At 47.9% G+C, this 71,599-nt stretch overlaps 2 protein-coding genes, 1 long non-coding RNA gene and 1 pseudogene across 3 annotated transcripts; all 4 read left to right on the top strand.

The window, feature by feature from the left end:
• The first annotated feature begins 13,692 nt into the window (after positions 1–13,692).
• LOC144118825 (uncharacterized) lies at positions 13,693–14,898 on the top strand. Its single transcript, XR_013312157.1, has 2 exons — positions 13,693–13,777; positions 14,654–14,898. It is a non-coding gene; the product is annotated as an uncharacterized LOC144118825 (long non-coding RNA).
• Positions 14,899–15,373: 475 nt separating this feature from the next.
• LOC144119897 (uncharacterized) lies at positions 15,374–26,771 on the top strand. The gene is made up of 2 exons (XM_077652407.1): positions 15,374–15,575; positions 26,659–26,771. Exons 1-2 carry the CDS (start codon positions 15,374–15,376, stop codon positions 26,769–26,771), a joined length of 315 nt encoding a protein of 104 aa, XP_077508533.1.
• Positions 26,772–31,024: 4,253 nt separating this feature from the next.
• Positions 31,025–57,909, top strand: LOC144119898 (membrane metallo-endopeptidase-like 1). Its single transcript, XM_077652408.1, has 17 exons — positions 31,025–31,034; positions 31,453–31,658; positions 32,328–32,507; positions 32,851–32,934; positions 33,581–33,714; positions 34,204–34,423; positions 35,773–35,877; positions 37,868–37,921; positions 39,438–39,541; positions 41,313–41,368; positions 43,266–43,317; positions 45,874–45,941; positions 47,414–47,529; positions 51,793–51,858; positions 56,552–56,656; positions 56,806–56,882; positions 57,748–57,909. The coding sequence occupies exons 1-17, from the start codon at positions 31,025–31,027 to the stop codon at positions 57,845–57,847; spliced, it is 1,737 nt and encodes a 578-aa protein (XP_077508534.1). The 3' UTR covers positions 57,848–57,909.
• A 12,867-nt stretch (positions 57,910–70,776) lies between these two features.
• The window catches only part of LOC144119899 (uncharacterized), a 1,238-nt pseudogene continuing 415 nt past the window's right edge, over positions 70,777–71,599 (top strand).

Raw genomic sequence — 71,599 nt, forward strand, 5'->3', positions numbered from 1 at the left:
AAATTGATATGGATATTATTTACGGTGGGCTACACGACTCTCAATAATTACAGAACCTGACAGTAAGAGTTTAAAAATTAACTATTGAATATTATAGTTAACCAGCATGTTAGTTAGTACGCCTTAGCCGTATTCTGATGTAGTTTGCCACTGACAATGATAATAAAAAAAAGCGCTCTTCTAACTCAAAAAGCCTAGTTTTAAAAATGGCTTAAAATTGTAGGTGAGACACCCTGTGTATTTTGCGTAACAAGCGCGTCGCCCAGCAGCGGATCTCGCATCGGTAACAAAAACGTTGTGCAGCACAGGTCAGGGGCGTAGCCAGAGGGGGGGGGGGGGGGGGGGGGGGTTCGGTGTCAGAACACCCCCAGAAATTATCTAAGCGCTGCTTTTCCCGACCATCCCCCACTCCCCACCCTCTTTTCGGCCTTTTTTTCGCCCGTGCTATTCACACCGCATCGATATATTAAAATGTACAAACGGAAATAAGAAGATCGAGCTTTGGTTTGTTGACAACAATAGTTCTTCAAATAGGAGTGGAAGTTTTTGCAGTAAACAGTCACTCTTCTTCGCCTAGCCCGACGTATGGCATTCCTTTTAATTGTAGGCACAGTTCATCCAATAAAACAAACCTTTTCTGCCAGTCTACTTTTTCACCCTTGCATTGTCTAGAACTACAAATGATCGTAAACTATCACGAAAACAAAAAGCGCATTTTTTTAAGCGCCTCTGCGTCCGAGCGCAGGTTCACAAGCATGGATAGAAGTTTCGACAGATGCCATTCGTTCGCAGTTGCCGACTTTTTTGTAGAGCAGAAGCTTTTGTGTTGTTGTACATTACGTGAAGATTTCCAAATATCCGCGATTTTTCGTAGGAGTGTTATTCTTGTTTGTGAGAAAATAAATGTTCTTCACGAATCAAGTCCTCGGAGTCCCGTGTGCGCTCGTGTTAAGTATATTACAGTGAACAAAGAAACTATCCATTCAGCTTTATTACAGCAGAAAAATGAATAAGATATTGTTTGGGCACAGGCTCTCTTTCTTTTTATTTTTTTTACCAGCGGCGTCTAACACCCAACGAAAAATATTTCTGACTATGCCACTGGCACAGGGTTATCTTTGCTCCCGAAACGCACGTAGCGTGCCTAGTCTTCTCTAGAGCCAGAAATGACCTCGCCCGCAGCAATTTCACTTTACATGCAATTGAATAAGACAGAGTTATTAATCGACTTGAAATTTTCTATTGTCAGGTGTGCAGTGGCTACCTTGCCACAAAACACACGCACTAAACTTATCTTCCCGTTCAACAATATCGGTACTGCCTCTTCCCGCCCGCCTACCTCCCCAAGTTCTTTACACATGGAAGAGGAGTTGCGCCGCCCCAACGCAGTGCCTTCGTCCCGTTCGCTGGCTTCGCCTAGGGCGACATGTCGCACACGTCCTTGACCATCGAGCTGCAAGTGTGCCCTTCTAGGCTTCTGTGCTATCCACCAGGGATGCTAACGTTCACAACCCAGTCGTCGCGAATTAACTGCTCACTCACTGTCTCACTCCCCACTCAATTACTCACTCTGTCTGTCTTTCATTCCCTCTTCACTTTATTCTTCATTCACTCAGCCTTCCACGCGCACCCACTCACTTTTTCTCTCTTTCACATCTCTGACTCTGTCGCTCACTCCAGTGCGGCCACAATTTGTATGGAGACAGAGGAGACTGCGTTTGCGCCGCGGGTATTAAGAAGGGACTTTCCATTTGTATCAAGTGAAGCAGGGCATAGACCATCTTCTAGCTATAATTCTAGCCAAGCTTAGGGGAACTTAGTCACGAAATTGCGGCGAAATTGACGCCGTAACAAACAGCGACACTCACATTGCAACCAAAGCTGAAAATATCGTCAGAAATGAGTAGGAAAATACGCGTAGATACAAAGGACAAACGCCTCCTGAGCTTGGTTCGAAACAACACTCAAGAAGTGTTTGGTAAAAAAAAGAAAAAGAGCTGTTTAGGAAGCAGACCTAACAACAGTAAATGTTACTATTACGTCACCGAACGATGTGAACCTTGTGCCATTAATATGAGCCTCCCAGGCCATACAATAAGTGATTAAGGTATTTAGTGCGATGTATGAGTCACCCATGAAGCTCCATAGTTTGGGAAGGTTCAGGAGGAGTGCTATGCGCATAATTTTAGAATATAGAACGCCCGGATGCCGTGCGTGTTTCACTACATGGTTCAATGGGAAATCCGGAAATCCACTGGCTTGCATGTTTTTCACGAAGGCGGTGCCTATGTATGCACCGTATGTATGCATGCCTTTGTACAGTCATGGAATACTTACACCTTCGCTGCCTTTTCGACAAGCTTCGCTTTACTGAAAAAGAAATGAACGCAACCATGAAGTTTTTCTGAACATATTTTCGATGAACGGCCATATATATATTTAATTAAATCTAGTAAAAACTCAATAGAAAATCATCAAGAATTGAAATCTAGTAGAAAGTCAACAGAAAGTAAACAAAAAGTGTGGGTGGTAAACGATAGGAATAAAAGACTACACAAAACGGCCAAGCCGGAAGGGGACATAAGTGCATACTGCGTTTTACGTTACTTTGTTCTCTTCCTTATTTATGTTAGAGCTTTAGTTGCGGAGGCTGACAACCGGGCACGGAGAGCGATGCTGTTCAGACCATTTCGCGCGAAGACGTATCAGCAACACTGACGAACTGGCCATAGGTCAACCACCTAGCAACCTCAAATTTTGGCTTCGCGACGGAGTAACGTGGATATGCACAGGGCTACAAATCTATACACCGTTATCTCTACATTTGTTTTGTTTTAGATATTACCAAACACGTACCTGCCGAAACGGTGGAAATATGTTACTTTTTTATGAACAAAAATTAACAGTTGACTAAAAGCGCATGCATGCGACTTTCATTTTTTAATTTATTTGTCTGAGAACAGACGCAATCCAGACTCCTAGTCTTATTGAACTGGAAAGCATGACTACTCAGTGGTGCACTTCCTTTTTCCAAAATTCGGTGTAAGTAATATAAAGCGTGAAAATTGTTTAAAAGGCAAGCGATTGGTTGACTTACTCTTCTTTCTGCTTCGGCGGGGGCCTGTCAAGCAAAGAAAAAAGTAAACAATCTCTATTTAACCAAAAGGAGCACTCCAAACCGACGGAAAGACACGCACAAATGGGCAATGCCTGAAGCCAAAAAGGCGCACAACACAAAAAAAGGAGAGCGCCAAGAAATCAGCGATGGGAGCTCGGCCTGAGGCGCTCTGCCATGCATAAATTTATTTTATTTATGTACTTGGACATACTGCTGATCCCATTTAAAATTGCTGCAGGTGGGCGGGGCAAGAAGATAATGATTGAGAAGTAATAGGAACATTCAGTTGGAAAGCCGGTTAATAAGCAGTAACAAATAGGAACGATAAAATCAGAAGTACTAGAAACAACCAATGCAGATACAGAAAAGCTCTTATGCAAATAAAAAGAAATAAGACCAAATGTGGCTACAATTAGGTTGCATCACGTGAGTAGTTACACATAAACGAAGTAGCACGAAAAAACTATAAACAAAATCTAGATAGACTGCGCCTTGTAAGTACACTGCAAGCAAACAGAATACAGTGTGAGCTTAAAGAACGAATCTCTCCTGCTCCACTGCTGTAACGCGTTGGACTGCAAGGGACACTAACCCAATGTTCAATATGCCAATATGCAGGCTTTGATGACAACGGATTACACCGACGGTTTCACGCGCAGCACGGAAGCGATCGCGGTAACGTGTGCATGTTGCGTTTTACAGCAGGAACTGTGGGAGGGAATTTTCTCCCTCCCAAAGTTGCAGCTGCGCAGCGTCTGGCCCTGAGGCCCACTTTGACCTGGGTGGGGGTGTACTTCTGAAGAGTTCAAGCTTAAAATAGGTGGTTTGGTTTGGTTTTAGGGTGTTTAACGTCCCAAAGCGACTCACGCTATTTTAGACGCCGTAGTGAAGGGCTGCGGAAATTTCGACCACCTGGGGTTCTTTAACGGGCACTGACATCGCACTGTACACGGGAGTCCAGAATTTCACCTCCATAGAAATTCGACCACCGCGGCCGGGATCGAACCCGCGTCTTTCAAGCCAACAGCCGAGGGCCATAACCACTCAGCCACCGCGGCAGCTTTAAAATAGGTGGGGGAAGGGGGTACCGGAGGGGAAGATATCTGGAGTGCTGTGCGTAAGAAAGAGCAGCTGACAAAACCATGTAGGATGTGAACCACTGCTGGTCGATTTAAAAGTAAAATAAAGAAAATAATTTACATGTCGGATATGGGCTGTTTAGGCACTCTCATGTCTACTGATACTTTAGCCATTTTAAGTCGCGTGCTATACAAGGAGTCGCGATCGGCTATCGTGCTTGCGAATCAAGGCCCCATAAAGATACATATACGACAGCCTAATTCTTTTTTCCAAGCAGTCGATATCAGTGTGAGCATGAGCTGACGCGGGCTTAGTGTTAAACAGTTTAGTTTTATTCCATTACAGTATTCCACAGTATTATTCCATGAGCGGTAGTTAAGAAAGGGCGAATGAACTTGCCAGTCATGTTTCATGCTCATGATAAATAACTAGAAAAATGGCATAGAACAATTAATTGTCGTTGAAATAAAGGCGTGGGTTGCTGTATCACTTGTAGTTTGTAATAATGAAGTAATTGCTCATTAGCATCCACCCAAGCGCAGCCATACGGCTACAAATAAAAGCTATACAGGTCTCTCAGAAACTTCGCAGTTGAAGAAAAATTTGTCCTGGTCCGGGGTACGAACCCGGGACCCCGTTACCAGAGCACTCTCTCTTTGGTATACACCACTGAGTAATTACTTTCTTATTACAAACCTACTTCGCCTTGGCGGATTCTCCTACAACATCAGGCCAACACTGTTCCCACTTCGAGTTACTGACCAATTCGCTCTCGCCCTACCATATGCAGGCCGTCTCGGTTTCCTCATTTGGTAGCTCCCCTGCTCCGGTAAAGCGGTGGTCCCGGGTTCGAACCCTGGACCAGGAGGAATTTTTCTTTAACTGCAAACTTTCTGTGGAAGCTGTATAGCTTTCCTTCGTTGACGTATGGCTGCACTTGGGTGGATGCCAGTGAGTAATTACACCCTTATTACAAATCTATTCCTCCTTGGGGGATTCTCCTAAAACACTACAACATTTCATTCGTAGTTTCAGACGTCAAGAAGACCCATGGTACACGATGGCAGAAACACTTGTCAATCAAAAACGCTTATTACACACGACCAAACTTGCAAATCCGGCTCTTACTTTGCTCACGACAGTTGTATAGGTGAACTTCGGCGGCAAAGATTTGCGAGACTGAAAATAGCGAGTCAAAGGAGGATCGGTAGGCAATAAAAAATCATACTTACAGCTTAGGTGACGACATCGCGTACCAGGTGTTTCGTGAAACGTCAAGAATCTCTCTGTGGACGCTGTTTCACAACGTGCAAAAGGAAATCTGCTTTATCCCATTTTGCTCTAAGCAACATGCGTCTTTTCGACATCTATCGTAAAAAATGCGTCCTATAAGCAGCAAATGCAACGCTCCTCGTTATGAAGTATTGGCACATTACTCGCAATACTACACTACGCCGCGACCTCGGAATACTACAGCGACGGGAATAGCGCAGGTTGTTGACCTAGGTAACTGTTTTTGCTATCCCATGAAAGCAATTTCGTTCCTTCCAGTGTCGACCACGCATTAATTCGCATCATACGCTGTCACCGTAGCGCCTAAACCCTGGCAACTCAGGAAGGATGGAGTCAAAACACAACAAGAAATCTTGAACACGTTAGTGTCCTGAACAATCGCGTAGTACCATTACTCCTTCAGAGTCTCAATTGTAAAGACGTGAAGGACCACTGCATTGCACACACGACTGGAAACATAGGCAGCACTCGCATTTTATGTACGCAGTTCAGTTTTGTGACGCCGAGCTGCATGCAAGCAGTGACTCCAGACCACCACAAGGGAAATTTATAGCGGTGTACCAATCAGTGGCAAGCAGAACAACGAAAATGAGAGAGAGCGCTCACCGAGATTCGCAGCCGCTTCTTCTTCTTCTTCTTCTCCTCCTCAAGTAATATGGCACATACCCACGTGGGGGGGATTGGCCAAGGTATAGGGTAGAATGCCAATGAAGCATTTGCGCGGGGAAGGAAACGTCAGAAGACTGAATCAAGATAAAAAAAAATTGGGAAAAATAAAATGAATTCAAGAGGTATGAGTCATCCGGAATAGAATCAATCTAGCCTTTTTTGGACATGCGAAAGAATTTTGTGTATAGCTAACAAGATAATCGATTAGTTGCACTTATGTAATCGTGAAGGTAGCCGCATACACTGCTTAACGGGAATCCCTTGGCACTCGCACCGAACGATAGAAGAACTGTAAGAGACAGAGGCAGTCCTAGTCTCGAAAGAGGAACCTCCAGATATTGCTTTCTCTGAACCGCGAACCGCCGGCAAGAGAGGAGAAAATGATCGATTGATTCAACTTGCCCACATGATACACAAAGGTTTGTCGCAGCGAACCCGCACCTGCATAAGTACAAGTTTAAGTGAGGTATTCTACATCGCAGGAGCGTCATGGACACTTCACAAAGCCTTGACTTACACCACCGGATATTCCATGGGTACTTTAGGTGTTGAAAGTCCACGGTATTCAGCAACGGATCACTCAAAGTGGCTGAAATATGTTGAAACCGCTGGAAACGTGAAGCTGCTAACAGAATGAGGTGAGGGACGGGATATATTACAGGTGCGCTGAGAGCTGACCTTGCCAATAAATCAGCCACCTCGTTAAAATAGACGCCTGAATGCCCAGGTACCCAGACCAAACGGATCTCGCGCACTGTGCTCGGAACAAAAAACCTAAGTGAACGAGTCAAGAAAGATTTTTCCGAATTTTGGAGAGAGACAATAATTGAAAGGCAGTCTGTGAGAATAAGAACCCGTGCGACATATCTGGGAATTTTGAGAAGAGCCAAACCAATGGCCAAAAACTCTGCGAAGAATATAGGAGTATAATCAGGGATACGAACGGAGTAGCTCCAATCTAGATCCTGCGAATATATGCCAATCGCCGCCTTCTCACAGCTGCCGGAGGCATCAGTGGAGAGAACAGTATGATGTGGAAAATTCTGTAGGTGTTCAGAAAGAAGACCATTTAGGGTATGTGCGGGCATATGCTTCGCATGGTACGGGAAAATAAAGTCGTAATAGAAGACGGGATCAGCCTGCGTGTCAGCAACTCGTTGCAAGGAGATCAGATCAACCTGAAGCGGAGCTAACAGATTCTGCGTGAACCTAACTTGCGGAAGCTGATAACGTGGCCAGTGATTAGTCAAAAAAAGGTGTGGTTGGGATACAAAAATTGGAATACTAACGCCTGGGGCCGGGTCAAAAGACTTGAGGAAAGTACGCACTGTTAGAAGTTGGAAGCGGGAATAGAGGTTGGGGATACGCGCTTCCAGATAAAGGACAGCGTTGGAAGCTGATTTTGGGAGCCCGAGGCATAGCCGTAGGGCACGTCTTTCCAGTAAGGCTAATGGCTGCAGCTTGTAGTTCGCGCTACCAGAGGACAAGGGGCAACCAAATTCCAGAATCGGTCTCATATAAGCCTTATAGAGCAACAGTAGCGTGTCACGACGCATGCCAAACTTTTTATTGCCAACTCGGGTCAAACGGCCCAGTGCACGTTCCCCTTTAATAACATTATTCTTAATATGGTGTCGCCAGTCCAAATTTTGGTCATAAGTAACACCTAGGTATTTAACCGACTCCACCTGCGGAATTGGAGTGGAGCGGTAGGCTAGCGAGATGTACATAGGAGCGTCGGGTGGAAATACCAGCACGCCGCATTTGCTGACATTAAGTGATAAATTGATTTGGTCCAACCAGACTTCAAGAGCATTCAGATATGCCTGCAAATACCCGTAGAGCACATGAATATCATTTGCTGATGCGAAAAAAGCTATATCATCTGCGTATACATAAACTGTAACGTTAGGATGAATGGGGATGTCCCGAACTAATATGTTGAAAAGCAGCGGAGAAAGAACAGAGCCTTGCGGCACACCTCTTGATTGACCATAGGTATTAGAACAAAAAGATCCGTCTGTACAGAAGAAAAATCTATCTTTTAGAAATTCACAAATCCAGGCGTAGAGGTAATGCGGTGGTTGTAGTTGAGCAAGCTTGTTAATGAGGACTGTGTGCTCCACGCTGTCATAGGCCTTCGCAACGTCAAGCGTCACCAAGGCCGAAACTTCTCTCTGGCGCATTGAGAGTCGTATTCGGCTCTCGAGATCCACATGCGCGGACCATATGGAACAACCGCGACGAAAGCCAATCTGTGCGGGGCTGAGGCCGTTAATGTGATGAACATGCTTTGTGAGGCGACTGTGTACTACTCTTTCTATTAGCTTTACTAAATTTGAGGTTAAAGCAATCGGCCGAATATTGTCTAATTGAAATCTATTGTCTGCATTTTTTAAAAGTAAAATTATTTTCGCAATTTTCCAACTGTGAGGAATCCAAGAGGTTTCCAATGACGCATTTACAATATCTAGAAGGTGAGTTGGAAAGTCGTGCGCTAAAATCTTTAACATGCCCACAGTAATCCCGTCAGATCCCGGAGCAGCAGAGTGCATCGAGGAAACAATTTGCAGGAGCTCCGACACGTCGACCTCAGGATAGTCCGAGCTGGGGGTGAGAGTGTGCAAAGGTTCTGCTTTCTGTACCTGGAAACGTAAGGCCAGCCCCTGCGCGATGCGTTCAAGGTTTTGCTTAGCCTCCTGCGGAGACATTACCATTGACCTTATGCAATTGGAGGCCGGAGAGCTGTTATTCTGCGCCATGAATCTATAGAGAGCCTTCTTATTCTGGGGTTTTGAGAGATACGTGTTTAAATTTTGATTATAATCCTCCTTTGCCTTTTTAACAGTTCTTTTGAAACATGCAGAGAAGAACTTATAATTTATCCAATTAGCTGGGCTCTGATTATAGGAAAGGCTTTTCCAGGCTGCTTTTCTACGACGATAAGCTTTCTCACACTCCTCCGTCCACCAAGGAGACGGCTGTCTGGCAGGAGCAGTAGTGCACACCGAGAATACAGAACTCTCAGCAGCATCTTGCAGAAAGATAATTGTCCGCTGAGCTCTTTGTGCTCGACCTGAGCTAACTATGGAGGGGAGTGAGGCAGATATCAATTTTTTGTACATAATGTGGTTTAGAAATTTCATGGTTGCACCACCTTTTCTGATAGGCGAGGATATAATAGAAAAGGTTATTGGAAAGTGGTCACTAGATGTACCTGATTCTTCAGTTGACCATGCAGATACGCCAACCCCACGAGATGCTAATGTTAAATCTATGATCGAACGGGATCCTCCACGCATAAAGGTTACTGCTCCGGAATTACAGCAGCGCACTGCATTCATTGACATCCAGGACCACAGAAGCTGGCCGCATGAGTCAGAGCGACTATCCCAGGCACTGTGGTGCGAATTAAAATCTCCTGCGATGACTGTGCTGTTTGCGCCGCTCAGTAAGGTGTCCAAACAGTCTGTCCTGTGAACACCGATTGGGAAGTAGACGTTAGCAATAGTGACTTTGGCGCACTGTGGAAGGGAGATTTCAACCGCCAACAACTCACAGTCAGGGCGCATAACTGTCTGCGAGATTGATGCCCGGTGACATATTTTCGTAGAGATCATAGTTATTAACCCACCACCCCTGCCATTAACGCGATCTACCCTGAAAACACGAAATTTTTTAAATGTGAATGATTTAAGTGGAGAGAGCCACGTTTCTTGTAAAATCACAATATCTGGATTATGTTTATGAACAAGTAATTCAAGATCCGGTAAAGAAGAAAGTACGGAGCGACAATTCCACTGCATAACTTTTAGACCCGCCATGATTATCGACTGGTTAAAGAGGCATCAACAGCCTCCTTCAGCACATCAGTCTGGAGAATTAATTTGGGGGGTCCTTTCTTTGCTTTGACTTGCGGAACAGCTGACTTCGAGGGTGAGGAAGAAGCTCGACGCTTCTGGGAAGTGGTGAGCATTTCAACGTCCATGCTACAAGGATCTACGTGAGCGACACTGTCAGGAGCGCTGTTGGCAGGCGGTACTTGGGGCACGGTAGGAGGCGACATGGAATGACTCTTACTAGCAGTACTCGGGAGTGATGCCGGCGTAGCCGCCGAAACATGTGATTCAGTAGGCAGAGATTGGTCAGCAACAAGTTGAGATAGAGCCTCGGTGAAACTGCCCAGCATTCGCTCGACCACCACAGAAAGAGCCTGTTCTACTGAGGACACTATTGAAGTAGTCAAACTTGACGGTATATCAGCAGCAGAGCTTCGCGCACGGCTGGCATATGTATTATCCCTCCGATCCAGAAGTGCATAAGCATCTGCTCTCGAACATCGTTTCGCTTGAATGATATCGAGCAGGCTTTGTTCGTCGGCTCGTTTCGAGCAGTTGACATCATCAGCTGAGTGGTTGCCCTTGCATAGGCAACACTGGGGCTGATCAGAGGCGCAGCTGTCATCTGAATGCCCTTCTCCACAAACCCGGCAGCGGGTCGCCGACTTACACGCTTTACCACTGTGACCGAAACGCCAACAGTTGTTGCACTGAAGAGGACGGGGCTGCAGAGGGTCTACACGATACACTATCGGCCAAACCTTGAGTTCAGAAGGACAGGAGGAACCAGCAAACGTGGTGATAACTGACTCTGTCGCAACACGCACACCATTGAATTCTCTACTGCACCGGTAGACAGAAAGAACCCCCACACCTGCATCCTGAAACTCCTCCAGTATATCCTGCGGGGAAGATGCTGGGTCCACGCCACGAACAATACCTTTGGAACATGCGAGCTGTTCCGGGATGAAGGCTTTAACCGCTAAGGACTGAAATATTTTGCACTGGAGCAGGTCTGTGACACAATCAATGTCAGCGGACCTGCAAACAATGCCTCTCCGGCCGAACGGTCGCACCTCAGAGATCTGGAGGTAGTGGGTAGTGAGAGATCTTAGCTCCTGCTGAAGGACCTTGGGGCTTTTCATCTTGATCGTTCCCTCACCGATCGGCACGAGAGCCACAGGGATGATGTCAATTCCATTTTTACGAAAATTTTCTAGCGGCAAGCTTTGGGTGGGCAAGCTGGCAAACCAGGTTGCCGTCCCTCCACCCGGGGAGGTCAGCGACATACCTGAGCCAAACGCACCCTCAAATGCACATTAACCTGGCCTACAGACCTAACCTGAGACCTGGCCAAATCCCCCACACAGAACGGCCTCACCAGAGATGACCACGTAGGCACCACCAGGACACCACAGTTGAGCTCGAAGCCAAGCACCAGCAAGAACACGTCAGCACCGTCCAACTTCTTCTTCGGTCGACCTGCCGCTTCTTCCTGCTCTTCTTCTTCTTCTTCCTGGAAGCGTGCGCACGCAGCCAGCCAGCGTTGAACCGATCATGCCTTGGAGGAAAAAATTGCGAGAGCCAAAGCGCCCACACGGAAGCACGTGTAAGGCATGCGACGAAGGCCGTGCTCAGGTTTTTGTGAGAAACAGGCCTGGATACCCGTCTGGGACCGCATGTGCACTACCTACACGGTTTACACAGCGTATCGCGTTAGTGACAGCTCTGACATCATGCGTGAATGAGTGCACATTTCTGTTTTGATGGAGACCCTACTCCAGCATGTGTTAATGACATGCGTCGGCGTTTGTTCAAGACATAAATTTCACATGCGTCTAATCACCGCGATGCGAGTGCCAGCCAGTTGTGAGTTGTGTGTGTGTGTGTGTGTGCGGACATCACCCCATTAAACTCATTGTATTATTCCATCATCAACCTTCATTCGATCTTTCCCTTTGCTCTCCTTCCCCTTTCCTCCAGTGCGGAGTAGCAGGCCAGGGTCATGTTTCCACCAGCCACCCCTACTCCTTTCCTCTCATTAAAATTCCTTTCTCTTTCTCCCACGAATAAATTAAGGCATGCATGTCAACGTAAATGGTTCTGAATTTAGCTCCCGTGCTTTCGAGGCAGCAAAAGAAGCGTTAGAATGAGTGATAAAACATTCTCATTTCGGAATGGCTCAAAAGTTATGCTTCAGCGACTGAAAAGAACCCATTGAGTCCACTTGTAAGAGGATTGATAACACTGCAATTGGCCAGCTGATGAGCATGGGAGCGTGGCTGTACAATATAACGTGGTGCCGATATCGTTTAGTTATTTGCATGAACATCGGAGCGACCAGTTTTCTTTACTGTGGGGTGGACATTGAGCTTAATCCTCCCATCTTTCCTGTGCTACGCGCACAGCCCAGTGCCCAATATGGCGGCGCTTTGGTCCTTTTTTTGAATAAGCCTATACGCCACGATGATGATCATCGCGAGCACACACGCTGATCCGGTGGGAGAGCGACCCAACTCTGTTTTCAGCGGGCGCCGCTAGGAGGCCTTCAGTGGCGCCTCTACAGGTGATGCACGGGGAGTACAGCTGAGGCCAGGAAAAATGGTCGTGGCCCGCGCAGGCATGTAATCAAGCCCAACAGATGACCTGTGGTCGTTAAGGGCAACGTAAATAATTCCAACCGAAGGTAAATGCTGCAGGGCCCAGTAGAGAGTCAGGTGAGCGCATGGAGATGAGAAAGTTTGCTTGTACTGAGTGGCCGTAGTAGAGGTAGGATAAGGCTGAATGGACGTATGTGGGAGAGGCCCTTCTCCTGCAGTGAACGTGGTTGGGCAGACGATGATGATAACAATAGCGATGCGATTTATCACGGAGGAAGTGCCTGTGCAGCTGTCTTTGTAAAGAAAACTCAGACTCTTCGAGTACATTCAGGTCAAGAACAGACTACAACTTCCGTGCCCTTCTCCACACTCACAAGCTCATGACCAACGTTGCTCACGACGTAGCCTACTGAGTTCCTCATGACTGGCTCAACAAGGGTCGGTTAGCCCGAATCACGAGACTATACTGGAAAACAACCGCCAGTATTTTTGATCACCGGCTTGCCTGTATAAGTTTCGTAGTGGCAAGCAAGCGAACGCCGCGTACCGAAGCGACATGCAGGGGCACCACATAAGGTACGGGGTACAAAAATTGGCGACCATACATGCAATATTTTTGATCATTGAGTTTTCTATAGACACTCATCACGACATCCGACGCTAGTTGTCTACGTTACAAAAGATTTCGGAAAACGCTTTTCGCCCACTGATTCTCTGTGATCGCTGCAAGGCCGTTCTCGCAGGCACGGACACCTTTTCCAGTGCTTTAGAAGGGCCCTTGATGCGCATGGAAGTTTTCCTGTAAGAAACAGAAAATAGTTGCTCGAGGGTAGGTCAGGATAGCAACATGTCGGGAGATAATTATGTTTAACCAATGCGTGCCATAGCAGCTGAGAAGTTACTGTGTGCACGGGTGAAATGCCATGGCGCAAGGTGATTCCCCGCGGTGTTGCCCTTGTGGGCTGCTCTTGAGGACGTCGCCCTGTCACAGGAGCGGACACGGGATGGCCACGGGTGAAGAAAACACTCGAAGAACGAAAGGAAAACAAAGCTGGCATTGCACGCGCGCTGCTGAGATCACGTGATACGAGAAGTCGAAGAAGGAGGATCGCCAAAGACGGCGGACGTGTTCTACTCGCCCATGTCCGGCACAGCGCTCAAGATGCCCCGACAGCCCCGTGAGTGCATGGTGCAGGCGCTCTCGACGTGGATGCCTCGCAGCAGAGCCCGCTTGCGCACTACTGTTCCCACCTTGAGGAGTAGCCGCTGCGCTTGCTCCTATTCGCTCAGTCTACAGCTCCGTTAAATGTTCGCGCCGATAGCATGATTTCGCGTGCTCCGCGAGCAATCGGAGTGTAAGTCAGAGCCCTATTACTGGAAAGGAACCGCCCTTTAATCGCTGCCCCTCTGCGGCCTGTGACATGCTTTATCTTTGTTTCAAACGGCTTCTCTTGTGCGCAGCACCTTCCACAGGAACACTTCCTTTCTTTTCTCTTCCTTCCTTCTTTCTTGTTTCCTTTCTTTTGCTTTCTTGCCTTCCTTTTAATTCATTCCCACCATCCCTATTCTTTTCTTTATTTCGTTCCTTCTGTATTTTTCCTACTTTCGTGCAATTTCATCAGGGCGAACCTATTACGCTTTCCTCGTCGAAGCTCTGTGTGGATTGTCTTAGCTAATGACATTTATTTTCCCATGACCTAGAAGTACCATTCTTTTAACACTATTTGCTTTCAAGGACTGGTTCGTCGTTTAAGTTCTCCATCTTAGAACATGCAGCGTGACTGCTTTGCTTTGTAATCTACAACAAGGTTGCTGAACAAAAAACACGCTTGTATTGATCTTCATAAACGTTGCTTTATCGAACATATGAGACAACATGCAATTACCGATCCTGTAATGACTACCGGAGATAAGATCATGGAACAAAAGAGAACTGTTAGCCTTTAATGGGATAACTACCCGACCGTATAGGCAACATATAGCTACCCTCCACTTCCTGAGGCTCAATTCTGCCAGCAGGCGCTGCAACATTTTCCCGTTCACTCCCTGTGCAGAGGGCCGGTCGTGGGGTCACAAGCTGACGTCGTCCCTGGCCGGCTACGGGCGCCGCCTGGAGTCAATGTCGACCATCATGAAGCCCCGGACGAACCCTCGCAGGAAGTCCGGCGGAGACTTCCACACCACTTTCTCCGCGCTGTACCCAAGGCAAGGAAGGCGCCGCGTCGTCGCCATGCGCGCTGCGCCGGAGGTCGAGCAGTGTTCGGAACCTGGACCTGCCTTGTGTTAGACATCTTTTCAAAGGCAGGAAAAACTGGCACGCAGTCATTCAACAGACTGCACCAGCTATCTCGCTCGCTAAAACGTAGACAAGTTGCGGCAGAAGTCGAACTTTTTCTTCAGAAGTGATTTCGAGCAGGCTGTTGAACTTCAACTTATAGTCAGCGTCCGTTGTTTGTTTCTCCAGACGCTTACACTGGAACAAGCAGGAATAGTATTCGAATTCGCGCTTCAAAAGGCTTGTAACGGATGGCTTCTGCTGGGCGTGATACATACTCGACGCCTGCCTTCTACGAAGCCTTGTGAGGTTTGGTGGTTCATGTTCGCTTGATGTCAAACCCTTTATTCTGTATTGGCATCTTCCTCCAGTCCGTTATTAGAACATCGAGTACACACTCGACAAGCAAGAGCCTGCCGCTGAACCCCCCTTAGAAGCTCCTCCCAATGTAGCCGCGTAAGGCAAGAGATTTAATAAGGCGTATCGTCTTAAGCGCAGCATGGACTTCAGCGACTCGCTGTGGGACGACCGCAGCCCGCTGGAGCAGCTCCTTCTGACGGGCCTGTGCTTCGGTCTGTTCCTGCTGATGATCAGCGCCACGTACTTGGCCTACTTCGCGCAGACGTACAACCTGCCCGGCCGACGCCACGTCTTCGGCATGGAGTTCGACGTCTGCACCAAAGAGGTCTGCGTCGAGCACGGTACGCGGCTCTGGGGACCCGGAAACCCAATGACTTCACTGATCCTTCTCGTAGCCAAATCAATAAAAAAAGATTATTCGAACCACCATTACTTTGCATCGAATGGGGGCACCTCTCAGTGACACGTTCGAATAACTGCGTCACTTGCTCCCATTTTCCCTCTGTCGGCCATAGTTTGGTACAAGCACGGCTTGTACTGCTTGTACACCTGTATAATTTGTGTAATAGGCGACACCGATTGATTATTATTATTACGGTAGAGCCGACGTCCAGTTGGTTTGCACTAGCACTGCACTAGTATTACTTACAAATTTCACGTGATGTTAGACAACAGCGCGTAGCTTTGCACGCAATGTGTCGTAGTTGCCGATGGGCCGTCGGGTGCCCACAATGTCAGCCGTTCGCCACTTTAGTGCAGTTAGTGTTCCGGCGTCCAACAACGAACACGCAGCGTGAAAGCAATTAGAAGAAGAGCCTTTATTCGGGAGTGCTTCCCAACATATATAGTGTACCGGCGGCTGCATGATAACAGCCACGTGTTACAGATAGCATGCTGGCCAGGGCGCATGCATAGAGCGCATGCGCGTCTGATACGATACATCTCCCTCAGTGCAATATTTAAAAGTCGTCAAGCACAATACGGGACACTTGGCGGAAATCCTGGTCGTAGTGAAGACGACTGGGCTGTCGCTTTTGTCGGGTGGACCGCCTTGGCACATATTGGGTGGGCTGGGTTGTAGGCTGCGATACTCCAGCGTTTTCCTGGGCTTGCGTGGGCTGTGTTATAGACTGTTGTGCTCCTGCGCTTTCCTGGGAAATGTCTTCACTGTCAGAGTCATCTTCCGTTAAGTCACGCCGGAATGGCTCACGTGTGGCTAGAAGATGTTGTCGGTTGCGTCGAAGCACCTTGTTGTCCTCTGTAAGGACGCGATAAGACCTTGGTGCCACCAGGCCCATGACTCGAGCCTTGGAGTCCCATGCATTCCCTCGTACACGTACAACTTCGTCTTTCTTGAGTGCTGGCAGATTTTCCCCTTTGGATGGCCTTTGGCTGCGTGGCTGGCGCCGAGACGTCAGGTGACTGGAGCATGACATGAAGTCTGGTAACCGAGTGCGTAACTTTCTGCCTTGGAGGAGTTCTCCAGGCGACCGGCCTTCAGCTAGTGGAGTCGAACGATAGCCGAGTAGACCTAACCAGAAGTCCTCGTTGAGCTCGCCAGTCTTCTTCATTATTCTTTTCACAATTTGGACTCCTTTCTCGGCGAGGCCATTGGACTGTGGGAATCTCGGACTCGACGTCACATGCTTGAACTCGTATCTGGACGCGAACAAAGCAAATTGATGAGAAGAAAACTGAGGACCGTTGTCGGTGCAGACTTCCATAGGAATTCCATACCTTGAAAAAATTGAGCTAAGTGTGGCAATGACAGTGCACGTCGTTGTGTCGATTAGTTTTTCGACTTCAGGAAAGTTTGAAAACGCGTCAAACACGCACAGGTAGGAGTTTCCGGCCTACATAAAAATGCCAGACCATGCCTGTACCAGGCATGGTCTGGGATCGGCCTAAGCACCACTGGTTCGGTTTGTTGTTTGTAGGCGTATTTTTGACAAACAGAACAAGTCTTGATTATGTTTTCAATGTCCGCATTCAGTCGCGGCCAGAAAACCAAGTGACGGGCTCTCGCTTTGCACTTATTTATGCCTAAGTGACCTTCATGAATGCGACCGAGTATTTCAGCTCTCATAGACTTTGGGATGACGACTTTGGTCCCCTTCATACGAATGCCCTTGACTTCTGATAACTCGGGAGCGAATGGTTTCATCCACCCTTCAATTTCTTATCCATTCCTCAGTTGCCGCAACGCTGTCTGCAAGTCTGGGTCAGTGGCTGTCGCTTCTACCAGTCGGTCAAACATTTTGTTGCTTACCAGCTCCGAAGTCACGCTCACTGCATGGACGTCAACGTCATCAGTGAAGTCATCTTTGTCGCTTGGAATGGCCGACGATGATCTTGATAGCATATCGGCCAGGAACAGTTGTTTGCCTGGGACAAAGTGAAGAACGTAATCATATCTTAGCAAGCGCAGAAAGAACCGTTGCAGTCTTGGTGGCATGTCGCCAATGGCTTTCAAAGAAATTGCTAACATTGGTCTGTGGTCGGTCTCAATTACAAACTTGCGCCCGTAAACGAAATGGAAAAACTTCTCACAACCGAAAGTAATGGCCATCGTTTCTTTCTCTATTTGCGCGTATCTTTGTTCAGCCTCAGACATTGTGCGTGATGCATAGGCGACCGGCCGCCAACTACCACTATAATTCTGAAGAAGGGCAGAACCAATCCCATTTTTGGAAGCATCAGCAACGACCTTCGTCTCCCTAGCAGGATCGAAAATGGCTAGCAAAGGTGGACCGCTCAATGTGTCGCAGACAGCTTGCTATTCTTTGGAGTGGTTTTCGAACCATTCAAAAACGTTGTCTTTTTTAATGAGGCTTCTTAGAAGCGTCGTCCTTTCCACCAGATGCGGTATGTATTTTCCAAAATAGTTCACGACCCCGAACATTCTGTGAACGCCGGCTTTGTCCTTTGGCTGAGGCATTTCACTTAATGGTGCGGTCATTGCGGGGTTAGGTCGTATTCCGTCTTTGTTTGTAACATCACCCAAGAAGTCAATTTCGGTCACGCCGAATTTGCATTTCGCCGCGTTGAGAGTTAGGCCGGCCTTTTTAGCCATTTGCAAGACTGTGCGGAGGCGAGTATCGTGCTCTTCACTTGTGCTCCCCCATATCAGTGTGTCATCGATATAGAATCGCACCCCTGGAGCATGGTCGAATATTTCATTCATAGTTCTCTGGAAAACTTCAGGCGCCGAAGCAATGCCGAAGGGTAGTCTCATGAAACGGTAGCGTCCAAAGGGTGTTCCAATTGTGCACACCTTTGACGTAGCCTCATCTAAGGGGATTTGATGGAAGCCCGAGTACGCGTCGATGCGAGAGAAAAAAGCTGCACCGGCAAGCTCAGCCTCAATGTCTTCTCGTTTCGGCATTTGATAATGCTCTTGCTTTAGGCACTCGTTAATTCGCCTCGGGTCAATGCATATGCGCAGTTTTCCATCCCTTTTGCGTGCTGCAACAAACGGGCTCACCTAGTTCGTCGGTTCGCTGACTTTGGCCACGATTCCAGCACGTTCCATCCGATCCAGCTCTTCTCGCAGGGGCTCGAGCAACGCCAAGGGCACCCGTCGCGCCGGCTGGACTACCGGTGTTGCATCCTCCCGCAGAACCATGTGGTACTGGCGTGCTAGACAGCCGATGCCCTGAAACTGCTCTGGAAATTCCTTGACCAGTTGGTCAGTGCTGTTTGTGTGCACAGCGTTGACTGAACGAACCACTAGTCCTAACGCTTCGCTTGCAGACATCCCAGGTATGGCTTGGCTGCTCTTCTTTAAAATGAAAAAGTCGAAATACCCACTTCGGTCGTTCACAGTCACTTGTACCGTAGCGACCCCGATGTGCTTTATAACGTCGCCGGTGTATGAGCGGAGGACGGAGGGGCTTGCTCTTAAAGCAGACTTCGCTTTGTGTCCGAAAAACGGAGTAAGGCAACAAATTCGCTTGCGAGCCTGTGTCTACTTTCAGAGACACTAGTTGGGAGGACACTCTCGCGTGGACGACCCAATCGGCTCTGTTGCCTAAGCTGACGTCGAGGATTTCGAATCATTCCTGCTCGTCACGTACTGCGCTCACTTGAGAACTTTTTCTGCAACAGGCCGAGAAGTGGTTAACGCCACGGCACCGAAAGCATGTTTTGCCGCAAGCTGGGCATCTGCCACGTTCGTGGAAGCGGTTACACTTAGAACACTTGAACTGCCTGCGTGCTTTGATCTGAGCCACTTCCTCTTCTCGATGGGCCTCGTCTTGCTCCGAACATTCCACAGTTTGTTCACAAGCTGGACATTTGCCCTGCTGGCGCGTTTTGATTTGTGCTACTTGTTTCTCCGCTTGAGCCCATACATTGTTTTGCTCGGCGCATACCTCTTCAGCTTTGCAAATGTCCTCTGCCTTCAGTAACGTAAGGTCCTTAACTTTCAGCATCATTTCGCGCAACTTCGGATTCTTTGTTCCAAAGACAATCTGGTCCCTGACCATGGAGTCAGTTAGGCTTCCAAAATTGCAACTTCGTGCAAGTCTCTTCAAGTCCCGTGAAAAATGTTCGAAAGGTTCACCCTCAACTTGCGTTCTTGAGCGGAAGACATACCTTTCGTACACTTCGTTCTGCTGCTGCTTGCAGTACTCCTCAAACTTCTTCGTAACTGTTTCATAAACTTGCTTGCTTTCGTTCTTCGAGAACACAGAATTGTTGAATACCTCTAGGGCGTCCTCTCCGGCCACGGTGAGCAGCAGTGCGGTCTTAGCTCCCTGCGTCCGTGGTTCTTTCGGCGGCTCCGTGGCCTGCAGGAACAGCTCGAACCGCTGCTTGAAGAGGCTCCAGTTCTTCGCGGTGCTACCGGAGAGCACCAGCGGCTGCGGTGGCTTCACTAAATCCATCTTGCCAGTGCACAGCGACGCCCCTTCCACCCGCGTGTTACTGCGTGTACGAGGGCGATCCCACTTCTGACACCATGTTCCGGCGTCCAACAACGAACACGCAGCGTGAAAGCAACCAGAAGAAGAGCCTTTATTCGGGAGTGCTTCCCAACATATATAGTGTACCGGCGGCTGCATGATAACAGCCACGTGTTACAGATAGCATGCTGGCCAGGGCGCATGTATAGAGCGCATGCGCGTCTGATACGATACAGTTAGCTAGAGGGACAGTGCTGTTCTTTTAATAGTTACACAACACAGCGCCAGAGAGACGCTCCCTTTCTCCCTTTTCCCCAGAACTTCTGACTGCGCTTTTCAGACGATGCTCTTACAAACGAATGTGGCGCCTGCTGTTGTACTCGTGCAATGTTTTCTTCTCGCTCTACTCATAGAGAGACAGATGTGGAGGAGGGGCACTTTTTAATGGTTCTACAATGCACTCTTCCAGAGGAGGACAGCGTAGACTATTTGTAAACATTTGCTGAAAGTGCCGCGATTTCGCTCAAAGCTGTCCTGGCATTAAAAAAAGTCGGGTAATAGCAGACTAGATACGTAACATCCAATCTCTATCCTAAAAGCGCGAAAGAGAGTTAATAATTTTCGGCCTTAAATCCGGCATGTATCACGCACGCATTCAAAGCATCTCGAGATTACCGGTTCCCAGAGCATCGTAAAATTGCATCAGAACAACCGCAGCCTCAGCCCGTACAAACTCTGCCCTCCGAGCCGACGCTCACCGCTCCTCACCACATCGTTGCTCCAGCCGGGGTGGGGCAGGGATTGTGACGTGTGCCATGGAGTGACGCGATTTAATGGACGTCGCTTTTCGCTCTCCGCAAGCGTGTGATTTTTGAATGGCGCTAGAGATGGCCCAAGATTGTTGAGCCGCGGTAGCTAGGGTATTCGCGCTTTCAAAATTCTAAAAACTGATATGGATATTATTTAGGGAAGGCTACACGCCTCTCAATAAATAAGCACTTTAACAGTATTAGTTAGAGTGCTTACTATTCTATATTATAGTTCACCAGCCTGCTAGTTAGCACCTCTTCGCTGTAATCTGTCTTAGCTAATGCTGCAGCACTTCTTAGCTGATGCACTACATCACTGATAATGGTATGTCGAAAAAAGTGTTAATCTAACTCAAGGTCTATATTTAAAAGTAGCTGACGATCTCAAGCAAACCCTGTGTACATGGTTCGCGTAGCTTTTTGAGGGAACAATAAAATGCGCAGCCACTTATTCACCGTGCTGCGAATGTGCCTAAAAGCCAACAAATGCAGCTCGCAAGCTTCTGTCCTCGAATAACGGCATGTCATCCTTCTTTGTGTCTGCTGTTTATTAACAATGCATGCCTGCAAGCAATACCATGCATAGCGGTGCCAGTTTGTCTTCTCTGTCTGGTCATTCTGTATTCTCGGCAGCAACCTCGACTTCAGTGGAACATGCCTCGAGGATTAATGGAACGTAGTTACAGTCATGCGCGACACTGACGTTGCTATATATGTATACCACGCAGAGCGAGACAGTTCCCGCTTGCTGTACGAAGCTACCGGTAGCAGTGAGGTGGTATGAGGGCCCTTGCTTCGTTCCTTGACACTGCCGGCCTCTGTTTCTCCCTATAGCATGCATTCACCGACTCACTTTTCCACAATATACGCTGACGTTCTCTTCCTCCGTGGCATACCCTGACTTCCGTCTCCCTGCCTCGCCGACATGCTCCGACATTTCCTGCTTTCAAGACATGCCCTGACATTTCCCCGTCTCCCTTTTTCGGCTGCATGCTCAGACTTTCCAACCGTTCTTGTGTATCTGCAGGCATGCCCTGATATTCCTCTCCACTCTTCCCGGCATGTGCTCACACTCCCAGTCTCCTTTTCCTGCCCGCGTGCATACCATGCCATTCCCTAGCCGCGTTTACATGAATGCGACACAAGTCGACTCCAGCCCACTTTTAGAGGGAAAGTGAAAAACGTCGAGGAAGAGAGCAGAGGACGAGTCACGCTTATCCTCAAAACCCGCTCTTTCTCTCAAGAAGTGCACTGAAGTCGACTTCAGAGGCATTCATGTAACTGCGGCTCCTGTCTCCCTGTCTCGCCTCCAGCGCGCCTGCTCGAGTCGACGCTGAACCGTTCGGCCGAGCCATGCGGCCACTTCTACGAGTACGCGTGCCACCGATGGCCCCGCACTGTCGCCGCGGGCCTCGCCGAGAACACCAGCAACGTGTGGACGCTGCTCCGGAGGAACGCCATCGCCGAGCTGGAGGGTGAGCGCTCCACGCCGCCCAGTCCGTCGTGTCGGGGACCATTTGCTTTCTCAGATCTATGCTCGAAGGTGACATTGCGCTCATTACAAAAACGTTCATGTAAGGTAAGCAAAAAACGATGGTATTGACAAAGAGATTAGGAATTTTTGTCTACGGCTCAGCACCTATATCCCGCCCGTCTCCCTGCTCTCTTCCTCTATGCTTTAGTGTCAATTTTTTTTATAGCCAAAGTCATGTTTGCAGTAGTAGTGCCACGGTTCTGATGTCCGGATTGAAGCTTTAATGCTGTTATGTTGGTATTATAGGAGTAGTCAGGATGAAAATCTTATAGCGCAATTTTGTAAAGCCTCAGTGCGTTACCTCGGTAAGAGCGCCCGATCGGAGATGCATGTTCTACCCTCACCTGATGCCGATTTATGCAAGTAACTTTACGTGCCGTATTGCATGTCGTAGGTGACGGTACAGAAATCCGAGAGATCTGTTTGCTTATGATATGACGTTATTTATACGAGTATGCCAGGAAAGATCGCTGCTAAAGGTTACTCCAAGTTACATATAAGATTGTACAAGTTCAACAGCGAAGGTGATGATAATGTGCCACCGGCTGTTGGCGACGGCAAAACGAGACAGCTTTGTATTGGTTCGCGTTTAGTTTCGTCAGCCATTAGTCACACCTACCCTGAACGTGTTTAAGATAATTTTCAAGGACTAACCCTTCATTTTGGATTATTTGATGAATGGCTGATGTATAATAGGGAAAAGTGGAACAAGGACAGAGCATTCTGATATTGTGGGACGCCTGATGTTACAGCAAGGGAGGTTGAATTTTTGTTCTTAACGAAAACTGGGAGTGGTTAGTTCGAGATTTCTCGATTCATGTGAAGACGTTAGGGTGTCGATTTAGCTGCTCTAGCTTTATTAGTAAACGTTCGTGAGTTACCGTGCAAAAGGCTTTTGCATAATCTAAATAAATGGCGTCAGTTTCGTTATAACGATTAATATTAGCAGTACTAGCCGGTAAAGCCCAGAAACGTTCGGACTTAGAGGGCTTTTGGACGCCTGGATCTTGTCCACGGTTTTTTTTTTCAAGGGTTGAGGTACTTCTTGTCTGGCGTCATTGCCTAGAAAGCATATGGTGGGAGTCTAAACCCAGTTTCGCTTTTTTGTGCTTGATTGTGATCGTGGCAGCTCTCAACCGACAGAACAACAGTTCAAAGTTCTCAGTGTGTTCCTCCCAGGTTTAAATTGCAACCAGTACATCGTAAAAGTAGCGGCGCATGTGAGGGATGTCTCCTAGTAGTTTTTTCGTTATTTGCTCAAATAGAGCTGAAGCTGTTTTATTTCCAGGCTGGATAAAGTTGAAGAGGTAGAGGCCTGAGTTGCATGGAAACGCCATGGCTGTCATCGACTGCGCGGGGCTATAAGTACCTACCAGTAGCGCATTCAGAAATCAAACTTCGAGAAGTGGTTGCGTCCGGTGGCTTTGCCTAACATTGTCGGCACGAAGTATCGGTTCACACCCGGCGATGAAAGTCATGCCGAGCTTATATGTAAGTGTATACACAAATGGATCGTGCCATCCTTCTTTCTTACGATCGAAATGGGTGAGTGGCACAGTGATTTAGATTTCTCTGTAAGTCCAAAGTTTAGGGAATTTCATAAGTTTGAGTAGAGAGGTCAACTCCATCCGGACCAGAAGGAATTTATCTCAACCATGAGGTTCCTGTGAAAGCTGCATACCTTTCTTCTGTATCTGTACGGCTGCGTTTGGGTGGGAGGTAACGAGTAATGACTACTTTATGATTTGTCTATAATTCCAAGGCGCAACATTTCAGAGATGGGGTGTTCTTGCTGCTTTTTTTATTGTATAACGGTTGTGGTTGCTTTTGCTGAATTCCTGTGCTTCCATCTTCGACTTATCTTATCAACCCACTCCTCTATGGGCTTTTACTGGCCTGCAGTACGACTGAATAAATAAATAAACGAATACCCTAGACTTCTTATTCGACTGCTTTCTTCAGGGCAAATGCAATCGATAACTGTTGTACTTGAACAGAAGTATCAGTGCTGAGCTTGAGTCGGATCTGAACGGAGTCAGCTTGACCAGGTGAATAAAAAAAGTCATTAGGACAGTACCTTGTCCGCCTTCCGTCGCTGCTCGGTAGTGAGCTCGGATGACATGCCGACATGTCCCTCATCCTTAGTTTGGTGCAGCATCGGGTGGGGAGCACTTTCCGGTACTTCTCCATCTTATACTGAGTGGCCATGGAAGCTACCGATAACCGTGGCACGCCAATCACTCGTTCCTGGTATTTCATCGACATGCTGATCCGAGAAATCTTCACCCTGTGGCCGGGGTCGGCGACAAATAGCCGGCGTTGTTTCAAAGCGAAAGCCTTGCTAATCGTGTTGAGAGAAAAGCCAGCGGCATCTGTATATGTATGGAGATGCTGCAAAAAAAGGGTTTTATCCACGCCATAGTCCGAGAGATTACGTGGGATTAAGTTGGATTACGGTATCCTGCGGTGATTACGGATGGATCCTGGCGGATTGCGGTGGAATGGGAATGGATTGCGTTAGATTAAATTTCATTACGGCGAATTCTGCCCCATTGCGGGGCATTAAGAGTAGATTACGCTGAATTAAGTTGGATTAAAGTGGATTGTGGTAAATTAAGAGTACTACATTGAATAAGTTTGAAGCAAGGTAAATTAAGTTGGATTACAGTGGATTAAAAGTGGGTTATATGACAATTTGTTGCAATAAGGTTAATTAGGTTAGATTACGATGAATTGTGGTGGATTAAGATTGGAATACACCAGATTAAATTGCAGTAGGGTAGTTTAAGTTGGATTAAGAGTATATTGGTTCTGATTAAGTTGCACAAGGGTAGATAAGCTTTGATCATGGTTGATTGTGGTGGATTGCGGATGATACTGGTGGACTGCGGTGGGTTAAAAGCGGATCACGTAGGATTTATTTGAATTTGCTTAAATTAAGAGTGGATTACATTACATTAAGTTGGAGTATTATGGATTAAGTTGGATTATGGTGTACTGTGGTCAGTGATGGGTGGATTGTGGCGGATTTCGGTGCTTTTCGAGTGGATTAGGTGTATTTTGGATTAGGGGGATTAGGGTGCATTACGAGGATGACAGTGAATTTCTGGGTGGATCAAAAAGAAGCCAATCCTTTCGCCTTCACAGCATGTAAGTAGTCTTAAGTACTTTCCCTAGTTTTTTTTTCTCTCGAATGTGTTATACGGTCATATTCAAGACCGAATCAGTTTATAGCACTCGGCCAGCAAAACACCGAGAACCTTGTCACAGCGAGCTTTGCATTTCCGAATTTATCGCAGTACGATTTTTGCCCCTGCTTGCCCCTCTTTCGTCTCTTGGATAGTAGCCTAGGCGTTCTCCAAGCGCTGTCACATCTTCGTCGCATGCTGGTATATATGCATTTGGTTTCTGTTGGTCCACAGGTATTTAAGAAGGCTCATTGCCCCCTTCCCCCACGTATCTTCCGTACTATAAACAGTTATAACGGTCCGACACATTAATGTCCCTCAAGTGACGGCCGCAGCATTTAAGGCACTCTTGACACATGCATCCTACTCTGCGTTTCCGGGTGCAGTTGAACCGTTCGACCAAGCCGCGCGCCTTTGGATGCTAGCGCGTAGTCGGCAGCGGTTTCACCCAGAGAAGTATGCTAATTCTGTCATAACGGTTGACATGAAATATGGACCACATCGCTGATTACGTCGGTTCAACTCTGGAACACATTTCTAATTTTCATACGCTTTCAGCAGGACGTAAGGTTACAGCCAAGCCATAGACTGCTATTCGCCAAGCTAATTTTGTTTTACTATGTGCCTTCATGTTAGTGTGGTGATGAGTGCATTAACACCGTAACTCAGCTTTCATATATAGCCGGTAGCGTTTAAAGAATGGAGAAGAAGAATCTACCGCATGTCCGGCCAGCGTGAAGTGGAAGCTTTCGTGGAACACTCCTCCGCAGTTGGCTTCCAAGCGCTACCATAAAAAAAAGAAGAATTAAAAAGAAATACTAGTGACTTCATGCTAGTTGGAATTCCGTGGAATAACACAGGCCACACAGATGACCAGAAACCAGCAGATGTCCATGTGCGTGAAGAATATGCCACGGAGCATCAAAAAACTGCGTCGCCGCAGCGTGAAATCAATTACGCGCCTTCTTTTTCCCCTGCTTTTTCTTCAGGCACCGTGAACAACCTCATGAAGGAGCGCAACGAAGGCTCCAAGCTGGCACCTGTGCAGGAGACGGTGGTTCAGTTCTACGAGTCGTGCACCAACTGGAGTGAGTCACCATGACCACAGCAGCTGTCCCTGTGGTGGGCACTTGAGGGCAAGAAGTAGAGGCACCAAATGCTCTCTGTGTGTTCTCTCGTTGGAAGGATACTCAAGGCATTAGTAAACATCGATCTCCACCTAGTATTGGGCAAATGCTGCTAGGTAATTCCTCGTTTTGCTTTGGTCCGGGTTCGACAGCCCAGCGGTAGCTGGAGACCTGAGGTCAAGTAACGTCAATGTAAAGTCGCGTGAGGTCGAGTGAAACATGCAATAATTGCACTAAAGTCGGTGCTTCGTCCTTTAACTGATTGGATTGTAATCCTATATTTCTTCATTTAATGTACCCCAAACAGGACGACAGTCTGCTTCAAGAGCCGGAATGGCAAAAATATGAAAAATCATCAGCAATTAAATCGCTTTGCTAAGACTGGCGTAGCAGTAATTAACATGGACGAAAAAAGGACACACACAAGGCCAAGACATTTGTGTGCGCGTCCTCTTCTCGTGTTTGTCAATTTCTACTGCGGCAGCCTTCGCAAAGCATGTCTCATAAACTTGCCCCAAGTTTTACGCTTCTTAATTATATCGCTGTTTTTTGCATGCCTGTCACTTGACATCAAGTTATCCCGCACCCCATAGTCCCCATTCGACTTTAAAAACCAGAAATTCATGTGAGAAGAAATTCAATTTCAAATTATTTACTATGCGTCGGCGAATTCCTAGTGGACATCCATGCATATACAAATGTCTCACGCATCATTGCAAACAAAAATATTCCTCCTGCAAAGAGAATTCACAACGTAACCTAAATATAACTCCTGTTAGATTAAACAATGCTAAACTTCTCGCCCTGCTGCAAGGACGTTGAAGTGACAGTGATAGTTGTCTGACCCGTATTATTCCCCCTAGTTTAATCACCCCGTAAGTGGCGCAGTCACGAATGTCTCAACAGACACTTTTAGCATACCGTGCTTCCGTGACCGCAGTACCGGGGCGTCGCCCGCCGTCAGTGCGCACGCGCTTATAGGTACCCCAACCTAAAGCACTGCGCGACGACAGCGCCGTGCTCCTCCCGTAGCGGCGGAATTCTGATGCGTCGATCGGGCACGAGGGCGCCGAGGCGCTCCTACTGGCCGTGTTCGCGTGCTGCGCGCGCTTTCTCTCCGCGTGCTTCTCGCGCCCGTCTCCTCGCTGGCGCGGCGGGTGCGAGCACAGCCTGACGACTGCACAGTGCGCCGTTTATGCCCATCGGTGGTTGTGAAACTTTATTTCCAGCGGATATAGAGGAGCGACACGAAGTCGCCCCCCGCTTAAACGGCGGCCGCTATCCCTTGGGCAGCGGCGGCGTCTTCAGCCAGCTGGAGGAGCTTGATCTGTATCCCCGGGTGGGGGTGAGCAATAGAGCCTCCCAATGAGAAGAGTCGGTAATGAAGTGACTCGCGGGTAGGGACTGCGGGCAGTTCCAGATCATATGATTTAGATCGGCTTTCGCATCACAATTTTTGCATTTGTTTGAGTAGAGTCCTTCCGAATAGAAGCTACACAATTGGGGATTTGGATAGGTGTTAGTTTGAAGTTTACGCCAGGCTTTGGCCTGTTGCTTGGAGAGCGTTTTATCTTCTGGGGGGAATCTGAGTCTTGCAAGCCTGTAGTGCTGCAGGATTTCTCTGTAAGAAAACAACCCGTCCTTGCCAGAGTATAGGGCGGGTGGGCTGCACGACCCAGCTCGGCGGGACAGTTCTCGAGCTAGGCTTTGAGCCGCCTCATTACCAGCAAGGGAAGCATGAGCAGGCGTCCAGATTAGGCGAATGCGCCGCGTGGGCTGATAATTTAGCAGAATCCGTGCTGCTTGTGGGGAGATTCTTCCAAACGTGTAGTTACGTATAGCCAATTTTGAGTCGCTGACAATGGTTTCTGCCGAGGATCCCACAATGGCTAGAGCAATGGCTGTTTCTTCTCCAACATGTGTGTGCTGAGTGCGTATAGTGCCCCCAGTTATGAGTGTACCACGTTCCGTGGTGACCACAGCTACCATCTTGTCAGCCGAAGAATCTGCCGCATCTACATATACCACAGAGGTATCCTTAAGAAAGCGTTTGCCTAATGATTTGGCTCTCTCTGTACGACGTTCAGCGTGGAAATCTGGGTGCACGTTCCGAGGTAGGGGAGGAATGACCAGAAGCTGGCGTATATGTTTGGGAAGGTCAGTTTTTACGCGGTGATCGAAGTGGCACGCGGCAGCGTGGCTGCCTAAAGGCGGGAAAGCGTCTTGCTTGACTTGTGGGCTTCCCTGGAATGACGCATTTGCTTACTCCCGTGTATGCTGTCAACAGAAATTAGCCAGGTGGCAGGGATCGTTCAATGCGAAGTACCGGTGCATCATCACGCGCTGCAGTATTGATTAAAAAATAGTACTAATGATCCACCACCTGCGGCAACAGGAGATATCGCTGGTGGGCACTTTATATATGTGCGCTTAATCGGCCGACACCATGTAAACTGGCATCGTATACAACTGCGAAGGCGAATATGGCAGACACGATTCCACATGTGGACTAACATTGTGTCTCTGTCGTACACTCGCGTAGCAGTATGGGGCTGCAAATTACAGACTGTAGACCTCAGGCGGCCGCGCAATAGTGTTACGTGCCCCGTTGATGCGCATCAGAACTGAGATTTGAGCCAGTGGTTTGTGAGTTTAACGTCCTAAGGCTGTACGTAGATTGTGCGCAAAGCCGTTTTTGAAGGGCTCCGGAATAACAGATATTATTTTTAGATATCCGTCTGGTAAATACGCCATCTGCTTTAAATACGACCATATGGCAGAAGCGGCTAGGCAAGCGCGACACCGGTAGGAACGGCAGTGCGTTACCATATTGGTCGCATCAGCCGCACGCCCATGCTAACACTCTCAAAGCTCGACAGAATGGGCTTCATTAATGCGCTCCGACATCGCGAAATACGCTTTCGTATTTTGCACAAATCTAAACTCGGCGCGATTCGACCTGTGACACTGGGGTGAGCAGCATAGCGCCAAAGCCATTGAAACACCCCGGAAAGAGAAAAGAAAAAGGCAGCAGAAACATGTCACCAGCACGCTCGGCGGAAAGAAGCAGACCGAGTCGATCTAGCACAATTTGAAGAGACACGAAGAAAAAAAAACGCGAAACGCATTCGTGCCCGTTTCTTTCGAAGGTAGGCTAAATTTCAGTTCTCACATCGTAAACCACGGGGACATGTTCTCTGGGCACTAAACTAGGGCGTGACGAAAACAGCGCCCTTTTGGACTGTTTGCTTGACGCCGCGCACACGAGCTGCTCCCTCTCTAAAGCACGAAAGCGCGCACAAAATTTTCGCAGCTGTGTCAAAGCGCGAGAAAACCCTCTAGCGGGCGCGATCTTCTCTCATAACGGCGTCCATGCACGAGCGGAGCAAGTTCCTATCTCAACGACGCCGAAGCACGAGCCAGAAAGAACGAGCGCGCGCGCGCGCGAAGCTAGTTTCCTTCACGTGCGGGCGAGGCAACGCATACAAGTCAGTGGCGAAGCTCGTTGTCCTGCCCGATCAACTAGGAGCAGTCGCTCGGAGAGGGCGCTGTTCACTGGCGTCCGCAGCGCCCTCTGGCCCAGGTTGTGTCCCCTATTGGTTCCGATGTGGCAAACTTGCGTGCGGCTGCCGGGTAGCTGGCGCCATCTGGCGCCCTCAAGGCAACCTGCGCATGCGAACTGACGGCGCGTGGGCTTCAGGTAATCTTGTAACGGTAAGGGTAACGGTAACACGGTACATAGTATGCTAAAGGTGTGTACTGAGGCCGTGAGGCCGGCAGAAAAACAGGGAAGTAACGTTCGAGGGCAGCTGGCTAGGACAAGGAATAAACTAACCGGAAACAATGCTAACATATGGCTACGAAGACGTCGAGAACTTATCGCTTGCTCAATACTACAGCGTCGAATATCTTCCAGCTTAGTAGTACGCGTTTTTCTGACTTCTGGGACGCAGACTTGTCAATGTATGTTAACGAGCCAGTTTTTTTCCACGCCCTCCCTCCACCCATCCTAGAAAAAAAATTCAGCCTTGATATTTCAGAGGCACTCACAGTTGTTCATAGCTACCTTTATAAAGCGATAGCGTTAAAGGCCCCGTTGTCCAGAAAATCCGGTGGCGACGTTGTAACCGAAAAGTCACGACCTTGATTCTGGCAGGTGGTGCTCAGAGAGAAACCTAGGAGGCAGGTGGTCCACCTAGGTCGTGTCACCTCGAGGCGTCATGACAACATGCCCACCGGTTAGTGAGCAAATTGCCCACTGTGGCAGGTGACACTTAAATTTATGATTGGTTGCTCGGGAAGAGCCGACCGCTAGGAGAACCCGCCATCCAAAGCAGTGGCGCACCGCTTAAATACTGCACCACTGTGCCAGGAGGGTGGTGAGGACACCCAGGGATGTATGAATGTAAACCAGAGAATGACCTTCTGCATATATGGGAATTAAACTAAACCACTATGCTATCGCGTCATACCTTTAAGGCGGAGCTTAAGTGTCCTCTCAAATTTTTTGTTTGCCTAAATAAGTCCATATAGTCGTTGGTGGTTAAGAAAGCACTGCCTCCTCTTAACAAGCAGGCTGCATATGAAAGACCGAGCTAGAATTCGGAGCAGATATTCCACTAGTTCTTTACGCACAATGCACGCGCACCTTCGCAGCTCTTCGCAACTCCGTGGGTCTGGAGCCCCTGCGCGACGTGCTGAGCAACCTGTCGGTGCGCTACTGGCCCCTGCTGGACGTGTACGGAGAGGAGTACAACGCGCCGCGCATCCTGCTGAGGCTGCTGCTGCGCCTGCGCCTCGACGTGTTCGTCTCGCTGCGCGTGCAGAGGAGCCTGCGGAACCGGTCGCACTTCGTGCTCAACGTAAGCGCCGCATGCCTTCTGCATCGGATGTTATACTAGAGATGCTCGTTGGAACGTCTGGTGAACGCAAAATACGCCGCGGTTAAGCAGTGGCGCTGCCAGCGCATGATCGTAGCCGACCGCAGTCGACCGTTGTTAACCGGCCACCCGAGAAGGGGCCGGCATACAAAAGAATAAGGCCAGTGGGCCCCGAGACTCCAAGCCCCTCACATCGTCCGTGCTTTCTTCGAACGTGCCAACAAACATACATGTACACCCGATGTGCATTGTTGCACGGATATCGCCTAACGAAGACGCAAAAAGAGAAAGGGCGATGACGACCCGCCTGGTGGTTCTGGACGTTGCACTAGAGGGCGGCTGCGTCGCCAAGATTTTACGTCACTTCACGCGCCTTGCCCTCGTACCCTTTCAGGGCTTATCGCATTAGTCAGCAGTTGTGGCTGGAGATAAGGATACGTACCGCATTTTAGGCCTTTTTTTACGAAGTCATTGGTACATATGTGTACCTCTTTTATTTACAAAACAAATGAACGAAACGGGCTTAAAGTGGTATCATTCAATTTGTAGAGTCAGTCTGAGTGTAATCTTGCTGAGATTACACATACATGAACCTACACGAGATGAAATATATACGGAAAAACAGCGAGGTTTACCGCGGGGGTGTCGCAGATCGACAGCCCCCGGTTCGGGCTGCCCGAGGGCCTGCTGCGCTTCGAGTACGCGGCCAAGGCGTCGGTGCTGGACCACTACCACGACTTCATCGTTCTCGTGGCGCGCTTCTTCCGCACCGATGTGCGCCTCTCCACCGTCGGCAGGGAGATCGTCGAGTTCGAGGAGAACCTCGCCATGGTGCGTCGACGTCACTTCAACGACTCCGATTGCCTCTCGGGGCACCAACGTCCTGATGCGCGAGAGTGCCATTTGCGAATGTGGTCACGCTTGCAGCGAGGCACTGACATTCAAATGTCGTCTTACTAAAGTCTTTACAGTAAGAGAGCAACGCACGACAGCTCGAGGGAATCCTGTTACAAACACTGCATTCGAACGTGTCTGCTGCTGTACTATTCTCTGTCGTGAAAGTATACAATTATTACGCTATCATGATTCTCGACGGTGGCAGCGAAATGCCGGCCGAATGCGAGCTTGGCTCACCGGGGTGAAGTGCTCGAACGACTCGGCTGGTTGCTCGCAGACTGTCGAGGCGGTCTACAGCGAGAAGTCCTTCCTGTGGAGCGGAGTCGTCACTGAGCACGCGGCCTTGAACGATACAGTCATGGTAAGTATATGTCCTAATGCTCGGGCACACCATCATGGAAGCTCTCATTAGTCTACGCGTTCCTGATATGCGCTGTAACGTAAGGAAATGTGTGTCGTGTCAAATGTTTTCACTTCAATCTTGTGGGCAAATCGGTTCGAATGTGAAAAAAACACGTCCTGTTGACGCTTTTAACTTATCGATCTTCAATTTTCATTTCGCACAAGTGTTTTTGCGAGGCTACAAGAGCCCGACCAAAATTTGGTTGAGGAAGCGTACATAAACATGGCCATAAACCTGTTATCTGCGCTAGTTTTTGTGGAATTCACAAGAAATATCTATACGTAAATTGCACGTTAGTGATGACGGTATAAGAGAGAATATACACAGTGCTGTTCGTTCTTAATATAATAATACTTGTTTTTCTCTGCAGAAAGATAGAGAAGATAGAATGAAAGAGAGGAAGAAAAGAGCGGTAAAGAATTTTTATTTGTGCGTGCGATTTTACTGGAACGTGTGCACACGGCACTCCGTATGCACATTCACTTTGTAGCCACTTACATAGACGCTGAGCGGCTGGCACTTTGAAAACACGAAGTATCGAACAATGGTTAATTTGCGGCTATATACTATATTCACAAGCCATTGCGATATTTTGACTTCGCAGACGCCGTTCACTGAGATCATCGCCAAGGTGACAGAGCGTGTGACCGGCGGGCACCGGGCCGCCCCGGAGGTGGTGCTGTGGAGCAAGGAGTACCTGCAGTACTTGTCGCACCTGTTCCACCAGCCCGTAATCTGGTGCGAACAGCGTATCTGCTTATTATGCTCCAAGGCGTATGCTCACTTCAATACATGCCTATTGGGGTTCACAGATGCCGCAGAAGGAATGCAGGCGCGGAGAGCTTTGCTAGAAAACACAGGATCGTTATCACAGCCTCAGGCGAAGTACATACAAATGAGAGTAGATAATATTATGAATGGAATCGTGTGGGCCGGACTTAAAGAACACTTTATTCCACAATTGCGCCATTAGGCACAGAATAAAATATAAAGAGAGGGGGGGGGGGCTACTACCTAGGACTCAAGATCCTGTGTAGAGTTGTCTAGAGTCAACTGATTGTCAGGTACACCATCAAATTGCAAGAGCTGCAATTATCAATTTGTCGATGGTATATCTTCGCGCAGTGGCCATATCGGCAGCCAGCGATTAGTAATATCGAAGGTATATACACTCCTAAAGCGAATAGTAACGCTAAGAATCCGTGACTGTCGCCGTTGTTCCTGAAGGCGGCACCTGATCAACTACATGACATGGCGCGTCATACTCGAGCTGGGTCCGTACACGAGTCAGCTGTTCCTGGACATCCGGCAGGAGTTCCTGCGCCGCATCGGGCTCGCCTCGAACGCGCCTCGGGCCGAGCACTGCTTGCACGACCTGCTCGCCACGCTGCCACACGCTGTCGGGTGGCTGCTGCGAAACGAGTCCACGTCGCTGCGCAGCGCCCAGGTTGGTCCCCTTGGAAGCCCACAGGTGGCATGCATGCGACGGCGCTAATCTTGAGGTTTTGTGCCCGAGGACAGAAGTTCAGTCGAGATTAGAAATAATTCAGAGAGATGTAGGAAGATTATCCCTAGGTGCCCACGCCCCCTTCCCCCCCCCCCCCCCCAAAAAAAAAAGAATAGAGGCAAAGGGCATATGGGCTGTGTATCGTTCGAAGCACGAGAAGCTCAGAGTAAAATATTATGTAAAGGACGCCTGAGGAAATTGGACGATAACAGGTGTCCAGCTAAGGTGTTCAAATACCTAGGAAAAGGACTAGGAAATCAGCCAGTAAGTATGCAGGAAAAAGTGCAGAGAAATATAAACAGCATTAAGCGACAGGTAAAAATCGCGGCAGGTAAAACTGAATGAATTCAATGGAAAAGAAGCATAGTGTAGAGCTATATCGAAACTGGAAAATGCAGATCAGGAAGGACTCGCTCCATGATAACTAGAGACAGCGCCCTGCTATTTGAAGCAAGATCAGGGTATCTTAGAACGCGCAGCTAGAAAAATAAAAAAAAATGAAGGTGATCCGTGTGCTGTGTACTAATAAAGCTGTAGAATTGAACACCTCATACTCATATGTGATGCCAGCCACCCGAATGTCGATTAAGGCACAGTCATTCTTCATGAGGCACTAGGGTTCAGAGATAACAAAGGTCATGTAAATAAATCTGCGGTGGAAATTAGCAGAAAGCGATCGAAAGATTGATGGCTCAAAAGCAGCGAGGTGACATTAGGTTAGAAGTGTAGAACTAAAAGCACATTTAACGAAAATGGCGAATTTTAAGACAATTTCATAGCACAATTAAATAGCAAAAAAATAAAGAAAAACAGCATGGCGGTAACTGCCACCATCTAGTTTCAAAGGTCCATCCATCCACCCACTCATCCATCCATTCATCCACACCCATCCAACCACCCATCCGTCCGTCCGTCCGTATATACTTTGGCATAAAGGATGACACCATCTATATCATAGCCGATACTCCTGAGTACACCAGGAACACGCGGGAAAATGTGACACGTCGTGAGCAAAGTGGAACTTTTCGCCCGTGGAAGCAGATGTGGAAGCAAGAGCTATCCTGCTCGCCCTCTGCATTCCAAGTAAAAAAAATGTGGTGTTTCTAGCTCCAACTTACACTTGCACTGATAATGGATCGGCCATGCATCAAGCTACACGGGACGTTGCTCCGGCGAGGAAACACCTAAGGACAGCAGGTCGTCAGAAATTTTTACGCTTGCCAGGAATGCTTGTAATGTTACCTTTCCTCCTCATCGATGCCCTCCTGTTTCTTCTTTCTCTTTTCCAGAAACAAGTGGAGCGAATGTGTGAGGAACTGAAGGCCACGATGGCCCACAACCTGGACTACAACGAGTGGATGACTCTCTCCACGAGGCAGCACGCCATATCCAAGGTGCCCCCCCCCCCCCCCCCCGCAGTGTGTGGTGCTCAATGAAATCAACCCACACATCCGCTGCTGATATTTCAGATTAAAGTTATTTAACATTCATGTATTATGCAGGCGGCGCAGACAAAAAGTTGAAAGTCTTTGTCCTGATGGGAGTGTGTGCGCCTTTTAAATTTTCATATATGATAATGAAAAGACCAGATTGGCAACAACAGGCAAACCTAGATATGTAACCTTATACAATGGTAATAAGGAGATGCAGGTATACGGAATGAAATATAACGCTAGCAGTGGGATACGAAGACAATCATAATTGTTACAAAAGCACAAGAGCGAAGTGAGAAACTAGAACAATGTGAGTTTAACAAGCACGGCAATGAATAGGATAATAACTGAGTTCCATAATATGTGCGTGCGTGTGGTACGAACCAGGTGTCATTATGATGGTTGTGTTATTTTTTGTGCGTGTTTAGACAAGTTGGATAGGTGCTCAAGAAACTGACTTCCTCGGTTATTTTCTGTAAGGTATATAACAAACATAGCCACCGCACGTAAGGTTCAGCACAGTACACGCCGCAAATATGAATGAAGTTCTCTTTGATTAACTTCTCGCGTTTATTCATTCTGCTCTATTTTCTCTGGTACTTTTTCTCTTTCTAAAGAGGGTTGCACGGGCAGTAAACATGAGACAAAACACAAGAAAATCTCTTGCAAACCAAAGCTCACTTTTCGGTGGCAGCGTTAGAGCGAACGTTCCGAGGAAGAGCCCTGTGCGTTGTCACAGTGATTCAAGATTGGTCGAGAGGGTTGGGACGTCAGACGTCGAGCTGGGGAATGAAAACGACATAAGCTCGAGTTAAATTATGACTGTCATTATGATATAAAAAGATGTAAAGTAAATTAATTACGCTGAAAACAATGAGGTAATTGGTTGGGAATCGAACCCACGACATTTGGGTTGCGAGTCGAACATGCTACTTCTAGGCGATTGAGAAACGTTCGCTCTACTTTGTTAAAGGAAGACCTTGTGTCTCCTTTGGTGCATCACGTGGTCTAGTATGTCTACTGATTTATGCTAATCAGTGTGCAATTACAAAGAGGTACTAATTTAGAAATAAGTAGCGAATAACCATTTACGCTGTCCCATCATACCGTTAAGGCGGAGCGTAAGTGTCCTAATTTTTCTCGTCAGTGACATGCTTCGACTCGCGAACCAGTCATAGCCTATAGTTCTCAAGGTTTTAACCGCACTGCACTGCGACGTAATTAAATCCGCCCAGCACGAGAGCACAGGGCAGTGCATTTACTGTTCCTCAATACCTCGACTGGGGAGTGAACTATTTTTTCTTCAATTCAGACATCCCAAAACATGGAAGACGTTACGTGTGTATTGCAGCCATGTTGTATCACACTGTATGCTTTCTATTCCTTGACATCGTGACATATTTTTTAATTCTTTCTCCTTCACGTGGGAAGCGCGCAGTTCTCGAGACCATATATGAGCAGGCATACGCAGAACTAGAAACGTTGCGTTTTGTTGGTATAGAAAAAGTTAAAGCTGATGACCTTGAGGCATAATTCGCAATGAGTATCTATCTCGTCACGTACTGCCGATTTGCGCCTTGTTGTCGTAGCATGTATACTACAATTTATAGAGTCTTCCTCTCTTCTCGTGTTGGGCACTACGATAGTTTTCATAGCCCTCCAACGTCTAATGATGTTAGCAAGGCGAAATTTATATTTTTCCAAATTTATATTTTTCGCGCATGATTTTGGAGTTTATATAACGCAACTCTTGGTCAGCGCAATGTTTGAGCTTGAGTCGGAGTCATGGTGCCATGTCCCGCAAGACACGCCACTGCCGTTGCGGCAGCAGACGCGGCCCAGCGCCGCTCCTCTTATCCGCTACGTATCCAGACAACGGTTCCCTTTGAGGGAGGATATACTACAGATTTATCGGTATAAAAACTGTTTCTGCCGCACTTTCCGCGTGCAGGTGCAACGCATCAAGTTCGTTGTCGGCGAACAGAACGAGGCGCTGGTGGAAGACGTGAGTTATGCACGATGACTGCTTTCGTTGTTTGTAAATATTTTACGAAGATATATATGCGACTTTCTCTGATGAAAACGGCATTGCCGTAGGAACCTTTTAGAGTCTGAGATTTCGGGTAAGCGAGGAAGTGGTGCGCAGTTGGGCGATGTTGGGTGGACCTATTTGTACAACGCATTTTCCGGAACTTCTTTCCTGTCATAAAAATGTTGGGCCAGTTTTGTTCCCCTCAGAAAATTCCTGGCTCGAAAAAGAGAGATGGGAAGGGCGGTCGCTTCCCTCCCCCTCTCTCACATTTACTCCTGCCGTTGGGCGAGAAATGAAGTCTTTTTCAGAACCTTACGCGACAAGCAGAGTAGACGTTTATTTAACGAATAGTTCCTCCTATGTTCGCCACAGTTAAAGGCGCTAATCTTTGGTAATTTCGGTATACTACTCTTGTGCACGTACTTTAACCGAAACCATTGCGTCTTTATTCTAGGTAATGTCGATTGAGCTGCCATTTGTAAGTATGAGTGCCGTTTTATTTTGCATGCAGACTATATACGCTTGTCGTCTTCTCTTCTCCTTTAATTCAGTTAGGTTCATGGAGTAAATCAAAATGCACTCGCGCTTTGCTACTCTTTGAGCGTTTATGTCTATCCAGACTAAGAAGTAGCGTTTAAAACAAGCCCGAACAGAATGGCCTCTAGTTGGTTGGCTGGGACTTCTGTTTGGCTTTTGCAAGTATCAGTGTGGTCGTCCAGTTGTTTTGTGACAATGCTCGAACGTTATACCATTAAAAACTAACCGACAGTGCTTCTTAACCAGATAATGTTCTTGAGAAACTTAGATTCCGGTAAATCAGTCAACATGAAATCTCAATCTTTGCCCTCGGTTTTTATTTCCCGACTGTCTAAAACTTCAGAAGCATTTAAGCCATACCCGACACCGTCGGTACATGCTTTAGTTCGACAAAGCTGTCGTGGACCATGCAAATGCCAAAAAAAAACCAACGGCGACCCAAGCTCCATTCAGTTCAAGAGGCGTGTTTCGTCATTATATTTTTAATTCTTTTTCTCTGATACCGGAGCTGGCGATAACAGCCCTGTCGTTATAGGCGATTGTGGAGCAGCAGACTAACGAATCGAGAAGAGAATCTGCGCTACACACTATACGTCCGGTCCCCAAGAGGAGCTCTGACGCCTAGAACCCATGGCGCCATCCCCCGGCGCTGCGTCGATGTGGAGGACTCGCTAGACGCGCATTTGAGGCAGCGGCACTAAAACAGTGCACTCGGAATAATACAACGATTCCATTCTATCTCGTTTATTTTTTGGTTCTTCGGCGCTGCACAAGGCACCACGACACTGTTATTTCTGCCGGCACCAACCGGCCGGAGCAGTTAATGATGACTGCGGAATAGAGTCGGGCGAAGACAATTACCGTAGCGTCCGTGTTCGCGTGAGAAAGGAAGAAAACGGCATCGGGGTGGATGTATATCTGTGCCGCTGGGGCTGCCTGCTTTTCGCTGCAGACCGAGTACCAGGACACGTACGTCATCCTCGTCGTCAAGCTCATGGTTTCCGAGGCAGAGCGCGAGTGGCAAAAGCTCACGTGGAATCGGCCCGAGTTCATCAAGTGAGTGCTCGGCCGAGGACAACCGCGAGTCCGGTGTTCCACGAAAAAAGAATGCGCCGCCCTTGAATATGAAGCCGGGAGGAGCGTTTTGACCAGCGCACGTCACGAACCACTATGACAAACTATTGCAGGCCTGAACGTCCATTTATGACAAGTAGAAGACACTGAACAGGTTCCACGGAAGGTTAACGGCGGAGCTCGATTTTTTTCGCACTGTTTTATGGCCACAGAGGTACGGAGGGGATTAGTCTCATTTTTTAGGCCTCAGTTATGCGTCAGTAATAATCAAAGGGACAGTCTAATGTCGGAGACAAGTAACAAATGCCGACATATGCTTGCCGCATGGAGGCAATAACCAGGGCAGAACTCACGGTTTAGGCAGGAGTTTCTAGTTTGCAAAGAAAGTCAGGTAGTACGTGTGAGTGGATGGTGGCGCTACGCTGTGGTCTGTCGTTGAGGCTGACATGGTAGACACCTGGAGTGAAAATACTGCGTTGCATGATTACGCCCCAGAGCCATCACCGCCAGCAACAACTTGACTACGCCCATTACAGGACAAAGACCTTTTCAATATCTCTCCAATTCACCATGTCCTATGCCAGAATCGGCCACCTTATCCCGCAAACTTCCTAATCTCATCCACTCACCTAACCTTCTGTCGCCCTCTGTTACGCTTGCCTTCTCTTGGAATCCATCCAGTTACTCTTAAGGACCAGCGGTTATTTTGCCTTCGCAGTACATGTCCTGCCCAAGTCCATTTCGTCCTCTTGATTTCGACTAGGATGTCATTAACCCGGGTTTGTTCCCTCACCCACTCTGCCCACTTCCTGTCCCTTAACGTTACGCCTATCATTTTCGTTTCCATAGCTCGCTGCGTCGACCTGAACATAAGGTGAACCCTTTTCGTAAGCCTACACGTTTCTGACCCATAGGCGAACACCTGTGAGATACAGCTGTCTTATACTTTTCTCTTACCCAGAGATATTGTTAACTGCCATTCATGATCTGAGAGATCCTGCTAAATGCCCTGCACTTCATTCTTATTCTTCTAGTTATTTCGCTTGGCTGCGAAACTTGAAAAAAGCTTAGAGTATTTCTATGAAGTCTGTTTCATAACGACAGCGCCCGAAATACACCTTCTGATACTGATTTGTTTTAGTATGAGTTCTGAATGCATTGTGAGGGCAATTATAAGTTGTGCAACATAAAAAAATTTATTCCACATACTTAAAAACAATCTTTCACAGGGGAAAAAGAAATTACGATGAAGGAATCAAACGACGTCTTCTAAACTGCTTACCTGCATTCTTATGTTACAATGCAAAGAGGTGGTGCCATATGGTTCCTGAGAGTTAAAAAAATTACATTGTGCATCCTTCTCCACTAATAAATGAGGTCTTATCTACTCGTAAAAAATGTATAATGCCCACTGTATAGTTTTTGTTTTTTGGGGGGGAACGACGCTTCACATATCCGCACAATAAATGGTAAATCTACCCTGCGCACGAAAACTTGGTAAAGTGCTGGTTAATTCATAAATTACACAGTATGTGCGCTATCATTTCAAACGTCTTTTAGCACGTAAGCTGGGATGACCGTACATAACGAGGAATCTGTCAACCTTCTCTTGAGTTCTTGACAACTATGTGAGAATTAAAAACATTCATGGTATTTTCTGTGAGCGCAGGTTGGAGATACACTTTCGCTTTAGCAAAGAGTGATGTGAATTGGGAACAAGCGCACTGATTTAGCCTATATTTGTTCATTTCAGCGATGTGCCATACTCCTCGCTACAAGTTAATTACGACCCGATATACAACACAGTGAGTAAGTGAACTTCCGTTTTTGCCCACTGCTGGAATGCATGGCGCCACCGTTCCAGGCTCTGAGGCATGTATACCTAGCGTAACTCCTTGCGTGTACCTACATAGTCCGTTGTCTTACGCGCGAGATCTGTAAGCGGCGTTAGGTCTAATAAGCTTTGGGCTTCAAGTAGAAAAAAGGCAACTTCGGTCTCAACCTCTTGTATGATTTCATAAGACTCAAGGTAAACGTTATTTCTCTCTCTGCCTGCCATAATAATAAAACATTTGCAATTACAGAAACGATTCATATGATTATTTTTGTGAGTGATTTGTTGAGTTGGACATAAGAAAATATAAGAAAACCTTACATATGTAAAGATGACCATGGGAGTTGGTTCCAGCGGGATGGTTATCGCTGCGAGTATGTCTGTACACGAAGTGTCTGTCCTTGCTGGCGTTATACTGATCTTACCCATGTTGTAATCTTTGTGAACGCTAACGATGATAAAAATATGTTTACTGTGTTGTGCCTCAATCTCTAACCTAAGCTGCTCTGTATCGGCTTGTTCATTTACTAGAGTTTGTTGCAGAGATAATGATGTAGAATAGCCTTACTCGCCTCATGCCTTGCTGGCAGTGACTGAGAGATAAACATCAGGACTTTCACACACTCTGAATCACGCGTTGAAATTGAAGTTGGTTTTGGGGAAAGGAAATGGCGCAGTATCTTCCTCGCGTCTCGACTGACACCTGAACAGAGCCGTAAAGGAAGGGATAAAGCAGGGACTGAACGAAGAAAGATGTGCCATAATGGAGGGCTCCGGAATAATTTCGACTACCTGGGGATCTTTATAAAGAGCACTTACATCGGACAGCGAACAGGCGCCTTTGCGTTCCGCCTCCATCGAAATGCGGCCGCCGCGGTCGGGTTCGAACCCGGGAACTCCGGATCAGTAGCCGAGCGCCTTAACCACTGAGCCACCGCGGAGGGTAAATCACGTGTTCTAAGAGAGAAAATTTTCGAAAGAAAATTTTCGAGACCTGTTTGCAGGAACGTTGATGTGATCGTTTTACTAGCTCCATCGTAATGCTGTCGATAAGAATCACAAGGAATGCTACCACCTTTTTGTATTCGGTTGTTCGCGGTAGGTAGCCGTAATTCAGATCCAAACTGTACGTGTCTTCAATAAGACAAATAGAGCATGACGGTTAGCTGTTTTTGTTTGTTTGGAAGTAACTAGAAAAATAAGAATGGGGTGGAGCGCCTACGGCAGGTTCTCTCAGATCATGAATGGCAGTTTACCAGTATCCCTGAAGAGAAAAGTGTACAACAGTTGTATACTACCAGTACTCACCTACGGTGCAGAAGCGTGGAGGCTAACGAAAAGGGTTCAGTTTCAGTTAAGAACAAGACAGCGAGCCATGGAAAGAAAAATGACAGGTGTAACGTTAAGGGACCGGAAGCGGACAGAGTGGGGGAGGGAACAAACGCACGTTAATGACATCCTAGTCGAAATCAAGAGGAAGAAATGGGCTTGCGCGGGGCATGTAATGCGAAAGCAAAATAACCGGTGGTCTTTAAGGGTAACGGAGTGGATTCCAAGAGAAAGTAAGCGTAGCAGGGGGTGGCAGAAGGTTAGGTGGGCGGATGAGATTAAGAAGTTTGCAGGAAAAGGGTAGATGCAGCTGGCAAAGGGCAGGGTTAATTGGAGAGATATGGGAGACGCCTTTGCCCTGCAGTGGGAGTTGTCAGGCTGATGAGGATATAAAAACTGCCCAAGATTACGCCATCAGGATCTCAGCACGCGTGACTATTAGCCGCGTATTATACGCATTAATAAAACAGTGATGTTTAAACTACTCTGTGCAGCTCTGTACATTCCCCGTTCTGCTTCCTCTTTCTGCTTCTTGCTATGAAGTTGTTCCGGGAGCAATGCTGGAGCCACCTCTATACACGGATGGCCTAAGTCCGTAAGTCGCCTGCACATCGTCTGTATACCACAAAAAATTACCCCCATTCATGTACTAAACAGTTTAGAGCTGCTAACCGGTTTCAGTAGGTCTAGTAGGCAGCGTTACAGCATTCTGCAAAAAATCACACATGAAAGCAATTTTTTTCTCTTTTACGAAGGTAAAACCGTGCGAATGAAGAATAAATGTAAACTAGAACTGAAAGAAAAGACAGTTCTCCTCAGCAGCACAACTATATAAAAACACTTCTCTAGCGCCTGCTAACCAGTGGTTGTCCGTGATATATGTATGTGTATGCGTAACGCCGAATAAACTTCAACCATCATGTACACGTCCTTCGTAGAGCATGTGGGTCGCGTCAGGAAAGCTGGAATTATCATGGAGAACTATTAACTTCCATACGGAAAGCAGTTGAAGTGTTCTTGTATAAATTATCATTGACAGGCTTCTGTGCAGCTGTGCAGGGGCCACCGAAACATTAATCAAGTTGGCGGGCACTGGGCAGGCGTTCAAAACCATCGGATATATATACGGAAGAATAAGTGAAGCGTTGGTTGGCACGCGTCTCTGTGTCAGGAGCGGCCCTGTGGCACGCTTTTCATTGAGGAAGCTTAATAACAGGACAGCTTAACGCAAATCTAAAGAGTGCACATTCAGAAGCTGTGGCTTGCCGCCTGAATTGTACAAACCGAATTTTCCACGGCAATAAATTTTGTAAGCTGTGCGGAGTATAAGAGCTTGAACCACATGGTGATCTAAAATAGGAAACTGCCCAGGGAACGAACAACCAAGAAACCAAGCGGCAAATAAAGAAAGACGAGACACCAAGAGAAAAACAAACTCAGCCTTGAGGGTATGACGTGATAGCATTAATGTGTCTCCTCACTGACATGTGATCATATCTGGAAATCACTTCCCAGACACGGACACTGTTCTTTCTTTTACCATTACATAACGATTAACCTACCCTTAAGAGTACAATGCTATAGGATTACAGATACCTCCCGCACAAGTACTCTTCCGCCTAGGTTCTGCCTACCAACCCACATTTACGGAACTTGGCCAATCTATGAGTGATACTGTTTAATGAGTACTAACAGTCAATCAGCATTATATAATCGTGTCATTCATGCTCCTGTTATTACCCCTATTTATGTAATCCCCCCCTCACACAATACTCCATGCTTGGAGCCTGTGAGGCAACGTGAATAAATAAATAAATAAAAATATTCATAAATCGCGGGGAGTCCTCATACCACTTCCGGCGTAGTGGTGCAATGGTTCGGCGTTGCGCCATTGTCCCGGCGGGCAGATGTTTCAAACAGAGCCGCCAGTGGGGTTTGTGCGACCCAGGTTGCTCCTCCCGAGCAACCTCTCGCGACCAATCATTAATTTAATCATTAATTGGGCAGTTTGCTCTCAATCCATATCATATCACATGAGGTGTAGTGCCATGGTGGGCAGGTGGCAGCTCAATTTAATTAAATTGAGTTGATTTCATTGCACCCAGGACGGTTTGCACGTTGCTTACACCTCGATGGGCATGTTGCAATGCCGTCCCAAGGTCACGTGACCTATAGGTGGGCCATATGCATTTCTCGACACGCCGACCTCGACGGGGTTGCCGCTGATTGGGAGCCTTAACGCTCTTGCGTTAAAAGAAACTACCTACCAAGTCGTGCACGAGAAGTGTTTTTCCTTAACAAGGGAAAATAAATATCGTTACATATTGTCGGCAGGTTCTTTCAGTCGCAAAGAACGCTTTGGCGTTTCGTAGCAGGTCTATTTACCGTCGACAATGATTTCTCTAGCTTAATCTCTCGCGCGAAGCAAAACATCAGCACACCTCCCGGCGCTAACTCGATAGGATAGGTTTATCATGACTGCTCGTTGTCGGAGATCACCATATGGAATAAATCATGAGGTTATTTCAAGTTTTAACTGAAACCCGGCGCCGTACTGTATAGGGATTCATTTGTTTGGTCCTCTGGCAATGGCCACTGTTGTTCGGTGACGCAGCTGCAGCTTTCAAGCGTCCGACTAGAATATTGGCTCACTGGCTAGAACATCTCGCAACCGATGGTTAACCGACGCGTGCGGCAAGTGGCGAAGGCTATCGTCGACGTGGAGACCCGCCGCCTTGTGCTTTGTGTGGCTGGCCACTTTCTGTTCTCCTCCAATCCTGTCGTCACAAGGATGTCAGTCCAAATGAAATGGAAAATGGATAGTCATTTCAAATAGATACTTATAGAGTACGACCCATGGAAGCTATTTGGAGGCTGCAGCTGGCGTCAGGTAACCAGGCACAGAATTCCTAAACCTCTATGCGAGCGGAAAAAACTCCATGATTGTTGGCTTATGCCTAGGCTCTCGCTTGTTCGGTCGTTATATTCGCTTAGCGTACCGGTTTCCGACAACCGCTAATAACTCCCCCATGCGTGGTTAGCAGCTTCCGAAAATGGAAATACGGTCGGAAAAACGTATTCGTGGCCCTTTTGCGTTCGCACTCAAAAACGGATTTTTGATTTCCACTTTTTTTTCTTTTTTTCTGCGCAGGGCACTCAACTTCGGCTCTCTTGGATTCCTAATTGCTTCTAAGATGATGAGCTCTCTTATATTCGAAGGCAAGTGGTGGTTTTCTGATATTTCTAGCCTGCGAAAAAGTACTTAGGAACAACCAATACTGGGAAAGAAAATAATTGTCTAGCAAGAAAGAAAGACCCGTGCAGATACACCTATATCTACCATTCAATAATAGGTGGCCAACTAAAAAAAACGAAAAGTCGTCGCACTCTTTTTGACTGCTCTTCTCTTCGTGAAAACGATCCCCACTGGGTGTCCGCACTCTGCGAACCTTTTGCATCCACTCTCACTCCGAACACAGGCAGTGGAGCTTTTAATTTATGTACTCACACACGCGACACGCAGATATGCGCTGCGATAACTTATATTTGTTCAGTGCGGTGTGACGTCACGTTTAAGCCATCGCGGATGTGCTCTCTGATTGGCTGCAGTAACGTCACGTCCCGATTCCACAAAGGGCAATACAGGTGCTTACCGCTATGTAATGTATACTGTCATAAGTGAGAGAAGAAACTAGTGTAGAGGGACATACAGGATGAGGCGCTGTCTTGGACAGTGAATGTAGTGTGCACGACAGACAACAGCTGTACTGAAAAATAGCGGAGATGCAAAAGTACTCAAAGGACTGGGCTAAACATGAAAATAATCCGGGACCAGCAAGCACTGAGTGAAGCACATGGAGATATCTCTAGCAAGAAATTGAAACCAATGGTAAACGCACTTGTACCTTTCCTATTAACTGTCAGTAAGCGGTGGACCTGGGGTTCGTGACAGGTGATTTTTATTGGTACGATGAGAGTCACCAAATCGTTCACGGCATGTCTGATGACATCTTCGTGTAGAAACTGTACAATGACCAGCCGGCGCAGAGTTTAATTTACACTAAACGATGCTTCAAATCCAAGAAAAGGCTGAGAGTACTGCTGGCTTTGCTGATTTCGTCATCCACAGGAAGCATCTCTCACCCAGTGCACATCAAAAAACGAAGGGGACAAGACTTTAGGCCCTAACAGAGATTTTCTTTTGGCGCGTTGCGGTTCAGTTCGGGGGCCAGGTTTTAAGGGGGGGGGGGGGGGGAGGCCACGATTTCTCTGGTCTTTTGGGAAGACATTTGGGATGCATGCGCCGATTAATCAAATTTTCTGCGATTTCGGCGTAACAAAACATCGGGAACAAATATCTGTATAGGTATCGTGCTACCCACAACATCTTATCAACAGTTACATGAAACTAATCGTGAATAGAATGATTTCGCAGTAGTTATATTAGTCATTCATTCCTGAGTACTTCCTGGCGTCTGCAATTCGATATCGTTTGAGTGGGGAATTAACATATTAGTTATGTGAATGCTTCTTGCTCTTATTGGCTCGCCCCTCTGCCCTTCTAAAGGCGCCCAAAACGCACTGATCTACATTCACTAGCACTACCGCATAGCTTCCCAAAGACATTATTGAAATGCGTTGCACGTGTATTTTTTTCTCCCTTCTTTATGCTTCCTCTTCCGCAAGTGTAGGTCGTTGCTTCGACCAGAACGGCACCTACATGTGCTGGTGGGACTCGTCCACAATACGCAACTACAGTGACACGGTGGAGTCGTGTTACAACAGCCTCTTCAAACCTGTGAATAAGGTAAGCCCATCCTATGGAGAGAGAGAGAGAGGCGTTGAGGTCAGCTAAGAGAGGAGCCGATGTCCAGAAGTACAACGCATTCGTATGTACGACCACATAGAAACACGCAGAGCCTCCGCACTCTTCAGGACAGAAAATATTAGATTAATGAGTCAATATATCATTAGAACATTTCATCACCAGCATTTAAGTGCATAACTTTTTTGAAGGTGAGCGATCTTGTATGGGAACACGGATCGAGAACATTTAGCTTCAGTTTTTTTCTGCATCCAAACATTTTAAACTACTTCAAGTCGCTTCTACCATGCCGGAAGCACAAGAAACATACACTCGCCAAAGAAAAATATTTAACACATGACGTTTCGAGACCCGTACGGGTCCCTTGTTCACAATGAGGATGGGCGGAATGGGCCGCTACTTATAAGCAGACTTGACTGCACAGTGAGTGGGCGTAGATATCGGGAGATTTCCTCTCGTCCTGTTGATAGCATTCTTGGTCGTCTGTATGTAAAATGATTCGAGAAGTAATCGTGAAGATAAGGTTTCTTCGTGTCCAAGATTGTGGCGTTCTCCCAGTCAATGGTGTGCTGCATCATTTGGGCATGCTCTGCAAGTGCGTTGGAGGAAGTGCGACCTTTCTTGACGTCATTCTTGTGTTCCCTTATTCTTCTTTCAAAATCGCCTGACTCGCCAATGTATGATGCATCGCAATCCTTGCAGGGGATCTTGTATACAACGCCGGGGTAACATGTGCGCTCTAGGCGGTCCTTCACGTGACACAGCTGCTGTTCCAGCTTGCTGGACGGTACGTGCGCAATTCGAACGCCATTTTTGGCAAGTATTCGCGCCAGAGCCTCACTTGTACTCCGGTAATACGGGACAGTCGCGCGTTTCTGTTGCCCAACAAACTGGGGCTGAGCAGGTTCCTTACAGCGGCGTTCTTGATTGTTTAGCATCTGACGGGGGTAGCCATTATTTTCAAGGTCGACGCGAACTTTCTGCTGCTCGGAAGAGAGAAGGCCAGGACTAGAACATAGACGACCAGCTCGCTTGAACAGAGCGGACACGACGGAGCGTTTGTGGCCTATGGGATGGGCAGATTTAAAATCGAGGTATTTGCCGGTATGTGTGGGCTTTCGGTATACGGTAGTGGCGAGCCCATCGGGAGTGCGGAGAACGAGAACATCGAGAAAAGCAATACTTCCGGCGGCTTCTTCTTCCATTGTGAACTGAACTGTTGGTTGAAAAGAGTTGAGGTGGTCCAAAAAAGGTTTGGCATCCTTGCGCTGAATTACGCAGAAGCAATCGTCCACATATCGTAAAAACAGTTTCGGACGAGTATGAAACGATTGTAGTGCCGAACTTTCAATACACTCCAGCGCGAGGTTGGCACAGGTTACGGACACAGATGCACCCATGGCCGTACCAAACACCTGCTTGTAATATACGTTGCTGAACACGAAATATGTGTTCTCAAGACAGAAGCTTAAGAGGCGGCACAGATCAACTGCTTCAAAAGGCGTACGGGATGGAAGTGATGGGTCTTCTTCCAGTGCCGTTTCACAGCATTAAACAGCGAAGTTTACTGGAACGCATGTGAACATCGATTTCACATCGAACGAGACCATGATGTCTTCGTTGTCAACCGCCACGGCCTTGAGTTTAGCAACGAAATCAGCGTAATATTTCACGTATGTCGGCGTACGTCCAACAAGAGGTCCAATAACCTGGTGCAAATACTTGGATAGGTTATACAATGGGGAACGCGTGAAGTCAACTATCGGCCTGAGTAGTATGTCCCGTTTATGAATTTTAGGTAAGCCGTAAATAGCTGGTGCTGAGCCGTTATTACACAATAGCTGGTAGTAAAGGTACTTTTTCGCAGGAGGAACAAATCTGAAAACATACGTTAGTAGTGTTTGAAGCTCTGTTTGTATTTTCTTCGTGGGATCTCGGCTAAGCTTGGCGTAGGTGACCGCATCTTCGAGGAGTTCGGACATCTTTGAAAGGTACTGAGTGCGGTCTAATACCACGGTTGCGTTTCCTTTGTCAGCCGGAAGGACTACTATCTTTTCGTTGCTCTTGAGTCTCTTTAGGGCATGCTTCTCGGACATGGGTAAAGTGTCGGTTTTAGCAGACGGCTTTAAAAGCGCTCCAAAAGCACGTGAGCGTGCTATTGGCTGACAAAGGAGACGCAACCGTGGTATTAGACCGCACTCAGTATCTTTCAAAGATGTCCGAACTCCTCGAAGATGCGGCCACCTACGCCAAGCTTAGCCGGGATCCTACGAAGAAAATACAAACAGGGCTTTAAAAACTACTAACGGATGTTTTCAGATTTGTTCCTCCTGCGAAAAAGTACCTTTACTACCAGCTATTGTGTCTTAACGGCTTAGCTCCGCTATTTACGGCTTACCTAAAATTCATAAACCGGACATACCACTCAGGCCGATAGTTGACTTCACGCGTTCCCCATTGTATAACCTATCCAAGTATCTGCACCAGGTTATTGGACCTCTTGTTGGACGTACGCCGACATACGTGGAAGATTACGCTGATTTCGTTGCTAAACTCAAGGCCGTGGCGGTTGACAACGAAGACATCATGGTCTCGTTCGATGTGAAATCGATGTTCACATGCGTTCCAGTAAACTTCGCTGTTGAATGCTGTGAAAGGGCACTGGAAGAAGACCCATCACTTCCATCCCGTACGCCTTTTGAAGCAGTTGATCTGTGCCGCCTCTTAAGCTTCTGTCTTGAGAACACATATTTCGTGTTCAGCAACGTATATTACAAGCCGGTGTTTGGTACGGCCATGCGTGCATCTGTGTCCGTAACCTGTGCCAACCTCGCGCTGGAGTGTATTGAAAGTTCGGCCCTACAATCGTTTCATACTCGTCCGAAACTGTTTTTACGATATGTGGACGATTGCTTCTGCGTAATTCAGCGCAAGATGCCAAACCTCTTTTGGACCACCTCAACTCTTTTCAACCAACAGTTCAGTTCACAATGGAAGAAGAAGCCGCCGGAAGTATTGCTTTTCTCGATGTTCTCGTTCTCCGCACTCCCGATGAGCTCGCCACTACCGTATACCGAAAGCCCACACATACCGGCAAGTACCTCGATTTTAAATCTGCCCATCCCATAGGCCACAAACGCTCCGTCGTGTCCGCTCTGTTCAAGCGAGCTGGTCGTCTATGTTCTAGTCCTGGCCTTCTCTCTTCCGAGCAGCATCGCGTCGACCTTGAAAATAATGGCTACCCCCGTCAGATGCTAAACAATCAAGAACACCGCTGTAAGGAACCTGCTCAGCCCCAGTTTGTTGGGCAACAGAAACGCGCGACTGTCCCGTATTCCTGGGGTACAAGTGAGGCTCTGGCGCGAAGATTTGCCACATACGGCGTTCGAATTGCGCACGTACCGTCCAGTAAGCTGAAACAGCAGCTGTGTCACGTGAAGGACCGCCTAGAGCGCACATGTTACCCCGGCGTTGTATACAAGATCCCCTGCAAGGATTGCGATGCATCATACATTGGCGAGTCAGGCGATTTTGAAAGAAGAATAAGGGAACACAAGAATGACGTCAAGAAAGGTCGCACTTCCTCCAACGCACTTGCAGAGCATGCCCAAATGATGCAGCACACCATTGACTGGGAGAACGCCACAATCTTGGACACGAAGAAACCTTTATCTTCACGATTACTTCTCGAATCATTTTACATACAGACGACCAAGAATGCTATCAACAGGACGAGAGGAAATCTCCCCGATATCTACGCCCGCTCACTGTGCAGTCAAGTCTGCTTATAAGTAGCGGCCCATTCCGCCCATCCTCATTGTGAACAAGGGACCCGTACGGGTCTCGAAACGTCATGTGTTAAATATTTTTCTTTGGCGAGTGTATGTTTCTTGTGCTTCCAATATGCTTCCCCCTCGCCAGACAGGATTCTGTCGATCCCTTGATTATCTTGTACCATGCCGTTTGTTTTTGGCAATACATGCCAGCATCATGCCAGTACATGGTCCATAAAACCGGGAAACTCATTTGTGGCAGTCCCGTATAACAACAGATCGCCAAACAACTGGAGATGATCACTGCCAGGCTCTTGTCCTGATGTTTTCTTTCAACAATGAGCAATCTACTTCAACACGCAGCGTCACGTTTCTCTGGCTTGCTCAGTGAGTCGCATCGTATGAAGAAGAAAAGGTTTAAGCTGTCTCTTCAATCATTTTAAAAGGAGAGCACTTACTGTTCCCACTGCAGACTGAAATCAACACATTCCGCAAGGAGGTGGTTACGAGCATGGCTGCAGTCGGCCTGGCTTACAAGGTGAGGCTCGAAACGCTTCCAATGTGGTCACAGAGTGGTTACTGCAGTCCGGAGAGCAGAGAGACGGCGAAAATAGTTTCTAAACAAAACCCTTCATATTGGGTGACTTGCGCCCACAAAAAACTGAATCACTCGGCGGCGGCGTAGCAACAACCGTGCTCGGCGTTCGTCGAACCGAATGGACGCCGCTCCCGGCCGTGCTCAGTTTACAGCTGATAGTGAACTTTCGAGATAAAGCGTGCAAAGTTACTAGAACATTCTGGAACAACGTAGAATCGGCACACACCCCCCCCCCCCCCCCCCCCGGCTGCGAGCAATCGAGATAAATCTAGTCGCGTCTTGCATCACAAATACAGCGATAAAGCCGCGTGTCGGCACCTTTGAAGAATGAATAAACAAACAGTACGAAGGTTCGCGGCAATATGTTACCGGTTTTCGTGTTTAAAGAGGGCATGTTTGCTTAAATAATGAGGGCGTCCACTGTTACAACAATCTAGACATGGAATACAGAGCATCGAATGTAGTTTGTGGTAAACTGCTAGCGCTTAGCAGCTTGTCTTGACTGTAAGTGTGGAATAATAAGAAAAAAAAACTCACAGAATGGTTGCGACAGTGCAACGTGATGTTCAGCGATAGCTGTTTAGGCTTTTAGTTTTGGGGATATAATTCCTGGCGCAGTGGTGTAGTCCTCAAGTGATGCAACCCTGCACTGGCAGGCGGCTGTTCCAAACAGAGCCACCCGTAGGCTTATGCGACCCAGGTTGACGGTGACATAAGGTCACGTGACGTTAATGTCACGTGATATAATGTCAAGTGATCGTGATATTAACGCACCCAACGATTACGCCGACGGTGACGCGCAAGTCAGGGACGGGCGCCTAACAGCTATCGCTGTAAATGTCTGGGAAACAGTGCTACCAAACTGCGCCTGCAGTGTGCACAGGTCTCCAAATAGGTTTTAGGGATTTAGCAACTGTGCGATCCAGGTGTCCACTCTTTCTTTCCTTGATAACTTCCTGATGCCTTTGTGGCAAAGAGTGCAAACCTTCGCGGCCGGCGTAGAATGTCGTAGCCTTAACCTCAATCTGCGTTCACTTTCCCGTAGATGAGAACGTCCTCCAGTGAGTGGGTTTTGCTGGTATGAGACCCGTGTATTCACATTTGACCGAGGTGTACTTGGCTCATATGGAGTAGCGCTCTCATGGGGTGGCGGTCACTGTCTTTTTCTTCGCATTAAAGGGGATTGCCTGGGGGTTCTTTTCGCTAAGTTTTAAATCATCATCTGTATGAGTAGGCTTCTACAATGCAGTTCCTGAAGGATCCCTGGTCGACTCGGGCACATATAGTCTTATATTTCACCCTCGTATACAGCCTAACGTAGAGGCGTCCACATTTATGCGCCAAGTTTCCGTTACTTTTCCCAAGCGTTCATCATCATCATCATCTTCATCATCGGCCTGACTTCGCCCACTGCATGGCAAAGGCCTCTCCCATGTCTCTCCAATTAACCCTGTCCTTTGCCAGCTGCATCCACCCTTTGCCTGCAAACTTCTTAATCTCATCCGCCCACCTAAACTTCTGCCATCCCCTGCTACGCTTACTTTCTCTTGGAATCCACTCCGTTACCCTTAAGTACCAGCGGTTATCTTGCCTTCGCATTACATGCCCTGCCCAAGCCTATTTCTTTCTCTTGATTTTGACTAGGATGTCATTAACCCGCGTTTGTTCCCTCACCCACTCTGCCCGCTTCCGGTCTATTAACATTGCACCTATCATTTTCCTTTCCATGGCTCGCTGCGTTGTCCTTAACTTAAGCTGAACTTTTTCGTTAGCCTCCACGTTTCTGCCCCGTAGGTGAGTACCGGTAAGATAAAGCTGTTGTACACTTTTCTCTTGAGGGAAATTGGTAAACTGCCACTCATGATCTGCGAGAACTTGCCATATGCACTCCACCCCATTCTTATCCTTCTAGTTATCTCCCTCTCATGATCCGGATCAGCTTTCACTACCTGCCCTATGTAGAGGTATTCCGTCACAACTTCCAGGCTCTCGCTGCCAATTGTGAACTGTTGTTCCCTTGCTAGACTGTTGAACATTACCTTGGTTTTCTGCATGTTAATTTTTAGATCCATCGTTTTGCTCTGCCTGTCTAACTCATTGATCATGATTTGCAGTTCACCTCCTGTGTGACTCAGCAAGGCTATGTCATCAGCGAATCGCAGATTATTTAGGTGTTCTCCAGTTATTCTTATTCCCAACTGTTCCCAATTCCGGCCTCGGAATACGTCCTGTAAACAGGCGGTGAATAGCATTGGCGAGATCGTGTCTCTCTGCCTGACGCCCTTCCTTATTGGAATTTTATTGCTGACATTATGGAGGACTATAGTAGCTGTGCAGTTGGTGTATATATCTTCTAATATTTTGACATAAGGCTCTTCTACCCCTTGATTACGCAATGCCTGTATGGCTGCTGAGGTTTCCACTGAGTCGAATGCTTTCTCGTAATCAATGAAAGCTATATATAGAGGTTGGTTATATTCTGCGCATTTCTCTATCACCTGATTGATAGTGTGAATATGATCTATTGTAGAATATCCTTTACGAAAGCCTGCCTGATCATTAGGTTGATTAAAGTCTAAGGTTGCGCTGACTCTATTAGCGATTACCTTAGTAAATACTTTGTAGGCAACGGAAAGTAAGCTGATCGGCCTGTAATTTTTCAAGTCCTTGGCGTCTCCTTTCTTATGAATTAAGATAATGTTTGCATTCTTCCAAGCTTATGGTACAGTCGAGGTCATAAGGCATTGCGTATACAGGGTGGCTAGTTTTTCTAGCACGATGTCCCCCCCATCCTTCAGCAGATCTGCTGTTACCTGATCCTCCCCAGCTGCTTCTCCCCATTTCATGCTCCTAAAGCTTTCTTTACTTATCTTTCGTTACTGGCGGGATGACGCATTGGTGTGCACTGCTGTCTTTCTCATTAACGCTTTGATTACATTGGCTACTGTACAGGTCTGTGTAGAACTCTTCGGCTGCGTTAACTATCTTATCCATATTGCTAATGGCATTGCCCTGCTTGTCTCTTAATGCATGCATCTGGTTTTTACCTATTCCTAGTTTCCTCTTTAGTGCTTTTAGGCTACCTCAGTTCTTTAGAGTATGCTCGACTCTCACCCTATTAAACTTCCTTTTGTCGGCTACCTTGCGCTTACTTATTAACTTTGATAGCTCTATTAGTTCTATTCTGTCGATAGGGTTAGACGCCCTCATGCTTTGGCGCTTCTTAATCAGATCGTTCGTCACCTGAGATAGCTTTCCGGCATCCTGTCGAACTGTCCTACCACCTACTTCTACTGCGCACTCCGTAATTATTGATGTCAGATTATCGTTAATTGTATGAACATCAATATTGTCTTCCTCAGTCAAAGCCACATATCTGTTTTGCAGTGCTATCCTAAACTCTTGTACTTTCCCTCTTACGGCTAACTCGTTAAGGGTCTTCTTCTTCGCTAGCTTCTTCCGTTCCCTCTTCAAGTCTAAGCTAATTCTAGACCTTACCATTCTGTGGTCGCTACAACGCACCTTTCCGAGGACGGCCACATCCTGAATGATGCCAGGTTTAGCGCACAGTATGAAGTCGATTTCATTTTTAGTCTCACCATTGGGGCTCTTCCAGGTCCACTTCCTGTCTCCTCGTTTGCGGAAGAAGGTATTCATGATCCGTAAATTATTTCTATCCGCGAGTTCGACTAATAACTCTCCCCTGCTATTTCTAGAGCCTATCCCATAGTCACCTACCCCGTGGTCGTTAGCCTGCTTCTTGCCCACCTTCGCATTGAAGTCGCCCATCAGTACAGTGTACTGTGATTTTACTTTATGCATTGCCAATTCTACGTCCTCATAGAAACTTTCAACGGTCTGGTCATCATGGCTGGATGCGGTTCCATAGGCCTGCACCACTTTCAGCTTGTACCTCCTATTCAGCCTAGTTACTATAGCTGCTACCCTCTCGTTAATACTATAGAACTCCTCTACGTTGCCAGCTATATCCTTATTAATGAGGAATCCCACACCTAGTTCTCGTCTATCCTTTAATTCGCGATAGCACAGTGTGTGTCCGTCTTTAGTACTGTATGCGCCTCACCTGTCCATCTAACTTCGCTAAGCCCTATCACATCTCATTTAATTTAACGCCGCCGTGAGGGCCCGCTTGAGGTTCTTCAGCCCGTACCTAAGCACGTGTGCGTTTCCGCCTATATTGAAATAAACTCGCCATGCAGGGAATCCAACCCGCGAACCGTGCGCAGCACTCACCTGAGCACGGTCAGCGCGTATGTTTCGTTCGTTCAAAGCGCGGTTGGGAGCGCTGCAGTACGATAGAGCGTCAGCGAAGTCACTTTTTTTTGTTCATGTTTCGTTGGGTTTCCTAAAATGCTGGAAAAGAGGACCAAGTAAAAAGTACGTTGCCTTGAAAGTGTTTAAAAATTTGCATAATTCATATTTAACTAAGCCGAATATAAAAAATACTGTTAGCAGCGCATCATGGCTCCAAACAATTAGTCGTTGGTTTCACCCGGCTGCGATCTGCCGCCTTATTTAAAGCCTTGGCTAAAGTTACGTGAAACGCTCTCGTATGCTTTCGCTCTATCTCAGTATTGGAGCTGAATGCCGACTTCTCCGCGTCTGTTCCCAGGGATTTCGTCTCTTCATGAGAAAGTTCGAGGAAGAATTTGAGCACAGCGGCCTGAAAAACTTGGACCTTACGCAGAACCAGCTGTTTTTTATTTCGTTCGCAATGGTTTGTACCTCGCATTCTTCCTTCCATGTTCCCAGAACACTTCTTAACAGCACCGCGGCTTCGTTGACCTGAATTCGAATGGCGCACTGCGCGCTGCTCTGTACAGTAAGCGGGGGCGATAACGACCTGAAAAACTTTTCCTTCGGCAGACGTGGTGTGAGAGTGTGCCCAGCCGACTGCGAGAAATTGTGAACCTCGTGACGTCACTTCCGGACCCACAATACAGGTAGGAAACCTGACCCCCTCTACACCTGCGCCGAATTCTCAGCCACACAAATTTTAGTGTGAAACCTTTCTATTGAGATGCGACAGACCAAAAGCTTCGCAGCTGTATCAGCGTTTGTGTAATAGAGAATCACTATCTTTTTTGGAGAATATCCCGCTCACAAGGTTTGGCTCGAAGCTCCGCTCGAATAGCGCAATCCGGAGCTTCAGATTTGTGGAAGCCAAGATCTCCCTTCCTCATAACTTCAGAACTTGAACGCGCTAACGGTGCCACCATACACCTGCTTTTCCTGGTCTAGCAGTAGGACCGGTGCCCTGGTAACGATTTAAATGGATGGTGCATGTCATAAGGCATACGTAGCATCTTCTCCATGCATACTCTACAATTCTGGACAATAGCATTTTGAAGTGGTAGCTTCACTACTAGAGGTAACGGGCTGAGATCGCTGTGTACTTCACATGACCTTCAAGGCTCAGCCGATGTCAAGCCTTCCGTTTATAAGTTTGGAGAACCAGTGATTAGTCAGTGATCAGACCAATGATCAAGCCATTGCAATTGCTACCTTAAAATTTGTTTTCAACATTTTTATCTGAGAATGTTGGACATGCATCCCGCAGCAGGCGAAGGCGTGAGACGTGCTAGCTCAAGGTCTGCAATACCCGCAGCTCGACCAAGAAGAAAATATCTTGAATGCAACAAGAAACTGAGGATTCCTAACGTGCTTGTCCACGCTTCGCGGAATGTGCGGAGAAGCGGAGGAAATAAGGTAGTGAGCCACTTGAGTTACAGGGAGAACTCATAAAACAAAGGCCACCTCTCTTTGCTTGGTACTAATCCCATGGTGATTTCTTTTGTCACCTGGCAGGGTGGAAATTGCGCTGACCCACTTTGACAAGTTCGGCAAGTACTTCGCCTGCAACGACAATCTCGTCATTTATCAAGACAAGAAGTGCAGCATCATATGAGCGCCCGGTCGCTAGCTCTCGGAATTCAGCGACCTGCTGTTGCTGTATACATGAACTGATCACACTGCACCACTATATATCAACTTGGCAAACAGAAAAAGAAAAGAGAATTCATACAGCGTTTCATTGTCAACTGAACGAACCTGGCCGCTTGGTTGTGATTCCTGTATAGTAATTTCAAGCTTTCATCTGTCTCCGCACTTGGCAATGATCACGTCGTCCGAGGTCAGTTTGTACAGCGACCTCGGTAAGACTCGCTTCGTTCTCGTGTTGTTGTGGAAGAAGTGATTTCTGACCTTTATAAAAAAAACAACCAAAATACTTCAGATGAAGCGTCTAGTCCAGTAGGTGCCACATACGTGGCCACCAACAAGGAACGACCACGGGCTGCTGAAGTTTTCAGTAGGTCAGCCCTTGAGTCAGAGAGATCGGTGTGAAGATGAGGTGAGTATTGATCCTGCATTGCTAGAACAGTTGCCATTCTCCTGTTTGATCTGGAAAAAGCGTTTGATTGCGTTTCGCACATTGTCTTTCTTGCAGTTATCGGCTATATTAACTCTTTAAGGCCGAGTGTTGCGAATTTGCTACATACGTTTTGTAGGCCGTGTACTCATTTCTACATAATTTTTTGCAAGCAAAGCTACATGTCAACATGTTCTAGTTGCCAGAGCTGCTGTAGGCACTCTGAGGAAGCTGTTCGAAGTAAAAGGAGACGCGAATGTGCTATTTCCAGCCAGCGTTCAACAACTGCTCGTCTATTTTGTTTCATTTGGCGGGAGAAACAGACACCTTTAGCATAAAGGCGCAAAAGGATCAGGCGGTCCTTTTGCGCTATTCATTATGCTAAACCTTTGCAAACTCTCTCACTTTTCCGCTCTATAGAAGACATCTGTTGCAACAAATATCTGGGGTCTCTGCGCTTTCTATTCATAAAAAACATCGTCGTCGTCTATGGCCGTGAGCAAAACTCCACCAATAAATTCCCAGACAAGCAACCTGGGTGGCAGGTGGGCGACCTAGGTCACGTGACCTTATGACTTCATTACAACCTGCCCACCAGATTGTGAGTAAACTGCCCGTTGTGGCAGGTTGCGTTTAAATTGATTGGTAGCCAGCGGTTGCTCAGGAATAGGAACCTGGGACTCTCAGGACTCCCCGGTTGCCGCACCTGCCATCGCAGATGGTGCGAGGACTCCCAAGGATGTATGAGTGTAAAGTATAGAATGATCAATTAAGCATATATCGACATTAAACCCTTTACGCTTCGGTGTCGTATACCCTTAACGCGGAGCTCGAGTGTTTTCTTTCGCGTTCTGTTCTGCTTTCGACGCGTCCCCATTTTCTTCAGCCGAGATGGAAGGCGTGTCCACATCATTGCTACTGACGCCTCTCGTTCTGGATCAAAGGCTCGGCGTTCGCTGGTTCCACGAAAGACGTGTGCCGCGGCCGCGGTGGAGCCCGTATCGCGTATCAAGGCAGAGAGAGCTACTAGTGAAGGGGGTGTGCTGCAGGGGGTCCCGGTAGGACATGCCAAACAATAGATCGAAGACAATGCTCCCGCACTCGCAGGACAATGCTTCCCTCCTTCCAAAGCTAACGCAAATATGGCCGGAACTTTAATAAACAGCGTAGAGGATTCCTCATCGACTGCCGCGCTGCACGCACCGCACGCCGCTTAACGATCAGCATATGTGATTACGGCTCAAACTGAGGCTCGATTTCAGCAACAAACACAACAGCAGCAAAAGAATCCAGTGACACATAACTCGTGCTCAAGCCTCCGCGGGTCGTACGCTTTCGCTGTACCATCCTTCCACAGTAAACATACCTCGGATGGGAAATCCTCTGCTGGGAATTCTGCAACGGAAACCACCCACCGGTCACGGTTTCCTCCACTCACGTCGTATGCCCTCCTCCTTCCACTGCAACCACGCCCTGAGTAGTTCCCATGGCAATGCACCTCCCGGTTACTACTACCACTACTACAACTGCTGCTGCGACGACGACGACGCGAAACCCTGCAGGAACGCGCGCTTAACAGCTGTCGCTGTAAAACATCTCTCTGCTGCGCGATTCGATGTCTGGAATGCTTCACATCAGTAGATTCTAGAGTTGCACTATAATGAGAGTGTATAAAGAACCTTACGGAGACGTGAAGCTACCTCCGCCGCTAGTATTTGTGGCACCCCTGCTAAAATATGGTTCCATGAAGACATGATCGCCATTTACGCCAACAAAAATTGCTGGACCAAGTGGTGCTCTAATTGTGGACAACTAAGAGTTAACTGCGCACAGCAGACCGCCATTCCTACTTTGTACCTGAATTTTGTTGTACTGTCCAAGCTACGATTTTTTAGGCTGCTCTTGTCGAGGCAGCCAGATGCCAAGGTGTATGTGCTGAAGTAAGGTAGGGAACAGTACTGGTGGCTGCGAGCTGGGCACAGGAGTACTGCGTGCATCATTCGTACTTTGCGACATTTCTAAAGGTTAGATTGCGCGAATACCGGAGACACCGGAGGCAGGAATGTGTCCAAGAGGGGGCCTGAGGAAACCCGAGCCTACCCATAGAAATCAGCCCCCCCCCCCCCCACACATCCCTCCTTGCACCGGCCCCAATTTGTACCTGAAAAATGCCTGGTTGTGTTCATCACCGGATGAATAAGATATACCTGTTGGCTCTCCGGAGCTCCGATGTTCAAAACAAGAAGGTAATTAAAGAGACCGTGTGTAGATGCGACTCAGATTACATAAAAAAGCATAGATATGTCAGTGCTTCTTTTGCTGCAATCCTGTAGCCCCCTCGCCACCACTTTTCAGAACCGTTTTCTCTAAATAATCAGAACAAACTTCCGCATACAAGGTAAGGCTAACGTGGATGCTTGATAAACTCTTGGGGGCCCATTTGGAATAATTATTAGACAGGTGGACCCAGGATTGTGGTGGATGGGGATACAGCTTCCTAGATATGGGGGGGGGGGGGGGGTCATTCATTGATGATTTTGATGATTAAGTGGTTGCAGAGAGGTGACTGGGTTGGGGCCCTATTGGCCTTTTCTCTCACAATACTAAGTGGAGCCCCTATTCTGGGGCGCCATTGCCAAGCAAGGCCGCTCGCGTCCGTTGATACCAAGGCCTTTTGGGCCTTGACAGCCGAGCAGGGCCGCCTTCCAGTCTTCTCTGGCGGGGTTGAGGTAAGGAGGAAGGGGACAGGTGGGCTTGATTGGCACGCCCAAAGCATGTGGAAACCATGTGACATGCATAGAAGTTTAAGACTCTATGCGTGCTAACGACGCCCTCTTCTGTGGCTCTTGTGCTTTCAAAATTGCCACTGTACTTTTAAAGGAAAATCTGAGCAAAAAAATGCCCGCATGTCATTCATGGACGCGGAAGTGGTGCCTTGGTGCTTTGTTTTGTATGCGACCAAGTAATTGCTTGTGATGAGAACAAAGAGAACTGATTGTGTGAACAGTTTTTTTTACGAAAGCGGCAACGGAAGTAGGGCCGATTCCCGGGGGAAAGTTATAGGCAAGATTTCCAACTCTCATTATCTAAAAAAATTAGCTGCAGTTTAAGTACTGCTGAATGTAATTAAAGAGCGAAAGCTGCAGTGTATCGGTTAAGCAGACGCGGCTTGGCATGTAACGTTGAGTGCGTTCCGCACACTGACGAGGCACCGCGCCTACCCTGGCAGATCGCGGTTAAATTATTGGTTGATCTCGAGAGGCTGGTCACCCAATGAACGCTGTGGCTTAGTGGCTTAGCTCGGCTATGCCAGGATATACGTAGCGAAAGCTAAGGCATAGGATGGTTAGCCTTGGTTAATCTTGATTGCAAGTCCAGGTTAGTCTGGTTGTCTAGCAATGTTGTTGTCGCATCGAAGACGACACAACTGGGGTTACGGCGCACGCGAGCTCTCCTTTTAAATCTTCGGTCACGTTATCAGGCCTTCGACGCAGCTGGGCGAGGCGAGCGCAACGACGAGGAACGCGGCGTGACTTCATGACAGATGGCGCGGCGAGCGCTCAAAGCACAGTAACCGTTTCACATATTTAAAGGTGGACGTCCGAACAGCGCCGTAAAGGAAGGGAGAGAAGGAAGAAAGAGAAAATTGAAAATTTAAAGTTGCATTTTGAGGAAAGGCGCGGCGCAGCGCAGCGGCGAAACCCCCGGGGCTGGGTGCTACCAGTGGCGCATGCGCAGTTGTGACGAGGGAGCGAGAGAGAGAAATGCCACGTGTGTCGTCACTGCTCCTTGCGCATGCGCAGCACGGCTCTCCAGGAATCGCGAGAAACTGCTCAACCTGCGGCCAGTATATCTTTCGCTTTAAAACGTAGACTGACTGCTGTTGGTGATAGGAAGGCGAAGCGTATATATATATATATATATATATATATATATATATATATATATATATATATATATATATATATATATATATATATATATATATATATATATATATACACCTCACGAGGCGACTCCTCCTCTCCCTCTACACCAGCGGAGCACATCTGGTGGTGCGAGCGGAGACAGCAGCGTCGTCGACGACGGGCCATCTGTTGGAGCGCGGCTGCGGTGTTGCTAGGCAACGGCGGCACAAGGTCGTTCGTGGGTCCGCGCATACGGCTGAAGTGCTCGACGAGCCGAAATGGCACGCTGGCTGGAGTAGTAAAGCTTTCGCTTTAAAATACGGCATGCGTCGAACCATGCACACACTAAGTCGCGGCCAGGATGTTCACACCCTCCCCCTCGCAGTCCATCCGCGAGCAGCCGTCAAGTGACAGATCCCGCGCTGGGCAATCTTAGAGCAGGCCACCCTTAGAGGAGAGCAGAGAGGACAACAGTAGTTTCCAATTTTTTCCACAGTATTGACAGCGCTGCTGCATCATAGTTAAACGTCACAGAGGTGAAGTGGTAGCCCCGGATCCTCTGCCCGTCCGCACAGGCAGCCCCGTCGGAGAGGTGGAGAAGGCCACTACCAGCGCCTTCCCGATTGCAGTCTTTCGGCTGGTGGAGCACCACACACACCACACGCATGATGCACCGCACGCGAACCGGACGCATCGTGCGCCATTGGTGGGCGGAACCCACTTCTTTCCCCCCCACTCCTTTCCTCCGCGGTGCGAGGAAGGAGAGCCCGAACTCTCACAACAGAACGACCAACCTGGGTCGCAATGGCGCCATGAAAGAACAGCACGCGATGAATCTGTACTTGTTTATTTGCAATATCATTATAGGTGCTCTGCGCTTTTTTTTTAGAAAAAGAGGCGGAGGAGGGGACAATTGCAATAAAACACTAACTAGTAACGTGGCACAGTAATCCTTCCATCATATCTTTGGCCTTGTGGTGACGGCTGTGGGACGGGTGCTTGCCGGTAGTGAAATTTTGTCCTCTGCGATGCTTCCTGCTGCGTATGAACTCGATGAAGTACCAGCCAACCCCTCGGCACGGCAGTGATGTCTCGCAATGTTCCGGGCATGAAAGGGTTTTGTACAATACAGGGCCTTCGTCATCACTCTCAGATGGTGTCGACTTGATGGACGCCGTTTCTTTGTCCCAATTTGAATATCGAGTGGAACACTGAGCCCGACAGTTGTAGGCGCCCACAGAGATGAAAGTGCTATCTTTTCCGGCGAGGTTATTTCTCTCTTGGCTTTCTCCGGTGCACGTAGCAGAGTGGGTATATTTCACACGATCAGGGGACTTCGGTTCCATATTACCAACGGTTACTTGGTCACTTTGGCGCGAGACAGTAATGAGCATACATTAATAGTTTCTTGCAGCCAGTGTGCTTGCGTTCCTGACAGTTTCTCTGAGACGGCTTTTCTCTTGATTTCTCCTCTTGTGACCTTCTCTATGGCAAAAGCGGTGGATCATCAGAGATTTAGTTGTGAGGAAGCATACTCATGGCTTAATCTTGCGTTGAACACTGCACGCATAATGCTTGACATGATGCGTGCTTCCTACTGGCCGTCCCGTTGTTATCTTGATCACTAAAGCCTCTACAAGATGCTAGTTTTCGCCAGAGGACCACGGCCTGTGCAATGGCCACAGACCATGCCTCGTCGTTCGTCATGGACCTGTGAAGGCTTCCGTAAGTTCCGCCTTCAGTCAAATTGCGACCTGCAGAGGTGAGCGCTCGCTTCCGTCCTAACTCATCGGCCTGCGTAACACTTTCCCATCGCCTCGCTCCCCGAGTCTTTTGTGACGGCGAGGTACCGCGCTTGAGGTCTCTTGGCCTCCGGCAAAAAGATCTCTGAGAAATATCTAACCCACTGCGATCTTCTTGTGGGCTTCTGCCTGTGTTACCTTGCGCAAGATGAAAGTCAAGCGGCCTGCCTCGGCGACTGGAAAGCCGATGCCTGAGGTCCTCGCAGGAGGCTCGTTCATCCCGAAACCCTGGCGGCGTAGGCGGCGGGGGCCAGCATCGACGAACACCCGGTGATGGCGTTCGCAAACTGCGTCCCGGCCGCGGAGACCGGCCAGATGCCCTCCAAGTGCGTCCGTCACGGCCAAGCGGCCGGCGGCGTTCAGAGCTCATTCCTGGAGCAGGCGAACCCCTGGATACCTCAAAGAGCGTCTGCGGCGGTCCCCAGCTGCAGGATGCGGGAGTGTCGCGGTCGAAGCTGAGGCCCGGGTTGCCGCGGCCGCTGTCGATGCCGGTGTGAGGGTGCAGCTCACCCTGCAGACAAAAGGTGTATGCTCCAGGAAGCTGGCGACCTTCGCAGACAGATTGAACCCATATGGTGGGGTCCACTCCAGTGTTCTCCATCTTCGGCATCCTAAAGCTCGCTTCTGAACGAACGCTTTCTTCTTCTAATTCTTTGCCTCAGTAAATATGGCACATGCCCATGTGGGGGGATTGGCCGAACGAACGCTTCTTCTTCTTCTTCTTCTTCTTCTTCTTCTTCTTCTTCTTCTTCTTCTTCTTCTTCTTCTTCTTCTTCACCCCAGGTATATGGCACATACCCATGCGGGGGGATTGGCCAAGGTGTAGTTGAATAAACAAAGTTTCCGTGGAAGATGATGACAAAAATGTAGCATCAATCGTGAATTTTGAAAAATCAATGAATAAAAACAAGAGAACAATATTGACACTTAAATAACAGACAGCATTTTGGTGAAAAAAGAAGAGCTCGTAGAACTTTAAAAGAATTAGCACATCAACCTACCAACAACGAACATCAACCCTTACATCAACCTACATCATTGTTGTTGTTGTTGTTGTTGACCTCACACAACGAACGCTTTCTCCTGTTCTGTTCGCTTTCTTTCTCTTCACCTTACCTTGGTCTTCCTCGTACTCTAGCACCGAATTGGAACAAGTACGCGGACACGATTGTTCTGTGCATTTTTAATTATGTGCACAAGACATTAGTAAACATGGATCGTCACGAGCAATTACCTTTCGCCCGGTAAGTAATTTATAACTGAATATCTTGTCACATGTTTCCGCTTAGGTTTAAGCCTTTGAACGGCAGCTATGCCATATCGTGAGCGAGGTTGCAATCAGGTGAGGCGTGGGCAAAATGAAATATGACCGCTGATTGATTGTTTTAATTACAGATAAACGCTCTTCTTGTGTGAAGATCCTGGTTACAGTTGCGTCACGCTTCCGAGGGCCTACTGAGCACCTAACACTCTACTGGGCGGCTATTATCTAGCTGTCTCGGTAAGATAAGCCGCCTTATATACGTCTCAGCGAGCCCCAAGACAGTAATGTTTTTAAGATGTCTTAACACACTAACTTGCAGTCTGCTTAAAGGACATTTCGAAACGTCTTGAACGATCTTGCAGCTCAGCTCAGATGGTGCGCCAATTTCTTTAAAGCTACAAGACGTCTTGCAAGACACACTGTAGAAATCTCAAAAACAGAATCCCTTCCTCCACAAAAAGCCTTTTTTGACTGAACACCAACCCGCCTACTCGACGGCTGGAAGGCGTCTCGGAAACATTAACAAGCTGTCTTGTAGTCGCTACAACTGGCCAAAATTTCTCGACGATGTAGTAGATGTACTGCGTAGCAAGCACCACTCAACACCTGACTCTGTTTACCGTCTTCCATTGCAATGACGGAAATGTGGATGTTTGCCACTCTTACCGAGCACCACTATTCTGTTCCGTCATCAGGACCAGGTGACTTGTGAGGTAATAGAAGTATTTTTTAGAAGAAAAAACTAGTGCCTCAGTCAGCCTTCGGAGGCCGTCAGATACAGAACTCCATTACTTAGAATACCCGCTACCATCTGCTCCTGGCTAGTATGTTTTTGTGTGCAACCTTGTATGCGTTTCAAGTTGTGTTCACGCGGTCGTGTTGCGCGCAGTTCCCGGTGGTTTGTCTGTATATATTCCTTCGCCTTTTCATACAACCTTTATCACGTGTGGTGCCTTCCTTGTCTTGTGCGTCCGTCTAGATTGTGCTCTTTTTGTAGCGGGAGCTACACTAGGCTGCCTGTCGAGTATTTTGCAGTACACGCGAGAGGGCGGTTGTGCGCATGCGCCATTGACGTGGCGGCCGGGAAGGGGAATGGGTGCGGCGCGCGCTTCGTCGCCGCTCTTTCTTCCGGAGTGCCTCTTTATCCCTTCCTTTGTGGCGCGGTTCGGGTGTCCGCGGATGTATGAGCCGGAAACTGCGCCATTTTATTTCCCCAAAAACCAGTTTTTTTGGCCTCGGACGCCGAGGCGTGCGGACGTGTCATGCGTGCGCTCCCCGGTTTTTCGATGTTCCTGGCGGATTTATGCTTGTGCTCAAACCAACTTCGATTGGAATCATCAGCGAGGTCGCCAGGATCACCTGGATACCGAAATTGCGGCAAGTGGACCCAATGTTCGGCTATTTTTCGAGTTTGACGCGTCGTCCCGGCGGCTGCGTTCGACCTAGCGTCGACTCCGACCACTGCCCGCCTGCCAAGCGTCGGTGCGCCTCGCCGCCGACCCCTGGGCCTTAGCACGGCCGGATATTTTCGGTGAAAATGCAGGTTGTTGTTAAAGGGGAGGATATTTCTCCCGAAGAATTTTCCGAAAAGGTCGGTTGGTTCACGATCAACACAAACCAGCAATTGCGGCAGCCATGATGGCGGCCGCGAGGGAGAAGGCCAAGGTGTCGGCTCGGATCGAGGAAGGAGAGAAGATCGCGGCCATGTGAGCACCAAATCAATCAAGATGGCAGGGAGGAAGTTGGCTCTGCGCTCCGTGGCGTCAGAGCAACCACGCCTACCTACTGGCCTGCATAAGGTGATAATCCGACCGAGCGGAGGATTGAAAGCTCTATCTTTGGGTGGAGACGTGAAGATATATGAGATTGTGCGAGCCGCTGTGGGCGTGAATCTGAAGGAGGCTAAGGAAGACATTATTCAACTTAACACCAAGCAAACGCCATTTTGGTGGGCACCATGAGTGAAGAAAGAATGCATCGGTACCTGAAGATAAAAACACTTCAGGTTGATCAGAAAAACTACGACGTAAACGCCTACCTGTCAGCCGCCGAGGGTAGTGGCAAAGGAGTTATTCATGAGATTCCGGTGGAACACACGGGAGCACAGATTCTGGACAACCTGGATTGTTCAAGGAACCCCAAATTCAGAGGGATCAGAAGAATGGGGAAGACATCGACCTCAGTTCTGTTACTCTTCGTCGATGAGAATGTGCCGTTTTGGATTTATTATGTAGGCGGGCTCCTCAAGTGCTTCCTCTACAAAAAGAAGTTTGAAGTGTGAAACGCATGCGGACACCTTGGGCATCGCTCTGATGTGTGTCCGGACCCGGACAACGTCGTGTCGCGGCTGCGGTACGGTGAAGCCACCGGATGGACACGTGTGCGATTCCAAATGTCCTCTTTGTGGAAAGGGACATAAACTGGGAAACAAGAAGTGTCGCGAGATCTACCGAGCTCCGTACATCGTCAAGAAACGCCAGTGGGAGCGGAAGCTCCAAGAAGAGGAGGTGAAGAAAACACCCCCACCTGGGTGAAAAGCCGCTCAAGGAGCCAGGAGGGCTTCCGGAGCCGCTCCAACTCCTTCCCTCGATCGCCTCGATCTCCCGGGCCGTTCCAGCTCCAAGGGCTGCTCCAGCTCCGGGAATCGCTCCGGCTCCAGGGGCCACACCGGCTCCTGGGCAAGATCGTCGTCGAGGCCGAGGACTGAAGCCAACAGGCAAAGGGAGGTGAACTGGGTAGATAACGTCTCCCCAAAAAATACGGAGTCCGAGGAACTAGCCAAGATGAGAATCATGGTAGAGAAGCTCACTAAAAGAGTAGATGACCTCGAAAAGGAAAACGCTATGCTAAAAAGGGAGAAGAAAGTAGCTAACGCATTCAAAACAGCTAACACGATTAAAACCCACTCAATCGATGAAAGCACTGTGGAGATGCAGGTAGATGACACCCGCTCCCCACCTCTGAAAAGGAAATTAGGCGCGAACGCGTCGCAAGAGCCCACAATGGCAGATCTATGCAAGAAAATGGACGACTTCCAGGCGAGCTGGGAGGCAGAGTTCGCAGCAGTCTTCCAAGCCATCCAGGCCCTATCGGAAGAAAGCCAGAAACACGGCCGAGTTGGTGAGCATTAATAACTGGCAGAAGGAAACAGAGCAGAAGGTACATGGTGGATCACAGACGGCTGCGGCCCTAATACCACTGGGTGACAATCCACAATGCAATCATGGCCAGTCACAATAAACACGTGATTTGGCAGTGGAATTGCCGCGGGTACCGTCGCAAAAGGGCGGTCCTACAGCAGCTCCTTCTTGGCAAAGACAATCTGGACGTAATCGCTTTACAAGAAACTGCGGGGATGGCAAAATTATCGGGCTACCTATCATTTAGTACAGATGATGGAAGAGCCGGGGTAACCACCCTGGTCAGGAGAAACTTAGCAGTCGTTAAGCAGTTAAGCATGACACAGAGGTTATCAACGTAGACCACGTCTTGTTGAACTTATTCCAGCAAAAAAAGAAAGAAGGCAGCCTCTTTGTTCCCAATATCTATAGCATCCCGAAACAGAGGAAGGCCTGATTTGGACCTCTTCTCCAAAAAACTCTGCGTATAGCCAAAAGGCAAGCTTTGGTAGTGGTTGGAGACTTTAACGCCCAACACGCTACCTGGGGGTACACAAAAGAAGGAGTTAAGTGAAGGGAACTCTGGCTGGATGCACAGAAAGAGGGGCTCACCTTAATGACTGACCCCCAAACCCCCACTAGAACGGGGAATAGTGCCAGCGTAGACACCTCACCCGACCTCACCTTCGTCAAAAACGTGGGAGATGTAACCTGGGTTAATACCCTGGAAAAACTAGGCAGCGATCACTTTATTCTCGAAACAGTGGTGAGCGCAGGCCCTGCCAGGAGAAAAGGCAGAAACCAGCTTATTGTTCAATGGGATGCCTTTCGCGAAATAAGAAGCGAGACGGGAGTGAGTGAGATAATGGATATTGATGAATGGGCTAAGAAACTGGGCCAGGACGTCAAGAACGCAACCAAGGAGATAACGGAGGACTCTGCACTAGAAATAGCGGACAGCCACCTCCTCCATATGTGGGAAGCTAAGCTCAGCATGGAAAAACGGCTCAGGAGGCAAAGGTGGAACCGATATCTCAGGAGACGGATCGCTAGGCTCAATAAAAATATAGAAGATTACGCGCTAAAACTAACCACACAAAACTGGGAGTCCACCTGCGATAGGATGGACGGAAATATAGGCCTAGCTAAGGCATGGAATCTACTCCGCTACCTGCTGGACCCACAGGGCTGCAAAACAGCGCAGCAACAGAACCTTCAAAAAAATTTTCACTTGTACGAAGGTACGGAGGCAGATCTAATGAAGTAAATGCAGGGAATATACATTGGGGACACTAGCAAGGAACCCCTACCTAACAATGAAGGCGTAGGCAACTCCAGCCTAGACGAACCCATCTGCGAAGCGGAGGTCCGGGCGGAGATTGCCAGGCTCAAAACCAAGTCAGCTTCAGGCCCGGATGGCGTTAGCTATAAAATGCTTTGCAATCTAGACGATAACTCTATAACTGCATTAACTAACTTTATGCAGAAGTGCTGGGAAGAGGGTAAACTACCAAATCAGTGGAAAACCGCTAAGGTGGTGATAATCCCAAAACCAGGCAAGAAACTCCAGATAGAGAACTTAAGACCTATCTCTCTAACCTCTTGTGCAGGCAAGCTTTTGGAGCACGTTATTCAAACTCAGCTCAATAACTACATGGAGGATAATGACCTCTATCCGCATTCGATGCTGGGCTTTAGGCCAAGGCTCTCCACCCAGGACGTGATGCTGCAACTAAAACACCAAAGCATCGATGCGGAAACCGGGGACGCAAAGGCAATCCTAGGGCTTGACATGGCGAAGGCTTTTGATACCGGCACACATAAAGCCATTCTGGAGACCCTTCAGGACTTGGGAGTAGGCGAACGAACCTATAATTACATTAAGGACTTTTTGTCAGACCGAGAAGCAGGAATCCAGATTGGAGAATGCAAATCGGATGACATGAAATTAGGCAGCAAGGGACCCCACAGGGCTCTGTGCTCTCACCCTTTCTTTTCAACATGGCCATGATCAAACTCCCTGAAAGACTGGAGGCTATTGAAGGACTAAACCACAGCTTGTACGCTGATGACATCACAATGTGGATATCTAGGGGCAGCGATGCCCAAATAGAGGACACCCTCTAAAGGGCTATCCAGGAAGTTGAAGGTTACGTCGGATCTAGGGGACTTGAATGTTCACCGCAAAAAAACGGAACTGCTTCTATACCAGTCGAAAGGCAGGGCCAGTAAGGAGGAACCGCAAATCTCCCTCACAGCTGGAGGGATCCCCATTCCAAAAGTCGACAAATTCAGAGTTCTGGGACTTCTGATTCAGGCCAACAGCTTTAATGGCAAAAAAATAAGGAAACTAGACGGCTGCGCACAGCAGACCATGAGGCTCATCCGCCGGATTGCCAACAGGCGGTCCGGGATGAGAGAAGCGAATCTAGTTAGGCTAGTCCAGGCCTTTGTTATAAGTAGAATAGCTTATGTTGCTCCCTCAGCTTTAGGTTCTTTGAGAAGAAGAAGATTGAGGGCATCATACGTAAAAGTATAAAACAAGCGCTGGGGCTTCCCACTGCAAATAAAAAGCTTTTAGCTCTAGGGCTCCACAACACTCTTGAGGAGATTATTGAAGCAGTGAGGATCTCGCAGTATGAGAGACTTGCGGGAAGCCCTGCGGGCAGGAAAATCCTAGCTAGGCTAGGCATTAACTATGAAGGGCAGGAAGGCATCAAAGTCGACCTGCCGCGAAGCGTGCGGAACCGACTCATAATCCCACCACTACCTAAAAACATGCACCCAATCCATCACAAGGAACGCAGAGAGAAACGGGCCGAGGCTCTTGAAAAGCGTTTCAAAAACTCGAAGAACGTGCTCTACGTTGATGCTGCAGACTATGGCAACGGCCGCATGGCTCTAGCTGTAGCGAGCGCTGAAACTAGAATGCTAGCCAGTAGCACAGTTCCAACAGATTGCTCACAGATTGGAGAAGAATCTGCCATAGCACTTGCAATTGCAAGTACTTCAGTCAAAATTATAGTCAGCGACTCTAAGGTTGCGGTGATGAACATTGCCAGAGGCAGAATTTCTCCCGAGGCGAACATAATCCTGCAGACCTGCAGAGATAGCAGGAAAATTGAAATAATCTGGGCACCTGCGCACGCCTCCCTCGCTGGGAACGAGGTGACCCACGAATTAGCTCGAGGACTTAC

The sequence above is a fragment of the Amblyomma americanum genome, chromosome 2 (genome assembly GCF_052857255.1).
Source record: "Amblyomma americanum isolate KBUSLIRL-KWMA chromosome 2, ASM5285725v1, whole genome shotgun sequence".
Taxonomy (NCBI): domain Eukaryota; kingdom Metazoa; phylum Arthropoda; class Arachnida; order Ixodida; family Ixodidae; genus Amblyomma; species Amblyomma americanum.

Bases quoted from the DNA above. Each gene is read 5' to 3' on its own strand.
- LOC144119897 (XM_077652407.1), top strand. From the start codon at position 15,374: ATGGACTTCAGCGACTCGCTGTGGGACGACCGCAGCCCGCTGGAGCAG. The intron at 15,576-26,658 runs GTACGCGGCTCT...CTTTTTCTTCAG, and splicing joins AGAGGTCTGCGTCGAGCACG to GCACCGTGAACAACCTCATG.
- LOC144119898 (XM_077652408.1), top strand. The intron at 33,715-34,203 runs GTGCGAACAGCG...TTGTTCCTGAAG, and splicing joins TTCCACCAGCCCGTAATCTG to GCGGCACCTGATCAACTACA. The intron at 39,542-41,312 runs GTGAGTGCTCGG...TGTTCATTTCAG, and splicing joins AATCGGCCCGAGTTCATCAA to CGATGTGCCATACTCCTCGC.